Source organism: Vigna angularis, chromosome 1, assembly GCF_016808095.1.
Source record: "Vigna angularis cultivar LongXiaoDou No.4 chromosome 1, ASM1680809v1, whole genome shotgun sequence".
NCBI classification, from domain to species: Eukaryota; Viridiplantae; Streptophyta; class Magnoliopsida; order Fabales; family Fabaceae; genus Vigna; species Vigna angularis.
The window spans coordinates 8,043,515-8,115,603 of record NC_068970.1 but is presented as its reverse complement, the minus strand read 5'-3'; the positions used below and the strand labels follow the sequence as shown (position 1 = coordinate 8,115,603).

At 29.8% G+C, this 72,089-nt stretch overlaps 4 protein-coding genes and 1 long non-coding RNA gene across 6 annotated transcripts; all 5 read right to left on the bottom strand.

Moving 5' to 3' along the window:
• Positions 1 to 1,276: 1,276 nt before the first annotated feature.
• On the bottom strand, positions 1,277 to 3,880 carry LOC108341941 (uncharacterized). Of its 2 annotated transcripts, none has more exons than XR_008245752.1 (3): positions 3,710 to 3,880; positions 3,486 to 3,562; positions 1,277 to 2,111 (listed from the first exon to the last, which is right to left on the bottom strand). It is a non-coding gene; the product is annotated as an uncharacterized LOC108341941 (long non-coding RNA). The 2 variants fall into 2 exon arrangements; XR_008245754.1 differs by having other exon boundaries at positions 1,277 to 2,075.
• Positions 3,881 to 20,924: 17,044 nt separating this feature from the next.
• On the bottom strand, positions 20,925 to 22,071 carry LOC108339800 (mini zinc finger protein 3). Its single transcript, XM_017577016.2, has one exon. The coding sequence runs from the start codon at positions 21,445 to 21,447 to the stop codon at positions 21,211 to 21,213; it is 237 nt and encodes a 78-aa protein (XP_017432505.1). The 5' UTR covers positions 21,448 to 22,071; the 3' UTR covers positions 20,925 to 21,210.
• Positions 22,072 to 41,666: 19,595 nt separating this feature from the next.
• LOC108340992 (myb-related protein 306) lies at positions 41,667 to 43,230 on the bottom strand. Its single transcript, XM_017578588.2, has 3 exons — positions 43,074 to 43,230; positions 42,824 to 42,953; positions 41,667 to 42,584 (listed from the first exon to the last, which is right to left on the bottom strand). The coding sequence occupies exons 1-3, from the start codon at positions 43,210 to 43,212 to the stop codon at positions 41,945 to 41,947; spliced, it is 909 nt and encodes a 302-aa protein (XP_017434077.2). The 5' UTR covers positions 43,213 to 43,230; the 3' UTR covers positions 41,667 to 41,944.
• A 12,212-nt stretch (positions 43,231 to 55,442) lies between these two features.
• Positions 55,443 to 59,564, bottom strand: LOC108324351 (uncharacterized). The gene is given in 5 exon segments (XM_017557296.2): positions 55,443 to 56,176; positions 56,179 to 56,210; positions 57,521 to 57,680; positions 58,466 to 58,781; positions 59,239 to 59,564. Coding segments are annotated over 5 exon segments (1,116 nt in total). The 5' UTR covers positions 59,416 to 59,564; the 3' UTR covers positions 55,443 to 55,745.
• A 5,829-nt stretch (positions 59,565 to 65,393) lies between these two features.
• On the bottom strand, positions 65,394 to 68,400 carry LOC108324485 (pentatricopeptide repeat-containing protein At1g74630). The gene is made up of 2 exons (XM_017557435.2): positions 66,331 to 68,400; positions 65,394 to 66,243 (listed from the first exon to the last, which is right to left on the bottom strand). Exon 1 carries the CDS (start codon positions 68,272 to 68,274, stop codon positions 66,334 to 66,336), a length of 1,941 nt encoding a protein of 646 aa, XP_017412924.1. The 5' UTR covers positions 68,275 to 68,400; the 3' UTR covers positions 65,394 to 66,243; positions 66,331 to 66,333.
• Positions 68,401 to 72,089: the final 3,689 nt, after the last annotated feature.

Below are 72,089 nucleotides of genomic sequence, written 5' to 3'. Positions count from 1 at the left end.
GTAGGGGTTCGGTTGGGCAACAAAGAGTACCTGAAGGTTTTTGGTGGAAGCAAGTTTCTTGTGAAAATTCACCAATCACATTTATGGTTACCTTTCATTCAAATTCTGAAGCATCAATCTAAAAACTGCTCTAACAGTTATTTATTTATTTATAAAGAAATATTTTGGGACACAGGATCCTTCTTAAAGCATTTTTTTTAATTACAATTATATTCAATAAATATACCTCCTTAATTTAGAAATAATTTTCTTAAATAACCTTCCAATTTATCATTAACTTTGTATTACTTCTATTGCTTTCTAAACTTAATTTTTTTCTTTTTATTATCTTTTCTAGATTGTTCACTTCTTCCTCTCTAACTCATCCCCTTTTGAGATTTATATTGATTGAAATATATCAAAACAATTTTATATTATTATTATTATTATTATTATTATTTAATGGTATATTATTATATATTAAAATAGTCTTCATAAGAGCCATATGTATGATTAACATGAGTATTGGCATCCATTCTGAAGTCCCAGGGAAAAGTTTTAGGTTAGAAGAATCAGTGTGCACAAATTTGAGCTTTCTTTCAGTTGAAATGTTCTCAGTTTCCTATTTATAGAATTTAAAATAACGCAATGAAAAAGCATGTGACTTTTTTACTATGTAAATTATGTTCAAATTTACATTATTAATTAAACTATAACTATTTTTTTAAGAAAAAAAAACTGAAAATAAATTATTAATAAAAGTAAAAGACGAGATTATAAGAGATAGACATGTAAGATGGTCAATTATAACTAAAAATATATTAAAAAAAACGCATTTTGACATTGTTAAGAAAATTATTTTTATTAATTAAGTGGGTAGTGTGTGAAAATGTAACTAGTGAACTGAATAAAACAAGAAAAGAAATATTAAAAGTTATTACTCGAAAAAGTAATAATATTAATATTTTAATTTATAATAAAAATGTAAACAATAATATTTCATTATCGTTGGAAAAAGCAGAACAAAGATTGGACACCAAGAAACAATGGTGGGCCTTCATTCTTTCCTTCTACTGGGCTTTGTTTTGGTTAATCTATTGATTCTGATTACTTCGTCTTTTAGGTCACGTCTTTGTTTAAATAGTTTGAGACTAGCATGAAATTTTTTTCAACTGTATTAAAAAATAATATAATTATTATTATATTTAAATAAATAATTTATTTACATAATTATATTTAAATGTTATAATTACTGTGAAATCCCAATTTTATAGAAAATCATATATAATAAAGACGTTATCATGCATAATATAGGAAAGCAGTCAAGAGTAATTAAGGATTACAGTCATCCTCAAAATGACTTCAGAAATTGAACTTCAACTCCAAAAAGATCTAAATTGTAAACTTAAAGGGAAACAGTATTTCAAAATACAGACAATAATCGATAACATCCTAAGGAGACTAGGCAGCAGCATTGTCCTCAACTTCCAAGGCCGTCTCCAAAAGAACCTCCTCGCCATCTGTTCCCACCCAAGTGGATGATCATCACAAAAGAAACATACACAAGCAACACAAACAAGCAAGGGTGAGCTAGATATAAAAAGCATGTTATTCAACCTCACACGACATGCAAAAGTCACTCGAAACATGATAAAATGACATCACAAGACTTGTTACTTTATAAACCGACTCGTCCGGACTAGAATGATTACCGAGCTATGGCGGGTTATGCACTCGTGGTGGCCTCTACTGCTTTGCAAAGCCGTTGTCAATGGGTTCCACCCTACCACACTCACGAGGTTAGTCCGTTCCGCGCCCTGGAACATACTGGAAGCCTCCAAGACTAGGACCTCCTGCTACTCCTCACCACATGGATAAATCCTCTCTACTTGAGAATGAAAGGCCATTGGAGCGTCAGGAAAACCCCCAAGAATGAGCTACCATGCAATCATTCTACACACCACCAGAGCACCACCATGTATCCTCTCCTTGAGGATCATGGAATTACGTTCAATGACATAGGGCACCACCATGTAACATCCCTTTGAGGTCCATGGAATTACGTCCATAACATAGGGCACCACCATGTAACCCCCCTGTGAGGTCCATGGAATTACGTCCATCAAACATACCTTGAAAATCACATACTTTCACTTTTACATTGCATACAAACATAGATATAATACTAATTATACTTCAAAAGACCACAAACAACTTAATAAGTCATCAAAAATCACATAAAACCATTCCATGTACATTAACAGACAATAACAGTCCAAGAAGACCCACTAAACAACACAAAACCCCTTAAACTCATACTTAGACCAGGAAAATAACTTTGAAACTATCACCAACAGTTCCGGAAAGGCCCAAAACCCCTAAAACGACTTAAAGAATGTCCAAAAATGATATCCAGAACCCCGAAAACCACCCAAAACGGTCCTGGATGATTTTCCGACGACAATAATCGATTATCATATGTGATAATCGATTATTTGCGAGAGCTTTGAAGAGGATACAACTCTTTGACTAAAATAATCGATTATCAAGTGAGATAATCGATTATTCTTATCAGTTTTTGACAACAATGTGATTTTTCTGGTTTTGGTGCATCTTAGACATATCCAAATGAACAAATTAAAATCTGTAACACTAATATTGATATGAAACATGTTTATAGATGAAAGTAAAGTATTGCACTGGTCATTTGGATAGGAATTAGATGTACTAAACCAACTCAATTTCTACTCCAAAACATCTAACTCAATAAGTAGAGGATCCCAAACCCAATTCTAACACTTTGTACCTATTCTGACCATTTTGGTGACTCAAACAAGTCACAATCCACTTGTTAAGACTGCCCCAATAGCCCAATTATACCCAGAACCCCTAACTCTCAAATTCACTACCTCACTTCCTCCAAAAGGACCTTTATTTTCATCCTAGTAGAGATCTTTCTTTACCCCAATTGGTCACCGGAGAGGACCCAAATGTCTGAACGCATCAAACTCACCTTCGACGTCAGCACATATGACTAGTCCCAACTGACTGGACCAGGCCAGGGCTGCTCTATGATCAGGGATGTGTCAACTCAGGTTTTTAAGGTTCCTCTATCCTACCAACAAAGAAAGGCTCTCAACAATTAACAATTAATTTATTTAAATTTCCCTGTTCTCTTATGCTCTAAATCTGAAATGCCTAATTTTAATATTTGCACTTCCTCTCACAGCAACCTCAAACAGTACCTGTACATCTATTTAATACCCATATACATGCTATTACAGAACTCTTACTCCAGACCTTCCAATAAGATGAATTTCAGCCAACAAACTCATTCAAACTAGATTAAATTCATCACATCACAACATGCACAATTTCACAGTTTCAGTTATAACACCCAATACAATAAAAGTCATAAAACAGTTTCACAAGAGCACACCAGTTCAACATTCATAGGCATATATCTTTATAAAATAAATTCATACAAAATAATTAGCTCCCCTTACCTTGGTGGTTATAAGCACAACACTTTAGAAGAAGCCCCAAAACAGTAACTCTCGCACAGAAACAAGTTCAACAGGACCTACAAACCACAAAATTGGGGTAGAGTACAACTCTTAAAGCTAGAATGAACAAGGAAACTAAAGGGAAAAGCTACCAGCTGCATGCAACCAGTAAAGTGACATGCCCTAGATTCAAAGACAGTGGAGGAGAAGGGAAAACGACTTACCAATCGGAATGAAGAAAACAATCGGTGGAAATGGAGCTCTCTACGTTGCGGATGCTTGGGCAACACAAAAATCAAATTCCTACGGTTCTTTGAGCTGGACATCTAGAGAGAAGGCAGAGAGAGTTTAGGGCATGAGAGTTTTAGAGAGAAGGAGAAATGAAGTTCAGGAGAAGAAAATGGGTTCTGAAGAGCCCCTCCTAAGGTCAAGTTGACCTTAGTCTGATGGGCCTAGCTGCCCCACATAAAGCCCAAAGGCCCTTTTATAAATTTGCAGACCCTTATAATTACCTATAAATAATATTTAATAAATAATTTGATAATATAAAAAAGTTAAATAATTAATTATGAATTTATAATTCTATTTTATATTTATTTATTTTTATTCTTTTTAAATAATTTTCTTAAATAATTTCTTCCACTCCCGTGTGCTGTCAACTTTTTATATAAATATTTGAAATGATATAATATCTTAATTATTTTTAAAGGAAAATATGATCATGAAGTAAAAAAAATAAAATTGGATAACATCACTCAAATCCCCGACATGCACAAGCAAACTGTGAAATAAAAAATATCGAAAGTTGTCCTTTCGATAGATTTGATAGAATTTTGGATGAGTTGAATCCATCTGATCAATTTGGCCAGTGATTGAGCAGGAGGCTGAGCTTGCATGTACTGTAAACAGCTTTTGGTCTAACAGCTTTTTGAGTCTTTAGTTCATACAAAACTGTTCTTTTAGACTTATTCAGCTTAGCAAAAGGTTACGTCTGATGTATAGTGGCTACTTGGCTCCAAGCTCCACGCCTACTCTTGTTAGACACTGCCGTCGTGCTATTTGTCACCCCTACCACCTACCAGGCTGTGCACACTTTTTAGGTCATAAAAAATGACAGTATTTTTGTCATCAAAAACATGTCTCTACTGTGATCACCATTGCACCACAACTTCAGCCCCATGCTTTCTTATACCAGACACACTAATTCTGTAACTATGTTTGTTTGTACTAATTATTCAAACACACGCTTCTGCAGTTCGTTTATGTTTGATCATAGTAACAAACAAAAAGTGACGGAAGCTTTATTTTGTACTTGGTTTAACAACCTTATGATGTAAATACAGACTATGTCTGTAATTATAATTTGTTGAATTTTTGTAGAGATAAAAAACAATGGACACTCATTATGTTTGTTATTAATTTTGTTACCTTATTATAAATCTGAAGGTATACCTAAAAACAAAAGGAACTGTTCGATTGGATGTGCTATTTTTTTTTTTTTATCAAATTTAAGTTGAAAGACATAATTCAATAATTTAAAATTAATTTTGTTCAACTCATAGGCCACAGACAGTAAAGCTGAGCTAAATTCAATTGCACCATATAATACAATTATTTGGCATCATTAATGTGGCAGCTAAATAATAATCATAAATGCCTTCTTAAATGCAGCATGTGCAGATGTGTAAGCAATATTGCTGGTTGATGCTTTCCTTATAATATTTGCTATTTATGTTTTCCTTATAATCCTTTCATCTAATCATCCTTATGATTCCTTCCGAATCCGTTTATGTGAATACTAATAAAATTTCAAATCCATCTTTAAATAATCTTTTCTCTTACACGCCTATAAAAGCCTATTATTATTTAGATGTTATAAAAGCCTAAAGTAAGTTTTTAAGCAAGGAAAGATAAAATCAATTCAGCAAGTCTTCCAAATTTTACGAAATAAGTCTCCAGCATATAGTTATAATAAGCACAGATAATGTTGATAATAGTAATAGTAATTATAACATAATAAATTTTACGAAATAAGTCTCTTCAACATGTGATAAATGTATGTATGTATTTTTTTAGTAATAGTAATTATAACATAATAAATTAATGTCGACTAAACATGGTTGATACAAGTCTTTAAAAAATTAAGAGTGTAACAATTTTATTGTCATATTGTAGTTATTTGATTGAGAAAAATTTCATTATAATTTATTGATAAATTAATTAGTTGATATGTGGTATTATATATGTTATGTTGCATGATATTTTTTTTAATTAGTTCACCACCATTATATATATATATATATATATATATATATATATATATATATATATATATGTGTGTGTGTGTGTGTGTGAATTTTCTACAATAATCATACTAATAATATATTAAATTAAATATCACGTTAGAAATAAATATATGCGGATAATTTAGTTCCCTAAAATACCGCATGAAAATAAAGGTTGAAGACACATATGGCAATGATAAGATGCGGAAGTTTAAAAATGAAAAATAAAATAGAAGTATTAAATTTGTAAGTTACTTTTTTTAGTTATTGTGTGGTGTTATAAAAAAAAGTGATGAAAAATACGGGACAAAGAGACATACTAGATTATATAAAGTTGACCAAGTAACCTCTATGTTGTAGCTATTACAAGTCTTCCTTCCTATTGAAAAAAAAAATGAATTTTTTATACATGTGTATATTTTTATAACATGTTATAAATATAAGATATTTAATAATTATTTTTACAATATTTGTTCAAGATGTAAGAAATATAATAGATGTGATTAAAGAAAAAAAAAAGAAAAATCTGAAATATAATGATATAATGAAACAATGTTAATTTATTTATATATGGTAAGTAAATTTCCGGAAATGAATATGATAGGATCCCGTGTGATGTGAGGTGTGAAGTAGAGGCATGGATATAGCGATATTGAGAGGTTGCATCCACAGTAGAGACCCACGTGCTTCAAAAGGAAAGGTCAAACACCAATGGCCATGGGTTGTTTTCTTGCTCTATTCAATTTAAAATGACAGTGATATATACATGGTTGTCCAAGTATAAATTGTTTTAATAATTTCTTTTTATGTATATTCCATAAATCATCTAGTTGTCATTCAATAAAATGTTTAAATATTTTAAATTAATTATTTTTATTTATTAGATATGGCGAGTACTAATAACTATAGAGTGATTTGGTTCTCAATATACTTTGACGATTTCAAAATCTTTTATTATTTGGTTCATCTTGTGATAATACTGGAGGAATAAGTTGTCTTTGACATGATATATTTCTTTGATTTGACCTACCACCAATGAGGAGTTGGTTTTGTAGTTCACCAGGACGACTCCCATGTCTTTGGCTAAGATAAACTTATTGGCTATCAAAACTTTATATTCTACTTGTTTATTTGATGCTTTGAACTGGAATATTAGAGATTGTTTGATACCAATGTTGTTAGGTTCTTCTAGTACTATACTTGTTTCACCGCCCTTTTTATTGAACGATTTGTAAACGAAGAGAATCCATTATTGAATTACTTGTTCCGTTTGTTCAACTTGTAACTCTACTAGAAAACCAGCTAGGTGCTAACCCTTAGGCTCATAGAAAATACCGAATTTTAGGAGTTTCACTGACCAATTAATCATTCGTTTGCCCATATCGGGCTTTCTTAGAATGTTTGAGATAAGATTGTTGGTTTTAACAACCACTTGAGGGTTATGGAAATAAGGTCTTAGATGTCTAGTTGTTGTTAACAAAGCCAAAGTCGCTTTCTCTATTTGTTGGTATTTGGTCTCTACGTCCTGCAGAACTCAAGTTATGAAATATATGGGCCGTTGTTTAAGATTTCCTTGGACCAAGGCTACACTATTCGTTGCTTCGGACACCACCAAGTATAAGTTGCTCCCTCCACCACCACCCTATACTTTCTCCACCTCTCTACATTATTTTAAATATAATTATATCCTTAAGTTAAAAAGATTTTTACTTTTATCTTATTTTAAATAATTTGAAATCCTAATTTTACTTTCCCAGCACCCACCCACGGAACTCTCTTTCCCTTTCCCCATTTTCGTTTTACCTCCCCACCTCCCGCACTTCCATTCCTTTTTCTTTTCAGTTTTTTTTTTTGGTTTGAAAGCTTCCATTGCCGCCATGGTGTGAAGGAGCGTCGCCGCCGTGGTGTGGAGGAACATCGAGGAGCGTCCAGAGCATCAACCAGCGTGAGGAAGTATACATCAACGGAGGTGACATCCTTCAACGGATGTCCCCTAATAAAACAAACCCTAAAATAAAAAATGTAACCTTTAAACGGAGGTGACATCTTCAACGGATGTCAACATCTGTTTAAGGTAAAATGTATGTCGACATCCATTTTTCCTTAAACGGATGTTGACATCCGTTTTTCCTTAAACGGATGTTGACATCCGTTTTTCCTTAAACGGATGTTGACATTCGTTTTTCCTTAAACGGATGTTGACATTCGTTGAAGGATGTCACCTCCGTTTAAAGGTTACGTTTTTTATTTTAGAGTTTTATTTCAAGGTTTATTCGAATACGCACCTGGAGGAAGCACGACACACGATGCACCACGAGAGCGACACTGCACCACGAGAGGGAGACTGCTTGATAATTCTTTCCATCACCACCAACCTTTGCAACTTGTAGTATCTCACAACGACGAAAGAAAGAGAGGAAGAAATATAATGTTAAAATGAAAGAAAAGTATTTTACTCATGTACGGGACTAGAATAGGTTATTAGTGAAATAGGTTGTGAATGGATAAAATTAAAAAATAATAACCCTAAAAATAAAATTTTACTGAGAGACAAAATAGTAAAGGGGAGGTGGAGGGAGAAAGGTGTGGTAGTGGAGGGAGCAACACCCGACTTTTATCTCAAGGAGAGTTCACACTACTTATCCCATTTGTCTGTTGTGTGCCACGCGAGGCAAGAACCTGGATCATGAAGTTAGTCGACCGACTAAACTTTGCATCTCTTTTAGGTTTTGTGGATTTCACATACTCGTGATGGTCGCACATTTATCAGGGTTGACCTCTATTCCTCTCATAACATGAATCTAATAAACTTGTCCGGCCCCACATCAAGCATGCACCTGGTGGGATTAAGACGCATGTTGTTCCTTCATATTTGGTCGAATATCTTGGGGTCTCGTACATGCTCGCTGATCGATTGTGATTTCATGACCATGTCATCACACTAATAAAAAAAAGAAGATATTGACGTTCCTATTATGCTTCCACACAATGGCTCGTTTGGTGTTGGAGGATTTTATCCATGTATAAGTCTCTAATATGTTTCCCTAACGTTCTTAAGAAAGAAACAACATTACTTTAGAATAGTAATTGGAATGTTTGGTAATGAAGGAGGTATTTTCCTTGTTGGGATGATACATGGACATTTGATTGTACCCAGAATATGTGTCTAAGAAACTGAGAACTTGATGGCCTGACGCTTCATCCACTAGTTGGTCGATACTTTGAAGTGGATATGCGTCCTTGGGGCATGTTTTGTTAAGGTCAGCAAAGTCTATTCTTCTACTTAATAAATTATGAGTACTCTAGTTTCCCCTAGCGATTTTATGCAATTTTCAGTACTAGTACGTGGGTCAAGGTCTGCCATTGCCACTTTAATGCAACAATTAATAATTATAACTATTTCTATTTATACAAATTATAATGAGCTTTTACTTACCATTAGTTTAATTACACTCCAATCTCTTAAGCACGATTACTAGGTTAATTTATGTTAATTTCTACAATCTTAATTACGCTTGGTGTATGATTAGGATGACAACGGGTTGGGTTAGGCATGAATAAAGTCTATTCACAACTTGACCCGCAGATGAAAACTCAACCCACAAACCCCCGCTACCGATGTGAGTACTCGTTTGAAAAAAAAATCCGCGAATACCTGCAGATACCCGCAAATATTAAAATAAAAATATAATTTAAATAAAATTATAAAATATAATACAAATTAATTTAAATATAAATTGAAATTTATTTTTAGTTACATTTAACCTAATAAAATATAAATTAATTTTATTTTATATTAAATTTAATATAATAAAATATAAATTAAATTTTTATTTTTAATCTTTGCAGATGACAAGTATCCATGAATCGGATAATATAATATCTGCACTAAACCCAATTATAAACAAATATTAAAATACCCACTACCCATGAGTAATAAATATCTGCATATACTAAGTATCCCCTAAATTTTATCTACAGAATGCATTGATTAAGAACTTCGATAACTAATCTGATTCTTTATAAAATAATTTGACTTTATTTTGTCCAACCGATTGTCTTAAAACTGATTGTGTTAAAACCGATTGAACTCATATTATAGGCTTTTTTTTCCTCGGAGAAAAAAAAGCTATATTTGAAATCCACACTTTTAAATTTTACTTACATGAAAGTAATTCACTATAAATTATAGTGTTTTTTTAACTAATGGACTATCTACTAAATTATTATTAACTTGAAATTTATTTAGTTTTCTTTTATTAATTCTTTTATATGTTAATTTAGTTTATAATAATTTTAACTTTTAGTCTTTTATCTTCAATTTTATGAATATAATTACTTGTTATATATATATATATATATATATATATATATATATATATATATATTATATTTTAACTTGTATACAATTTAAATTAAAAAAATTTAACAAGTTGAACTAAATGATAATACTAATAAAAATTGACATACAAATTAAAAACTAATAATGCAACAATAATTTAACTTGTGAAATAAAAAATATATATTTCTAATTTTTTTTCTAAATATTTATTAGAGAAATTCTTTAAAAACATGGTTTGTCTAAATAGAAAACATATACAACTTTTAAAGAAATAATTAATAAAAGTACTACACAATTAACTAAGAATTCACTTTTATTTTTATTTTAAAATCATAAATACATAATGACGTATTTTTCTTAAATACAAAAAAGATCACTTTTTTATTATTATTTTTCACTTATAAACTAATTTATTATTTTTTTTAAGAAATACGTTATCTGCAATTATTACACATATATTAATATTTGAACAGTTAATCTTGAATTGATTTTTAATTTTGTAATTTTTTTAATCATAATGACTTATATTTTACAATTCTATATAGTTTAAAGATTAGGTTGCTAAGTGAATGTTTTTAGTGAAGTCACTTAGGCATCTTAAATACATACTTTCAATTCCTTCCTTATAATTGTAATATTAATATAAAAAAATTGATATTTTTTTATTTTAAAAATTTATTGTAATAATACTTTTAAATTAAAATATTAAATGAATTTATATTAATGTAAAGCTGTTAATTTTTAAATAACATAGTATTAATGTAATACACAATTAATAAAATAAAAAATATCGTACTTTATTACACTATCATATATTATTAATAAGTTTTATCGTATAATATATTTTTCTAATTTAACTTTTATAGTGTATTATATAAATTTTATCATATAAAAGTTCAAATTTCCTTTATTTACTTTTTATCAAATATTATTTTATAAATAATGATTTTCTATACATCAAAGAAATAAAGCTATCACAGTGGTGATTAAAAATGACCTCCATTTAGAAATTTTAATTTTAGTTTTTTTATAACTTTTAATGTTTTGTTCAATTAACCAAATATATGCATGATTATTTTATATAGTCATTTTCATGAGGAGTGTAATGTCACATTATGAGAAAAAGACTTCATCATATTATTTTGTATTTTGGATCTTTCAAGAGAATCCCATGTGCAGGTATCAATCACTTATTTATATACTTCTATTTTAAATATTTATCTATATTATATATGTGTATCTCTTTAATCATGATCTTTTGACCAATTGTCCTAATCCAACAATTATTTATTTTGGAATGTCAGACCTTCAATTTGAGGAACTAAAAAAGTTCATGGATTTGGGTTTTGTTTGCCTAAACGAGGATAAAATCACATGCTTGACTTGAATTAATTATATATATTTAAAAAATAGTATAAGAAAAACGATATATTTGATAAATTAATTGTCTTTTTTTTATTCACGTCAACATCAAAGTTTTTATAAGTCATAATTATAAAAAATATTATTATAATCATACTAAAAACTTTTCTCCATTGTCGCCTTCGAAAGAAACCGCTCCCACTACGCAAGTGTATTCATAAACTGGTTTGTACAACACCTAGTATAGCTAGATCTCTAAAAATTACAAATATAAAGAACACAAAACAAATTACAAATAATATAAAAAAAAATAAAAATATGTTAATGATAGAAATACGTTAGGATATTAAAATATAATTGTGAAGAGAAAAAAAAAAGGTGATCGAATTGCTGAAAATGAGGAATTATGTGGGCTAAGAAAGTAGGAACTAGTGGTACTGATGTGTTTGGTATTAAATAGGCAGGTTGTGTATGAGTAAGTTTTTGTTTCTTCTTGAGTTGTTTGACATGAATGATGAGGAATGTTTTTTGTTTTAAAATGGGTTCTCGTATTGCAAAGAAGATATGTATTTGAATAGGGTTAATATAAGAAGTAGTTGATATGATTTTTTGACTGCGATATATAGTGACAGGTGCATGATAGGAGTGATGTTGTAGCTTTGCTATTTTTAGGTACACTAATTGGATGTTGCAGGCCTTCGTGTGAGTTGGATTTGGCCATTTGTTCCTACCATTTTTGGGCAGTGGATGATGAGAGAATGATTCAACGAGTTTGCTTTCTACATTGTATTAATTGAAAGAGACACCTTCGCAATGAGAATGTAGGTCCTCTGTATAATTCATAAACTTTCTACTTCCTACCACATTACCCCTTTTCAACACTTTAACATTTACTCTTTATTATACAAACATGTATAACAATTTTGACAAAAGAGGATCAAAATAGTATCTTAAAATTAAGTGTCATTTTAATGTTTAATATGTTATAATCAATTTCAAACTACCTTTAATAAAATACTCTTATAGATCAATATTGATCTATCATGTTAATTATAAAACATAAAAGCAAAAACATGTTTGGATTTATGATAAGAATACATAACAATAGTGGAATTTGTCTTCCATATCAATCACTATAAATATTTTTTTAATGTTAGTTTCGTGATTAGATGTCTCATAACATGTTATGAACTCAATTATCATTGTAAAAAGGTTATAAAGGTCAATACATAGTCTGAGGTAGATTTTATAAATACATAGTCTGAGGTAGATTTTATAAATACATAGTCTGAGGTAGATTTTATATTATGTTGGCATTTAGAAAAATCAGAGTCAATACATTTAATGATCTCAAAACTTATCTATCCTATGATATGTGAGCATATGATTTTTTTTTCTATATCAAATATCTACCTAACATTTTTGTAACATATGCAATTCCTATTAACTTGAGCATACATTAACTACCTTTTACTAATGTACGAGGAATCTTCTACATTTTCTTTTCTTTCCTGGAATTCTTAGGGTATTAGTAAAGTTTGAACTTGTCTCATGTAACCACATAGGTATGATAACGTTATTTTTTATCTTTTATTAATGTTAATTTTTGTGAATAAAATCAATTTCTCTATTATCTTGTTTAATCCTCAAGTTTATCTTGTTTTAAAATTGTTTTGTATTTTAGTTGTTTTATGCTTGTTTACTTCCAATATCTATTTTCAGTGTGTAAATAAATCAATAGAAAACAATTATGGTAGAGAAAAATAAGCTGCAACTCAACAAATCATGCTTGGACAAGAAATAATGATTTTTAGATAAATACCTACATCGTGGGCACTGGAATTACACCCAACACGGTAAACATGAAGAAATGACTCATTTGTAGGGTTATTCTGCAATGGACAACATCCATACGACCATGAGTTCCAGGCTGAGTCATTGGGCGAGTTGGTTGCTCGCTATACAAAAATGACATTCCAAACCTACAATATTTGAGTTGTTGAATGAATATATGGCTCACCTAACGAGTTACAAGTTAAAGAGTATCGATTTTCAGTCCTTGCTGAAGAAGAATGAAGCTATTGGGTGAGTCTGCTAATGCATGGAAGTGAGTATTTAATCACATTTTCACGAGGGTTTTGGGCATTCCTCATTTTTACATAATTACAATCACCTACCGTGCATGGGAGAGGCTCTTGGAGGTTGTTTGGGATGCTGAGAAGTTCTCCTTCACCTCCTTGGGTTTTCTCCTTTATCCATGGTGGTTTTTCCCCATTTGGGGTAGAAGATGAAGATGAGTTGCGAATTGGAGGTGCTGACACAAATGAGAGGCCTGACACAAATGAGAGGCATTTGAAGCATGAAGCAACTACTATGTATATCTACAAATGGCCTTCTTCTTCTCCTTGATTTCCATTTCTTTCTTATCTCTTCATTTTGTAAACCCTAAGTTCTCCACCATGGAGAGTTAAATCTTTCGTGGAGATTAGATGTAATAAATTGAATATTGTGTATTTTATGATGTTAATGACTATGTTTTTCCATTTATGTTAGTATTTGATTTCTATGCTTAATGTTTGTTGTGGTTTGATTACCCATGGCTTGATTTTATGGTTCTTGAGTTGTTAGAAAATCTCTTTTAAACCTAGAACTGAAATTTAATACCTAATGGAGCTTGTAGAACATATGTTTCATTAGTAATCTTATAATCTTGAAGTTATGACATGATTTCACTTGTTTAGGATTCAAGGGATTGAAATCTTGAATGAGTTATCCTAGGATTCAAATGCATACTAATGAAGTAGATGAAATTTAATCTTGACAAATTGTAAATAATGTATATTCATTTTCCTTGCACACCAATTGTATTATGAAAATACCAAAAAGAATTTTTTGTGTTTTTATGACTTTATGGTCTAATTGAATTATTGAGTGAAAAAATTGTTGAGTGTTGTATAAATCCTTAGGAGAGAACAGTAACTACATTTGTATTATAAAAGTGGCCAATTACGACTCGTAGTATGTAAAGATAGATGAAGTTGAAGAAAATGTTTTTGATATGTAGTTGGAAACATGTATGAAGTGTTTCTCCAAAGTTGGAAGTCATTTATGAAAACAAATGCTCAACAAGTGTTAACTTGTCTAAAACTAATTTATTATCGTTTTATTTGTAATGTTTTTTAATCCAAACAAGTCACAAACTGGTTTCGTTCGTAATATTTTCTAATACGGTAATTGATGTAATAAAAAAGACGAATTTTTTTGTTATATATGAATTGCTTTCATATATAACTATAAAAGATCACCTACTTATTACAAATAACTTACGTTGTTAGAAATACATATTTTTAAATGTTATTAGTTGATCATTATTTAAATTCATGTAAGTAGAACTTGATATATAATAGAATCCTCATATTTTGAACGATTTTTTCAACTATCATAATAAAAATATGTTTTGATCCCTTATATCTTTGTTAATAAATACTTTTTTTTGTCCTTGTTAATAACTCTTCTTTTAGGTCTTTTCTATTTATAGTCCCTTTCTTTTTTTTATCGACAAAGATATTATAAATATGGATAATTGACAAATATCAAAAAGCAACTCTCATATTGATATTTATGCCTAGTTTATCACATTAAGACATTATTATGAGCTATGTGTAAGAGAGCATGAAAATAAAACTGAATAATAAAACATAAAATTATCTAAATAGACACAAATGCAAGAAAATGGCTAACAAACTCAAATAGTCCAATCTAGAGGTTTATGTGTTTTTGCAAGAAGATGAGAAGGAACATGACATATCAATACAATCATAACAACATACTGTAATACATAACAATGATAAAGTCTTATTATAGGGAAAGACAAGATTGTGCAAAATAATCCTTCAGCCACACAAAAATGTTCTAGTGGATGGTGAAGTGTGCAAGACAGCTTACTGTAAAACAAATCCAAACTCTACAAAGGAATCACAAGAAGCGGGATGAGGGAGATATCAACAGTGAATAAACCAATAAAAAGCTAATGAAGTAATAGACAACTAACTAACACCACTTGTCATTAAGTATATCTTATATATGCTAATACTTTGTTTTGAATGGCTATTACATTTGTTAAAGTATAATATATAGTAAAATATACGAAGAGAATGTTTTGATTATATGTATACACACCTCATACAACTCAGAAATCTAACTCTTAAAAAACATTGCACATAATTTTTGTATACGTATTGAAATATCCCAAAGTGTCCTAATATTTATATATACAGTCCTTTTTTTTATTCCATTTTATTCCTACAAATTAAATTTAAGAACATCCAAATTATTGCAAAATGTGATCAAAATAATTCATGAAAGTGCAAACGTGAATTTTTTTAGGACAAAATAACTTATTTTTGAATACAAATTCAATATTCAAAAGGAAGTGTTTTTTTATAAATTTAATCATATTTGAACTCAAAGAGCTTTTTTTTTTCAAATTAAATAACGTACTGAGCTGCTAGTTCCGGATGAAGTACTCCTTAAGCTATTTTTAAAAAAAAATTTAAATAAAAGTCTCATCAATTAAAAGAAATCATTCTTATCTGGAGAAGGACATCGGTAACACATCAAAGGGTGGATTGAAGTAGCATATTGACTAGTTGAAGTGGTAACACATTCAGATGAATAAGACCTTTGAGTTTGACAAATACATAATAATATACTGATGCAACTTGAATTAGTTATAATTATTAACATAATTTGAATATTGTAATGAATAATTGAATAAGTTTAGGATGGTTGATGTGATACAACTCTTTATGAAGCCTAACCATTCACTAGTGCAGAATTGTGGCCTTTAACATCATGTCAAACTACAAAATAACTAAATTATTGATTGGTGACATTTTTGTAAATAAGTTGGGCATATAGACGTCTGTTAGGAAGGGTCCTCCTAACAGACGTTTATAAATCTGACAGGTAGATGAAAAGTTCTTTTTTTCCGTCTTATAGACGTCTGATCCCGCCATCCCGACGTCTATATACACTTATAGACGTCGGTGCCCCTCCTGACAGACGTGTATATGTCTGACAGGTAGATGAAAAGTTCTTTTTTTCCGCCATATAGACGTCGGATACCGTCATCCGACGTCTAAATAGCTTGACAGGGTAGGTGAAAAGTTGTTTTGGACGTCATATTAGTGAGGGCCCCGACGTCTAGGCGAGAATAGACGTTGGTTCCCTAGGTGTCCAACGTCTTGTTTGTTGTTAAATCAGAAATCGAACCCGCGGTTACGCGCACTTCATCGTCTTCCTTCTCGCCTTTTCTCTCCGCGGCATTGTATTTTCAGGTGCGTTTTTGTCTCTTTTGAACCGTTTAAACATACTTTTACTCTGATTAAATTAGTCTTTGATTGATTATCCCCATTTGAACCGATTAAAATGAGTTTTTGTTGTATTTTGGTGTAGTTTTTCTCGTGTCTCTGGGTAGCGTAGTAGCACATTCTCCCTTTGCTAGTTTCCTTGTAAGAAAAACTTGCGTCTTTTGGATGTCTTATAGCGTTTCAACCCAAAATCGAACCTGGGTCCTTGCCTAGTTCTCAAGTCACCGTATTCGTTTTCATTGCCGATTAAAATGCCCTTTCTACACTAGTGATTCATTGATGGAATAAATTTATTCTCTTTTATTTATGTAGAAATATATGTATCAGGGTTAATAATTTTAAAAGACATTTATTATCTCTGAAGAAAATAAGATAAGAGAAAGATCTTACTAAAAAAGATCAAATAAATTAAGGGTTATCTTATATATATATATATATATATATATATATATATATATATATATATATATCCACCACATTTTTTTTTCTGGAAACTTTATTTTTTCTTAAAAAGAAAATTGAGAGCATAAGGAAGCGGGAAGTTATCCCTAGATGTCAATGATAACAAAAAAACAAGTTGGAAAAACTAAAGTTGTGTCGTCTTATCTATAAGTCAAAGGATGTATTATTAACTGTACGCCATATAAAAGGTTGTACTATAGTTTAAAAAATAACCGATTATGTAAGAAAATTAAATAAAAACTAGTGTTAAAATATGTTAAGATAAGATAATTTTATAATATATAAAAGAGTACATATTTAATTTTAAAAATTTGTTTTATAGAGTTGTATTAAATTTAATATTTATTTTTTAATCTAGTATTAGAATTATGTTTAAAAATCAATCTTAATAAAATTTATTATTTGTTGAATATATTGATTCACTTGTTATTAAATTGCTATCGAATAATCTATTAATATATCTCGACATAAAAAAAAAACATATTAAAAATCTTATATTGATTTTAGTAGTAATAAGACAATTTTATATTATATAGGGATAGATATAAAAAGCTATCAAAACTTTTAAAATAAAATCTCAATTAATATATCAGTGCAATTCTATTTATAAAAGTAGAAATTTCATTACTTTTTTTAATTTATTTGATTTTTGTGACGTAAATATATTATTATGAAAATATATAGTGGAGATGGTAGGACATGATCAAAGGAATGCTTTATAAGTTTTTGAATATGTTGAAGAATATTGAGAAAATAAAAAAGAAAAGTTGAAAATAATGGAGAGAGACAAAGCATGGACACAGCATTCACACATAAACATAAATATAAATAATATATATATATATATATATATATATATATATATATATTCAAAATATATATTCAGAAGACAACTATGGCAGACACGAGCAAACATTTGTATGGGTATTGTAGGGACCGTCTAATGTGGAGAAGAGGAAAAAGAGTGGTGAGCCCATAATATATATAACCTAATTTAAAGTGCTTGCTCTCAACAAATCACTTATATATATTCATGCTGTTGAATAATTGTACTCTGTTCCTATAAGATTAAGTGTAATCAAACTAGAGTTGTGTGTGACTCAAAAATATGGCAGCAAACTAAGAGACGAGAAAGAACTATGTATTCTAAATTTTAAATATCCATTGGAACTTATTTTTTAACAACAGAATTATAATATTTCGTTTCACTGACTTGTCGATTGAAAAATATGAAGAAGGAGAAAAATTATTCACAATAACAATTTTATTTTGAAAATTATCATCTTTTTTTATTATATTATTTGTTAGATAGTTAGAAAAAAGTTATACCTTATTATTATTTACTGATCAATGTGATTGTATATATTTGTTATGTACTACTTGTAATTTTAATTCTTACATTAATGCATTTTTCACATTATAAATATTTATGTTTTATTTAATTATTATTTTTTTATTTTCTTACTATGTCTATTTTCATTAGAGCTTCTCAATTTAAAAAAAATTTATTTTATTACTTATTATATTATTATTTTTGAAATACTTTTTCTATAATGTGCTATTAAAGTGAACAAAAAATTAAAAGTAAATGGTTTGAGATTTGAACCTAATTGTATAATTATAATTAGGTGGTCGCAAGTCAAATATTTAAGTTAAAGAATTTATTTAAGTAAATAACTGAGGATGTGTCTTTTTTTTAATACAATATAAACACCAAATATTCTTCCATTTTTATTATTGATGATTTGTCTCTTTTAATACTAATTTATTTCATGAACACTTATTTTTATTGGGATTTCTTATAAATATTTTAATAACATTTTTATTTATAACACTTAAATTTGGAAGATTACTTAAATTTGAACAAACATAAAATCTGAAGGATTACTTAAATAGTTTATAAAATTTGAACATTTATGTAAGAGTCTAAGTATTACTTAAAATTGTGAAAATATTTTTTAATAAAATTTATTTTCATTTAATTACAATTATAATTTTTTTAATTTTATTTTGAAAGACAATCAGAGCATCTCCTGGTCAAACCCAGATTATATGTTCAAAACCTTGGTCTTATGAAAATTTTAATAAATATATATAACTCTTTTTGTATTAAAAAAAATCTTTTGTAAAAAACATTAAATATAATAATCAATACTTTTATATTAACATGTAATAATTACAATTAAATAGTATAACTTTTGAAAATGATATGAGATAGTTGAAGACATAAAATAAATTATAAATTAATTGGTGTTAAGGCGTGCATTGAAGATTGCCTTGTAATGTTAACTTCATTTATAAGCTGTTCATAGTTTTACAAACAAATCATTGGTACAGTTAGAGCTCGGCCGAATCTTATAAATAAGTAGTTGAAAGTAAATACCTCATTAATACACCTATAACACACACAAAAGTAGCTTTTTAATAATTAATTGTCTCTTTTTTTCAAATTTTAATAAGAAACTTAAATAAAAGGTTAATATTGAATTTAGTTTTAAAAGAACATAGTTTTTTTGGTAAAATAAGATATAATGAATAGGTTTTTATCTAAATCACTTCTTAATAAATAAAACGTTTCCAAGAATTTATACATGAAAGTTTCAACACAAAAGTATTGAAATAAGTTTAAAACAAGTTATAGTAGTTACATTTTCACAAATTTAAGTAGACTTTCAAGAACAATTGCTGTAGAAATTCCACATCAAATTAAAAACAACCCAATATTTAAAAAAGAGCAAAACAAATATTTTTATATCAATAAATTTTCATCTGTAAGTAAATGTCAATATTTATTCTGCACACACACACACACATATATATATATATATATATATATATATATATATATATATATATATATATATTAAAAGTAGATAATAAATAGTCAGCATGTTGTCAACTTAATATTTCTTTTCTTACATTTCATTATATATGTCCGTAGCCATACATAAACGTTAAACTTTATTTTAAAAGGTAGGGACAATGATGATTATAAATTAAAGAATATTTTAGAGGTTGCACATATAATAGTTAGATTTTGTTCTTTTTAGTACAAAAAGACAACAACAAAAAACTAAAAGCAATAGTTAATGCCCATAAAGTATTAAATAAATAAAAAAGAATTCCAATGTATTAAGAATTTTAATTCTATGGATTCAGTATTTTATGCTAATTTGGACAAAATTCAAGTAAATTATAAAGATGTTTTGTGTTAATTTTCAATAGAAAAAACTAACATTTAATTTTAGTTATTTATATTAAACACCAACTAATTATACTTTATTAATAAGAAAATATAAGCATAGAAATATATATGATAAAATATTGAAGTGATTAAACAGATGTAGTCCTTAACAGGTAATCTCCACTAAATTCATTCTCCAAGATTCCATCTATTTTTTTGGTGATTGAGAAAAGGTTAATAAGAAGATGACAAAGGAGCCTAATTAGCTTAATAAATGATTGTGCTAACATGGTTAAAAGTAAAATTCAAAGCAGGTTGGATCGCTTTATCTTCTCTCCATTTTAGCGTCTCTTCCTTCCAAGATTAACCCTTGTAAACAAAGGAGGAGGAAGACTAGAGGAAGAGCAAAAGATGGAGAAGAGAACAATAGAGTAATATTCCAATAACAGAAGTTCATAAGTTCAATATTTTCTTTCACAGGAATCAATGTCTATTGTATCAGCAATCAAGACTTAATTGCAAGCACCAATGTAAGCAAGAAGCAAGAAGAAAAGGTAATTTGATACACAAACTCTTCAATATATATATCTATATATATTGTGTTTCTCTATTTTTTTTTTTATTTCTGATTGTGGGTGGTAGGAATGGAGGAGAAGAACGAGAAAGAAGATATTGAACTCACTCATGAATCACAGAGCGAGACACAGGTTGGTCTGGTTCAGTTGACTCCGTGCAGTACTTCCTTCTTGTGAAAGTTCCTGTGGCAGCCACAAGCCGCACATGTAAGCGCCGCAGTCGTTCCCTCACCGGCGCTAGCCATGAATTCCCTGCAACCATCCACTGCGTAACCTCCAGTGTTGGCTGCATGATTCTTCTGGCACTCCCCGTACCGAATATTCCCCACCGCAGAAGAAGCGGCGTATTCTCTCTTCACCACCACCTGCCTCTTTTTCATCCTGGCAAAACCCTAACCGCCCCTTGATTCCGCACACCACAGAGCAGAAAAGTAAGTAGGGGATCGACACAAGAATCTTTTCAGTTCATGATTTCATCGAAAAGGAAGCAGAAAACGGGATTGATATAGAGATAGATGTGTATATATATAATATAATAATATAGCGCCCTAGGTAGCTGTGTCTATATACAATTAATATATAGTTGGTGGGTAACCCTAACCCTAGCGTGTAGATTTATAAATGGCAGAGAAGTAGGGGCGAGGGGGCTATAGGTAGGATGAAGGGATGGAAAATGTGATCATAAGTGATGAGAAATAGAGCAGGAAGTTTTTGATGGTCTAAATAAAATAAATTTTGAAGAGGACAGGCAAAAAAGGAGTAGTGAAAGCATTAATGATTATTGTTGTATGAGCCAATGAAGGAAGAACACATCATGAAGAGGGAGCGGTGGTTGTTTTAATTGGCTACAACGCAAGAGAAAGGTTCAAGTGTTTATGTTTATTGCACGAAGATCAGCTGTTTGTTTTGGAGGTGGCGCCCTCTGATTCAGAAGAGGACAAAACTTAAAATGGGAGCTCAAGGAGGGAATGCTTGTCCTCACACTACCCATACAACCCTGGACTTGTCTTCCACAATTGATGGCTCACCTATCACTCTTCCAAAACAACAAAAACCAAAACACAACACATTTAGCTGCATGCCTACCTTTATATACATGGCAGAATTTGTCACCAATTTATGAATATCATCATACCATGAGATGAGAGTAAACTGGTTTTTCCCAAACCTCAGAGATTAAACCACTTAACTAGACTCGGCCGCTAATTTTATATCTGCAGTGGGTCCGATTTGATACTAAAAAGGTAGATTGCTGGCCCTTGCTACTGTGACAACAACTCTTGTAAGATTCTAATAATTATAAGACCATTCCCCCACACTCTCATATACCCAGTGTGGACCCTTATCTTCTACCCTTTGGATCAAATCAAGGACAACGTCATGATTTTTCTAAATTTCACTTTTATATGCTTCCTACAATACCTATCTGCCATCATCAAACCTATTTTTGGTTAAACCAATTTATTTCATGTTTGTGTTGTTGTTGTTATTGCTTATTAATTTAACCAGAAAACATGAGATGATTGAAGTGTCCTGTATTTTTAGTTTTCACTGCATGGGTTTGCAAATATAGGAGGAAGTAGAATACGTAGAAAGTTGAAGAAGGGAAAGAAAACAGAAGTGACCAACCGGCCGCTTCCACAAGATCTGCGTATTGAGGATTTTGAAATATTCTTATTGTGCTAGGATTGGATATGGAAGAATACGAAACCATAGACATGTTTGACGTTGAAAGGTATGGATTCTTCAATTAATCCATTAGTAATACATGTTCAAGCAGGCATGAGGAGCCTCCACCAACACCATTTCAAAGTAAAGAACTAGAAAGGACAAGCCCACAATGGGTCAGTAACATGTGCACATTTGAGAACATGACAAAGGACAAGGACTCGTGCTTGTCAATCAGACATCGACATAACTCGTTTACATTAATTAGACTACAATTCAAAAACACACCCAAATAAAACATCACGAATTCAAAATTCATCTCAATTTCCTTCTTCTCTTTAAACAATAACCCCCTAATTAATCATATATTTGGACTATGAAGTCCATGCCATCGTTCGTTAAAAGTAAAACCAGTATGAAATGTAAGATATAAGCTTGAACCATTGTGTTTATGGTTATGAGAAAAACAGCATTACATATAAGGGGAAAGGAAAGGAAAAGGGTTTTGAAGACAATGGCATAAGTTTGCCAGCGTTGAGATGTGAATCGTGTCAAATATTTATGAAGGCGTTGAAACAATGTGCTGTGATGCCTGGCTGTATAGTAATCTGTCCTTTTGGCTAACGTCAAGTACTGATGGAAGTGTGTGTGGCTGTTTAGTTCCATTGAAGACTATGCGTGTAGGGGGCACTTCTACCGTTTTCTTCTCACTCACACATTAACCATTACCCATATCTTCATGTTCCTGCAGAAGCCAAAATTTCGTTATCCTACCAATAAACCATTCCAGTACCTACCAATGTCAACCGGATCAATACATATAATTATATAACTAACTGCTCAAAATATTCAAATTTCCCTCTAATTTACCGATAAAGGAGTCTTATTTTTATGCAAAATTCAATTTTTTTAGTGTATATATGTTTGGTGCTGCTTTTGCCACACACAAACTTCCGTTTCAAACATTCGATGGCATTTTACTATTTCAGATCACGTTTAGAAGTAAAAATTTTTGACCTGTATTTTTTCATGATTTTAAATACATTACTAAAGAGATTAAGTATTATTAGTATGTGGAAAACGACCTATTAATTACAATGAGTCAAAATCATTACTCGATATAGATTACCTATATTACTTTATATAGTGGTTTTTAACCGTTATCATATTGTAGACTGTTTTGAACTACAAAGGAAAGACTGTTTTTTTTTCCTTTTCTCCATAATAATGTCATGAATTACTTTAAAAGAAAATTGTTGTGATGATATCGCCTTGCATCTGGGCAGACTTGTATACGGGGCATTGTGATTAATTTGTGTAATAGTATAATTGTTACATATATCTATAGATTAACTATAGTGTCGGTTTAGTAACGGTATATAAACTGAAGGAAAGAGTCGAAAAGCTTTTTAGGAGTGGGGGATAAATGAATGTACTAAAAGTGTGTCAACATAGATCCTTTTCAGTTGAGCATATTATTTAGCTGGAGAGATAAAGATATGTGATAAAGAAAAAGATTGGTGGTCACTTTAATGTTAATTGACATTTAGATAGAGAAAGAAAGAAAATTATATTTTCTTTATATAAATCACAAATGTTTTCTATGAAAAGCAATAGTCTTCAAACTAGATAAGATCACTAGAAAGAAAAGTATATAAACATAATAATTAATTGATATGAAATTATAAAAGTATGAGATAAAAAAAAGTATCACGTAATGCCGTATGAAAACAGGAATGAGTTAATTCACGTAATCGAAAAATTCAAAATCAGAAAACATCTTTAATCAAATTATTTTTGTTTTTATTAAAAATAGATTTTAGTCAAAAGGTCTAGAATTATATATATATATATATATATATATATATATATATATATATATATATATATATATATATATATATATATATATATAAGTTGTTCTAAACTTTCAAAATATCATGTAAAAATATATAGCATATAAATGTGGTAAAGTTATTCTTAAATGAGTTAGCTTTTTAAGTTTAATAAATAAGTTTAAAACGTATTCCTAATATTATATATTATTGATCAATTTATGGCTACTCACCTTGATTAGTCCATCCATGTAGACTAGATAAGATTTATTGCAAAAAAAGGGTTTAAATCTTATAAAATTGAAATAAAACTTGAAAAAATAAGATAAAATTTTCACTTTATAATTTAGTTTTGTATAATGAAATTATATCTAAATATATTTAAAAATAATAATATTAAAACTTATTCTAATTATTATTGTAAATCTTATTTTATCACTCACTAAACCATTCACATACAAATATTTAATTTCACATTCAAAATACTTGATATTCAATACTTATATTAATTGAAAATAATGCTAAAATTATATATATATATATATATATATATATATATATATATATTATAAATAAAAGTGGGGACATCTCTCATAGTATTTACGAGCTAAGCTTTTAAGTTAATTTTAAAACTCAATTTCTAAAATTAACAAAATAAAAATCTCCTTTGATTTTTCTTAGGGAATTTTATTGCACAAGTCATCGAATAATAATAAATAGGAAAAAATATCTTAATAAATATTTGAAATCAAATCACCATGCTATGATTAATTAACAATTTATTAATATAAGAGTTTAAATTTTGTATAATATGAGTGAAAAACTTTTTTTTAACTGAGAATCTGTTATATAATTTAAAAAAAAAAAACAAAGATTTATAAACTAATTTATATGAAATAATCTATAATCACATAATAATATAAATTAAGTTTTACAATTTGAACACTTTAATTAGAGTGAATATTGAATCGGGTGAATAGTCAGTTGAGCTTGATGTTTCAAATTTTGAGTTGTATGTCATTTCTTCTGTCGTGCTTAGGTAATTAAAAGTTGTTCGTCAAAACAATATTTTCTTAGCTCAGAATAATTTCACTTATCTCACGTAAAACACTTCTTTTTATACATGCTACTAGTGCAGAATTGATCTTTAACGTCATCTCATAGACGTCCGTCCACCAAAACTCCAACGTAAATAATTGATCGGTGGCATAAATGTAAATAATTGAGTATGGAGACATCCGTTCTGGAGGGGGCCGGACGTTTATAATATAGTAGACGTCCGGCCCCTCTAACGGACGTTCAAAAGCCTGACGGGAGAGTTGAAGATTCAGCCTTTTGAACGTCCGTCCTGGAGGGGGTTGGACGTCTATATATAGTAAACGTCCGGCCCCCTCAAGGACGAACGTTCAAAAGACTGACCGGTTCAACTACCTTGTCAGCCTCTTGAACGTCCGTCCTGGAGTGGGACGGACGTCTATATATAGTAGACGTCTGTCCCTCTCCAGGACGGACGTTCAAGAGGCTGACAAGGTAGTTGAACCCGTCAGTCTCTTGAACGTCCGTCCTGGAAGGGGACGGACGTCTATATATAGTAGACGTCTGTCCCCCTCCAGGACGGACGTTCAAGGGCTGACAAGGTAGTTGAACCCATCAGTCTCTTGAACATCCGTCCTGGAGCGGGACGGACGTCTATGTAGTACACGTCTGTCCCCCTCCAGCACGGACGTGTACTATATTATAGACGTCCGGCCCCCGCCACAACGGACGTTTAAAATAAGGACATACACACCAAAACGCGAACCCGCAAGGAGTTATGCGAACCCGTGAGAGTTCCCTTTGCGCCTTGCATTTTCAGGTTGGTTTTTATCTGTTTTGGACCATTTAATCTTACTTTTATTCCGATTAAATTGTTCAGTGATGAAATATCTTTCATTTGGACCGATTAAAAATCGTTTTCGGTGCATTTTGGTGCAGTTTGTTGCGTGTTCTTTGGCGGCGTTTTTTGGCCTACGTTTTAGGTCGTTTACTCCTCCATCTCCCTCCATTTTCATTTCGAATCTGCTCTTCAGACGTGTTGCAGTGCACAAACAAACGTCCAAATCCCGTAATCCTAAATAACCCGTCTAATAAAGCCCTTTCTGCAGTAGTGTATAGACGTTCGAGAGGTTCACAGCGGACGTCTATATAGACGTCCGACCTGACACAACGGACGTCTACATAGACGTCACCCACAAAGATGTCAGTCGAACGTCAGACGTCAAAAAGTCCAAAGAACGGATGTCTAAAGTCCTTTCTTCATGCACTAGTGATACACACAACACATCCTTACCCTGAAGTTTGAATTTCATTCAAAAGTAAGTTTACAAATTTTAATCACACATACTCTTAATGAATATTCTTATATGATACTAAAACTCAGATTTTGAGATAAAAGAAGAAGAAGATATATACTAATAATTGAACAGAACTAATGATTGTCACAAGAGATAAACAGTACTACCTGGTGATGTCCTTTGCTTCTTAACAACCGTACCCATATTCTGGAGGAAAGCTATGTCATATATTCTTCTGATATACCTTTATGTCAGAATTATCCTCAAAAATCCACACCTTCATACCATACGAAATCAATAAATTATTTCAACGTTTATAAATTGTAAACATGTTTTATGACAGATCAAGATATTATTAAAAGCACAACGTTGTTTTAAACCAAAAATTGCTGGGCACTATAATCCCTAATCAAACTCCATGTCTGCAAATTTTTCATACAGCGCATATAACCAAACCCCATGATTGCGAAGAACAAAGACTATGAATCCTTTGAAATATCTTATTCAATCATAGATGTAGAAGATTATTGATGAAGGATGGAAGTGTACCAATCAATAAGAATGGTGAACCACCCGGCATATTAAAGCAACTTTCGTTCCATCAGCATCCATATTTAAGTCAAAGTCCCTTTCTCTGAGTTAGGGCGTCTCTTTCTCCATGTTAACTTCTTAATCAAGACATGCATATATATATATATGCAAAACATACCCATGATCAAATATTCAAATTTTTTAATAATATATATAATCTTCTATCGATTAACTATGTATTACAAATTCAAATATGAAGTTGAGTCTCTTGTTAAATCAAAATGACAAAATTCAATAAAATATAGAAAAGAAAAAAAAACTCGCAGAATGTATTGTATCAGTGTTTATGAATATATAATATCATTCTACCCTTTTATTAGACTTCTATATTTTATATATGCTATTTTATTACAACAGTAGCATAATCACCTCAGTATATGATTGTTAAGAATTAATTGATACTAAAATTAGTTGATAATTGTTTTAAATAAAGCTTAATCATTCGATTATCTTTTGTAAGTACAGGAATATGTGTACTTATGAGAAAACATTTTCACTAGGGGCATGCATTAAAAGCATTATGACTATGAATTTTTCTCATTAAAATCTACAACTTAACTCATAGAACGTAGAGGTCTATCCTCATTAATCAATTGGCCCAGAATATTCAAATTTCAATAAGGAAATAGTATTTTTGTAAGCTAATTTTGAAAAGAGTAACTCAACGTTATTAAAAATCATGAAAATTAATTTTGTGTAATATAATTTTTTCATTACGCAAATTAACTTCTGTAATGTATAAAATAAACACAATATGAGAACTAATTTTTGTAATATAAAATATACTTTACGAGAAATACATTTTTGTGAAAAAAAATGAATAAGAGGGGGATGAAGGTGATCGAAAGAAAGAGAAGATTGTAAGTACCTGCCTTTAAGATAGGTATTATGATGAAAAATGATAACATAAATTTTTTATATTCATTTAATATTATCTTTTTTTATTTTTTTCTTTCTTAAAAAATATAAAAATTTATTTTTTTATAACCATTTTATTCTGATACTGTATGTGAAATGAATGTCACTGTCAATTATGATAGAGCGTTCAAAATTATTTGTCATCCCTGAGAGAAAATAGGGGATTTAAAAAATGTAAAAGAGTAGCTAGAAGAAAGGAAGTGAAGAACATAAAAGGAGGGTGTGAATGTCATATCTATGTGCCTTTGTGCGTAGATGCAGACCAACATTATACTTTTGACCATGGGCTCTCTTTTTGAGGTATAAACACCAAGGCCCATAATTAATTTACGGGAATTCTTTCGCACGTCCCTTTGAATCTTTTATTATTTTCAGTTTATTAGTCAATATTCTCTTCTTCTTATTTCTAAGTTTATTTTAGAAATCAATTTAAAAATGTAGATGACACGGATGGGATTATATTTTTTGTTGGAAGGGGAAAGGATTATATCCTTTTTAAAAGGTCACAAAATTCGTAAATGACCACTATATTTGCAGTAAACCTTACAAAATATTTTGCATATTTTAACATCTTTTAAACGTAGTTTTTCTGGGTTAAACACCGGGTATAAAAACTTTTCTCAATAAAAAAAATGGACTCTTAATTCATTGCATTGAGAAATATTAGTGTATATCCTCTTAATATAAATTTTGAACAAAACAATATTTAAGCCGCATACACAGAGACGTAGGTAGAATGAAAGCTTGAAAGTGCGTGATTTGTGGACCGCAAGTGACTTAATAGATTTTTATTTATATATATATATATATATATATATATATATATATATATATATATATATATATATATATATATCTTTTTTACAGCGGCGTTCATGTGAAAGAATTTATGTTGAGCCATGTAAAATGAGGTAAACGGTTGTTTGGTAGAGACTTTTTTGCCTTTTAAGGTCAGTAGCGTTGAAGTCGGTAAAATGTTAAAATGAGTTATTTATTTATGTTTTTTTAAGATATTCTTTCTTTTTATATTTCATTTTTCGCCTAAAATGACTGGGAGATGTCCTTGGAGGTTGATTGGATGTTGGAAAGTTTTTCCTTCTTCTTTGGTTTCAATTTTTAGTGTTTTTACCCTTTTAGGTAGAAGAGAAATATGAGTCATAAATTAAAAATAAAAATGCAAAGAGGAAGCACGATTGAAAGCATGGGATAAGGACAAAGAATCTTGGGAAAAGAAGTGTATTTTTTTTTTGTTTCAATTTTTTCTTTATTTTTTGAATTTGTAGGTCGTAAGTTCTGTACCATACAAAGGTCATCTTGTTTGTTGATATTAGAGGTAATAAACTTAATCTTATATATTTTGTGAGATATATTTTGTGAGATTAATACATATGTTTTTCCATTTCAAAGTTAGTATTTGATTTATATGTTTAATACTTATAATTCGATCATCCATTTGTTGGTTGTTGAGGTGATTGAAAATATCTTTTGAACCTAGAATTGAAATTGGAGTTTCTATCTATGAATTGAACATGATTCATTAGTAATAGTAAGACTCTTGAACTTAATGCATAATTTTACTTGTTGAGAATTTAAGAGATTGAAACTTGATGAGTGATCATAAGTTCAAATGCTCCAAGAATAGGATTTGAGTATGTTGGTAAGGTGATTTTGACTATGAAATTAAAATGTTTGTGAATGAGAATAAAGTAAATGAAATTTAATATTGACAATTATGAATAATCTATATTAAATTTCTTGTTGTACACTTGATAAAAGTATATAAAAAAAAGTGTTTTCTGTTTGGACTATGATATGGTAACTTTTTTTTTAACAATTTTTTTATAATAGATTACGTGTTACAATTTTATTGGTTCATATATTTGAAACGGACCAATCACAAATTACCATATAGAAGGTTTTAAAAAAATTGTAAAAAAAATGGTTAAAAAAACATTTTCTTTTCTGTTTTTGTGAAATTTATCATCTAATTGAGTTATTGAAGACAAAAGTTGTCAAATCATACAAAATTCTGAGAGTAAACTAATACTTGTTACATGCAAGCAGTACACTTTTAATGCAGTTGGTTTTCTACTAACAATCTTTAGTAATAGAAGCTTTTGAAATCTTGTTTTGAAAATCTTGGTGTTCACGCATGGGTAAATAAGAAATTTGGCTTTCTTATCCAACTTTTGTTGTAATTCCAACTCTTTCTCCTTATCTTTAGAAGGCTTGCGTCCAGTATCTGTAATGCCATTACATCTTGGAAGCCAAAGATAGCAAGCATCTTTTGTCTTCCAGTCATCAAAGAATTTGGCATGGAACACAGGTGGTGCTCTGTATCATGCTGCCATTTCTTACCATTTTTCTTACACCAGTGTATCTTCAACGCAACCTGGGTCCGCCTCTAAAATCCTGACACCTCTACACACTTTTTTGGGTTATCAAGATCCTCTCACACACACGAACTAAGTCACCCCAATCACAGACACGTTTCAGCAAACAGAAAGGAAGTAAGAATATCACGTAAGACAGAAAACAATTATCACAGGATCGTACTTACTCTAGATACCATGTTAAAACTGTAACAAACTCTGTACTGATAATACCTCGTCAACTTGTATATTATTGCTCACACAGAAAAGTGTTTTATATATAAAAAGTCATGTAACAAAGGAAATAACGAAAAATCAAACAAAATTGTAGGTGTTTCAATACAAGTGACCCAACAATCATAATAAATTATGAATGACTTTTGACAACAATCATAATAAATTATGAATGACTTTTGATACCATATTAAACATGTTAAATGTGAGTTTAACTTAACCTTACAAATATCATGTTCTTGTTAAAGGTCATGTTCTTGTTAGACTATTCACAAATATTGAATCCTAAATGTTTATACATGTGAGAAGGTATAAAAGTATTCTACACTAATTATATAATATATAAATATTTTCTTTATAAATAAAAGCAAATTAATTTAATTAAATGGGACAATTGGATTGTCTCAACCTATATACGAAAGTTGTAATAAAATAAAACAAAATAAAAAACTCTACTTATACAGAACCTCTAAAATTCAAACAAAGGAACATAGAATTGGACAAAAACACATTTTCTAGAATAAAATCATTAATTGAGCAAAGAAACCCCCAAGACATCTCAAGGACTCTTTAAACTCTAAAAAGTTAAACTCTAAAAAGTTAACGTTAGTGTCATTGCATCCATAATCTAACTGACTGAAGATATTATATTAATTCATTTGTATCTTATCATACTAGACATAAAAAAACTAAGAACATAAAATTATAATGTCATATTTTCCCATAAACTTCGTTATATTATCTATTTTATTCTCTCAACTTTCAAATACTATCTTCTACCATATCTTAACTCAATAACCTATATATCTATATGCACAATAATTGTGCACACTCAGCTAGGTATATAAACTGGTCAAAAAACAAAAGAGTTGTTCTTAAATACTTATTTATGGTTCAGACCCTTACTTGAACTTGTGTTAAAGCAAAAGCTTCTTCAACGTCTACACTCACATCTCCCTAGTGACCATCTTTAGAAAAGATAATTAAATGTATCCAAATTTAATTGAAAGTTTGTTTGGTAACTAATTTAAACGAGTCATGTGTTGAAAGTTTTACTAATAAAGAATCATACAAGCATTTTCTGTTAGGAGGAGAAGTGTTAATATAAGGAATTCAAATTTGAGAGAAAAATTGTTAAAAATTTAAGTATAAATTTAAATCTCATATTAAGTAAAAATGATAAAATTAAATATTATATAAAAATAAAATACTGTAAAACTCCGTCTTATGATTTTGAACAGAGGTGATGTCAAATCTGTATGTATGTGTTAAACTCATATCTAATTAGTATTATATTTTTCAAATGATTCTTGTTCAAAATACTCATCACTAACCCGTGATTCAATAAAATTGTAATTTTATATAATTCAATTTTTCTCACTTTTTGTGCATAATATCACTGGTTAAACTTTTTTATTTATTTAGTGCTAGAATAAAAAAATAATAAAATATTTCATATTTTTATTATATACTTTTTTTTTGTTGTATCTCAATAAATATATAAAATTTATTAAAATAAAAATTTACACAAAACCTTATAGAAAAAAACCTAACCAAGTCCTTAAACTTAAAAATTTAAACCAATTTGTTTTTAAATAAAAACATAAATTTAATTTAAACTTATATTAAATTTGGATTGGAATTTTAAAAAACTAATCCGTGACCATTTTATAGTTATTGTCCATCTCTTCTCTTAGACTTGGGTGATAGATAATGAACCACGAATGAGAAATGCAATGCAGACCATTTATTTAAATTTATTGCTAAAAATATAAATTAAAGGTTGCGAAAATTGGGGGTAAGGGAACGAGAACTTAAAAAGTTTAGGGTCCTTAGGGTCCCCCTCCCCTCTGGACAAGGCCATCCTTTATTTTGCACCACATGATTTACTTAATACAGTGCCATTTTTCTCACACAGCTTTACTTCTTTAATACCTCAATCATATATCACATACATTTGTACCTTCACTTCCTTTCCTTATAATAATTTTCCATTAAAGCTTGGTCTCACTTCCATTGGTAGCTGAGATATTGCCTTTTCAGGACAATTCTATATCAATGCATGAAAAGATGTATTTAATATTAATTTTATTCTTTACACCTTCTTATTTCTTTTTATAATTTTATTATTCCCTACTTTAAAACTCTTACAAAATAATACTTATTCAAGGCTATTATTAAAACCTTTCAAATTATTACGCATCCAAATAACACTTACAAAATACTAACCCTTAATTTACGTGAAAAGTTATAATTATCGAGAGCTAATCAGATATTGGTTAAGAAAATAATATTAAATGTTTAATTAAAACGTTTATTTTAAATGAGCTCCTCAAAGGCTGGTTGACATTTATTAAGAGTAGTTAATGCATCTTCTAGTCCCATGTGAATCCAGCTGAACACTATATATATATATATATATATATATATATATATATATATATATATATATATATATATATATATATATATAAACGCCATGTGGTCCAAAAGAATTTCGCTCTTTTTCTTCTCAAACTTGTCCTATATGGAACAGTGAATCAATCCAACAAGTGAAATTACTAAATGTGAATTTAATTATAAGATGTCACATATAATTAATTTACTGATTTTACAATAACCATACATTATAGCTGTCAAAACTAGTAACCCAGTCCAACCCAATCCGATCCACCACGGGTTGGTCACTAAGTAAGTCAACCCAACCCGACTCATTTATTAGCGAGCCGATAAAATTTGAACCCGACCCGACCCACCACAGGTTGGTGGGTTAAACGGATTGACTCATTGGCTCACTTAACTTTTTTTTCACGCTCTTCTTCTGAGATTCTTATAACATGTTACTTTGATCGATCAAATTGAAACAGTAATAATTAGACCAATTGATATAAAAGAAAATGAAACAAAAGAATTCTATTGTTATATATTCTAAGCTATCAAGCATAAATTTTTTTTGCCAATTTAGTTTAATGAGACATACACAACCGTTTGACCAAGAAACTACATATAGTCGTTAACAAAAAATATACAGCAGAGGGAAGCTTTTGGATATACAACAGCACAACTCAACACGAAAAACTCTACTGCGAAGTAAAGGTTGTGCATTTTGAATAATTAATTTAATTAATTTGATTTCAATAAAAAAATAGAATTCGAATAATTAATTTAATTAATTTGATTTCAATAAAAAAATAGGTGGGTTGGTGAGCCAACCCGACTCACCACGGGTTCAACCCGGGTGAGCCGGGTTCTTAGCGAGCCGGATCAAAATGACTCGCATCAAAATTTTCATATTTTTTTCCAACCCAACCCGACTCAAACTCGTGGTGAACCGGGTTGACTAACGGGTTTCAACCCATTTTGACAGCACTACCATACATACATATATATATATATATATATATATATATATATATATATATATATATATATATTAAAATAATTTAAGCTCAATAAGCATTTTATAAAATAATAATCGCGGTGTCCAATTAAAGAATTGTAAATTATAATAAATATAATTAATTATTTTATATTTTTATACCACTGATTATATGTTACTGATATAATGATACTACTTAGATAATTAAGTTTTCGCGTGAGATTTAATAGGACATTGATAAGAAAAAGGAATACTTAATGGTAATAGTTTATAAACTATAATAGACCAATAGATTAATAAATTACAACTTCAAAATATTTCTCTACTTAAAATAAACATATACAATAAGCCATATGTATGAAAAATAATCAAATCAATTCAAGTACAGTATTTAACTTGCTTAACTGTATAGAAAATGTAATTATTTTAAAGATGTTTATATAATAATCTATATATCTGACTTGAATGTCAATAAATAAATGTGTGCACCGCTTTCTCCCTTCCTCCGTACATACTTTATATATATATATATATATATATATATATATGAATTGTTAAGTTGTAGTAAGTTTTAATAAATAAAAATATTCTCATATATATGTTTAAGTTTTAAAATCAACTGTATTTGAATTTTTATTTTTAAAACTAAAAAAAATAAGAAAATCCAAAAATTTTATTCACTTCTCTCTCATCTCTCATTCCTCTCACTCATTTTTTTCATTTCTCGAAATTTAGTATTCTCTCTGTCATCCTTACAGTAGTTCTAACTGAAAAATAAAAAATATTCTCCTAACTTTAATCCACCTTCTTCATTTATCTAATTTGTTTTTCTCTCATCTTCATCCTCTCTTTCACTCATACACATCAACCCGCAACCGCAATTTGTTGTTTTTGCTTACTTTGTTCATTTGTTTTCTACTTTAATAACAAAATAATTGATGATATTGATGTTGATTTTTTATTTGAAGGTTATATTGTATTTTTTTCCCTTCTGATTGTTATTAAATTTCGTTTTTAAATTTTAGTTTATCTTCATAGAGATTTGATATTTTGAATAGTTGTCCGTAAATATTTTTCAAAAGAAAAAAATCCTTATGTGAAAAGGGGATTCCGAAAGGGCTAAATCATTGTCCAGAAAATTAATTTCTGAAGTCAGCTCTTAAAAATAATTCTAAAAACATATTTTCCGCTAAAAAATATTTCAGAATATACTTTTCACCTTCCTGTATATAACCAACATCAAAACACAATAAAAAAAATGAAGCTCCTGCACATCTTACTAAATGATTTAAAAGGAACAAATTATTGCGGTGTCACAGGTTGCTGTGTGTGGATGTGAGAGAAGATGAAGATGAGAGAGAAACAAATTTGATAAGTGAGGAATGTGGATTACGGTTAGGTGAGTGTTTCTGATTTTTTTCAATTGGGACTATTGTAGGAATGTGGGAGAAAATGTTGGAGTGAGAGAGATGAAAGAGAAAGGATTGAGAGGAATGAGGGATGAGAGAGATGTGAGTAAGGGTTTAAGGTTTCTTATTTTTTCTTAGTTTTGAGAATGAAAATTATTCAAATACCTTTGACCTTAAAACTTAGAATCCATAATATATGAAGATATTTTTGTTTACTAAAATTCAATATACTTTGCTAAAATGTATGAAAAAAGAGCTTACGTAGGTTAGCAAACCCCATATATATATATATATATATATATATATATATATATATATATATATATATATATATATATATATATATCGCAAATAAATTTATTTTTTTATGTATTTTTCAAATTTATTTTCATTTCAGAAAATTTTTGTATTGATTTAATACAAATATGAATAATATCTGATTTTTTTAATTGGATATGGAGACAAAATGTGCATGTATATATCTGAGTTGTTTTCATACTCATCACTTTTATATTTTTAAACATGAACAGAAATAATAAATATAAAAGAAATTTTTTCATAAAATGTTATATATAAAAACTTGTATATGTATATAAAGATGAAGTCATCAAAAGAATGTGTTACACTTACTAGTGATAAAAAATAATGTTATATTTATTAGCAAATTTTCCTTCTCTTACTTTAGGTGTTAAACTAAAATATGATTTGAGTTTCTTTTTTCACTTTTCTAAGGATGAAGTTGGGCTGTCATTTTCAACTTTTATCTTATTATTTCTCTTTCACCGTTGCTTTCTTATTTAACATAATAATTATTATTATTGATTGTGGAGTAATTTTGGACCAATCACATAATGACATATAAATGATGTTAAAATATTGTCAAAAAAATGTTGTTAAAGTATTATTATTCCAGAAAATTATGTGATTGGACCAAATGGTCGTATGTGTTTAGCATTGACAGTCAGGTTCTCAATTTGCGAGCTTGCAAAGGGATCGAGTGAGTGTGTCATGGTAAAGAAGGTCCACCTTATACTTATTTTATATGTATGTTTAGTGATTTGTTTGTGAGGATACAATTTGACGAGTTTAAGATGAGGGTGCAATATGAACTGAACCTGATCCAAACAATTGAACGTGCATTCAAGAGTTTCAATTTTTGTGTTCAATTTTGGTTTTAACTTTGGTGCCTACATTATTCCTTCATCATTTTCATATATGCCCGAACATGAAGAAGAGATTTGTGTCTTTGATAGCCGAATCAAAGAAGTGGCTTTTCTCTTCATTATTTTTTTTATGTATAATTTGGTTAATGAGTCAATTAGTGTTTCAAAAATGTTTGTAGCACTTTTCATTAATCTTATACCATTCTCTAACAATTAAGCATAAAGTCGGGACTGTTAAACAATTAAGGGTAGGACAACGAACTATAGGATCATACATAGAATATAAGTTTAAGATATGACTTTTATAAGACCTCTTCATGAAGATATGCTGACATATTAATATAAAATTTAATACACGGAATCTTAAATAAGACCTTAAATTATAATATAGAAAAATAGTTATTTGCCTTGAAATCATCAACCACTAAATAAAACATTAATAAGTGAGTGCTATAGAATATTTTCATTCTAAAAGAAGTTACAAGGTGATCTTAAAAATAATATAATATGAGAAAAAAACCAATAAAGTAAATTAAGATAGCATATTATAATTCTTGAAATAAAAATGATCTTAGTAAATTTGCACCTACACGTCATGATATGCAAATCAAGATTGAATGTATTGTAAGTTCATAAATAGGAGGGTAGACTTTGATAGATTGTACAAAACCATTACCAAGAAACATTTAACCTTAAAAAGTGAGACTGAATTTTGATAAGTTGTATGAATCATTTATAACTTTTTTGATATAGAGTGAAATATCTTAACATCAAGAGTATTGAACTAATGCGTCATTTGAAAAACACGCGAAGACGGAAAATATGGATGGAAGGGCGTCCGAGAGAGTAGGCATGGCGCTTTCTCGCCATGATTTTGGTTCACGGGCTGTATCAGATTCTAAATTGTGGAAGAATAGTGAGTTAACTCGGAAACTCAGTGGGAAGCAGCGTGAAGTGAAGAAGATAGTGAGTTGTCGGTAGTGGTGGTAGGGCTGAGGTGGGAAGGGTAGAAGAATGAAGTTGAAAGGTATTGTTGCTGCTTCTTTAACTATTCTCAAGAGTGGTGGGAGAGAGAACAGCGTGGCCTCCAAAGTACAAAGAGAAGGGTTAAATGTTTTTTGTGATAAACACGCCTCGTTTCATCTCATCATTTAATACCCCATCTTATAACCACACTCTCTTTTATTTTCTTGCCTACCTTTTCCAATTATTTTTTTTATCACATTTATTAATATAATAAATAAATAAATAAAATTAACTAAGTGATTGTCCCTCCTTATACGTGTATGAATGATATGAAAAATTATAAGTCATAAATATTGGGCTAAAATCTTTTTTTTTTCTAATTCGTTTGGAAAATTCAATTACATTTCTAATTTTTATTTAATTCAATTAAGTTCTTTAATCTTTAAAAACGATTCAATTTAATGCTAATTGATGACTACATTAAAATCGTGATGGTTAAAGTGAAAATGATTGCATAAGTGGCAGAGTGTTTGTTTTTTGACGTGCATTTTTGTTTTATAATTATTAGGATAAAAATTGAAAATTAAAAGGGGTTTCTTTATTAGGGCAAATCCTTCACTACTGCACATTCCAAACCCTCCGCTCTTCACCTCCACAAACATGCAAGTCACAAGACAATCTCAGCATCCAAAAACCTCAAAATGGGATCCGACAGTTGCCGCCAACACCATATATTTTCTCCTTTACTTCTATTTCTCTATGAGGGTAAAGGGATGGAAGACTCCTCTTTGAGAGTGATAAAAAATGGAGGAAAAAGATTATTGTAGAAAGAAAAGTAACCGTATGTGTTCTCGTATGGAAAATTGAAGCAATGGAGCTTGATACAACAAAAAAAAAATAATAATATATCGACAATCAATGTTCGTCGGAAATTATAGCACAAGGCCTTTCCCCAACCTTCATCGCAAACTTTGCCAAGAGATGTCTATAACATTGCTATATTAACTACAAAGAAAAACTTACCAAAATAATTATAGCCGAGCTTAAAATTGATAGAGACGAGTTTAAATTAGATAGGACCAAGCTTAAAAATGGTATCTTAAAATAGATAGAGTCGGGCTTAAATGAATGATGTTTTAAGCTTGACAAGTCTAAAAAACACACATTCTAATGGACTTAAATGTACTTTGTCAGCGAGCATAGCACATCACCCAGTGCTATCACTTTTGGAATATCGTCGTTCGATTCGATCTCGTCCACCATAAAGGATCTAATGGACTTTATCAACGAGCACAACACCTCCACCGTGTGCACAGAGCCATAAATACTTAAGCGAGCACATCGATGCAACGATAAGATCAACCTACTCATGAACTCAGTCTACATACTTTTTATCTAAAAGAACCGTTTGCAGTGTAGAAAATAGCTTGAGTTAAATCCTTAGGAGATTTGGTCCCAAAACTAATTTAATGGCAGTGATTTTAGTGTCATGTCTAATATCTTATGTTATGAGCTTGGTCGATAATGGAGGGTAACGACGACAAAGCCTTAGGTTCCATTAGCGGTGGGTTGTCACTACTTAAATTCACCAAATTTCTTACAAATTTATCGATAAAAATACATCTTTAAGAAAATTTAAATTATCGTTAAATTTTATTGACGAATTTAAACTTTTAATTATCTATGAATTTTATTGACAATTTTATTATTGAGAGATATTTCTATTAATATTTACTAATAAAGATTTTATTGATGATAAAAAATTTGTTCAAAAATATCGATAATTTAGATTTATTGACAGATTTTAAATATTACAAATGAATCTTAGACGTTAATAATAATAATTTTTCTTGTATTGTGTGCATGGGAAAATACGAAGAAAGCTCTTTTATATTTAGATACGAAGAAAAAAAATATCTCCTTTCATATGAAATTATTTCTAAACTAATTAGACAAAAAAAATTCATTCTTTATATCAATGGATTTACTTACACGCAAATTTGTTTATAATTAATATTTTAAATTATTAACAAATTTTATCAGACAGATTTTAAAATTTATGATTACCAATAGATTTTGGTAATAAAAAAAAATCTTTCAATTGAATAACATATTAGTGAGATATTTACCGATAAATGCTATCTATAGAATAAATCTGTCAGCAAAATTCGTTAAAAATTTTTATTTACTGACGATTTTTTTTATCCGTTAAATTTTGTCATTAATTGTAATTTTTTTTAATGTAGTCCTTTTCACTCTAACGTTAATGATTTTAATGTTATCATTTATTAGGATCAAATTTAATATTTTTAAAATCTAAATGACTTATTGTTGTAACCAAATAAAAGTTAGGAACGAAATAAAAGTTAGGACCAAATTGAATATTTTAAATAAATTAGAGGACAAAAAAATTTAGCCTAAATATTATTAGTTGTAAAAAAGTGTTTGTTTTATGGTCGCCTGCTATATATTTTTCTTTTTTCATATTTTAAAATATTTGATTTCTCCACATAAAAAAAATAATAGATAGCATAATTTGATAAATTTAAAAGTATATATAATACAAATGTTAAAATAAATTTAAACTTGTGAGCCAGTTTACTCATCAAGGGTTTGATCCATAACCTTTTATTAGTTTTGAATAATTTTTTATGTAAGTTTTTTATTATAATTATTTATTAGTTTTAATTATATAAATTGACAATTTAATTTTAAATGTTAGAAACAATTTTGATATTTAATTTGTTTGGTTACAAAATTATTAATTTTGACACTTTAATCTTTTGTTATTATTTTTTTAATAATAATTGATGAAATAGATGAATATACCAAATTAAACGGAATCATTTTTAATTGAATCTGTATAAGTCGAGTTAATTTACTTTCACATCAGTATACAAAAATGTAATATCAATCACCGGAAAACCGTTTGATCATAATAAAGGAACTAAATGAATTGAAATTTGAATATTTGTATTTTTTATCTAAAAAAACATTAAATTTTATAAAATATAAGGAGAGTAGTTAATCAACAGAAAAGTATCTCTCTCTGCCATGCTCTTTAACTCTTTAATACATACATCAGAAGAAAAATACATGGATAAAATTTATGCATGTGATGAATAAAAAACTTCAGTCGTCCTCATTAACACTCTGCTAGCCTCTCACCAACCACGTATCACAAACTCAACGTGCGAAAATTACATCATTGCAAACATTTTTTTTATGAGAAATAAAGAGGAACAGTTTACTTTCCAACGCGATCCTAAAATAATCTTGAACAATTAAAAGAAAGTTCATTTATTAATTTTTAACTACACCTTGTAGACTTGTTAGCAGAACTAAAATTATGAATACAGATAGACTGTCAAATTATATTTAAAAGATGAAGATTACAAAAGTACATCATTTTTTTAAAGTACTAATACTACTTAACTTTTATTTTTGAAAAATTAAATGAAAATTTATCAATAATCCAACATCATGTTTTAGTACATATATCTAAATCATGTATTACATCAGATATTCATTTATTTTGGTAAACTCACAACGCAGTGCTGATTTTTAGGGTGAAATAACTTGTTATTCTTCAGCGAAACTCAAGTAAAGATTTTATTTTTTTTACAAAAATAAGCTAGTCAAAGCACACCTAACCTTTTAAATCTGGACTGAGATTCGTACTGAAGCATTGAATTGGATAAATCGGTGGTTTTCATTGATAGATAATGATAGGTGATAATGCTGAAATTCATTGTAACCCTAGATGAATATTCGAGACCGTAAACGAAGGTCCAAAATACAGACATTATAAAACTCTTATAAATTGGTACGCACGTAGCAAATTGAGAAAGGATACAGACGTACTATACTAATGTACAATTCTTGTTTGTGGAGAGAGAGGGTATTGATTACCTTCTCGTACGAAAACAGCTTTAGAAAAAAAATTCCATTTTGAAGAACTCGAGACTTTGGAAAAGGACTTACCTAATAAAGAAAATGGTAACAAATTCTAACACAAACCTGAAGTACTTTCTTCCAGCGACATGCTCATCAGATCTTCATGAGACTGAAAAGCCCCATCCTCGAAAAGCCAATTCTCTATCATGGTAAGAGGCACTTGAGTCTGAGAGGCAGAACCATAGTTTGTGGAGGAGTTGAAGTTGAACAAGTCAAAAACATGATCTTGTGCACACGTGGTATTAGTGGTGCTATGTGCTCCCTCACTAGAACTGGATCTTGGTGTATTAATATTGACCATGTTATTGAAGGAATAATCCCCTAGTGAGTTTGGAGTTTTCATCCAGTTTTCCATCAACCGGGAAATGTTTTCATAGCTAGATGCATATGAAGATGAGGCGTGGCTGTAGGGTTGATGAGAAGTTGAAGAAGGCTTGGTCTCAGGCACAGCATGTGTTGCTGGTGTCGTGTGAAGGGACAAAGCATCGCACAGGGCTTGTTTGGCTGTTTGTATATCTGTTTGTAATCTTCTCTCCCACTGACCCTTTGGATGTGAAGAAGAAGAAGAAGAATGTCCCTCTTGCTCTTCGTTTTGATCACTTGGTTTCATCTTCTTCTTCATATGGGTATTCCAATAATTTTTTATGTCATTGTCTGTCCTTTCTGGAAGATACGAAGCTATGGCAGCCCATCTGAAACCATCATATATTCAACAAAATTAATTTATTTAAGGAAAGATCCAGATAAATATATTCACGACCATTTTTCTTTTCTTTTATCTTCGTTTCTTGATCATATTGATGGAATTTTCGAACCTCGTGATTCTCGCTTAATTAAAGAGGAAAAACATTAATTGATGAAAGCAAAACAAAGTTAATATAAGTAGGTAGGAAGATGAGGGTTACAACTGGGTATAGTACTACTACTATACCTGTTGCCCAAAAGAGCTTGAAGGTGGATTATGATCTTCTCCTCATGCTCGGTGAAATTGCCTCGTTTGATACCAGGTCGAAGATAATTAGTCCATCTAAGCCTGCAGCTCTTGCTGCATCTCATCAAACCTTAAAAAATGATGAATGATTTTAATAGAGTAAAAATTTGTAAGTGTGTAAACGGGGTTTGAAAAAGGATATAAAGTAGAGAAAATAAATGAACAGAAATTAGTTGATACTGAAAATTACCTGTGTTAGTGGGAACTGATCTCCAATTTCCTGGTCCATGTTCTTGAATGTAAGACACCAACATGATATCTTCCTCTGGAGTCCAAGGTCCTTTCTTAATTCCAATTTTGTCACAACAAGGTGGCCTCCCCATGTTCATATATATATATATATATATATATATATATATATATATATATATATATATATATATGAATCAAAGAAAGCAAATTAATCTATCTAGCTATCTAATAACCCTGATTTTTCTGGATTTTTCTTGTTCATGAAATCCAAAGATTGATCTAAGAGAAAGTGTATGCTTTATAGATTGTACAGTCTTGTTCAATTCCTCCTTAGAAGTGAATGCGAAACAAGAGTTAGTACGCAAACTGGGATTGCCTTGACAGGTATACGTATATATAGAGAGGGACGAGAAAGCCAGCTATATCAATGGCTGCCAAATTCCTTAAGAACTGGGTAACCATTCAAATTATAGTGCTTAAGATATACTAGTACGGTATAATCAATGCTTAAGATTAGTAGCAAGATATAACTAATGCTTAATATATATGTAGGTACAAAATATTTTTATACTACATATTTTTCTCCATAACCGACGTATATATATTTATGTATAACTTCTCTACGTACATGTAGAATATACCCATTTTTGTACGACGAAATTGTCTGCGGTTAAAATTTTAAAACTTTAATCTATGACAAATATATTGACTTGAGTAAGAATTTCTATACTTTTCCATCTCTCTCTTAATTAGTGCATGCTGCTGTATTAAATGGTAAGAGTGTGGAAGCACACCTTTGGCACAGAAAAAAATAGAAATATTTCATTATTGTATTTTCCGATTTGTTTCTCTTTTATACCAACAAGAAGTTGGATCTAGATTTCGATTAAATTTAACTTTTAGCATTTTAATTTTTTTACTTCATATTGTTTTTTATAAATTTAATAAACATATTCTAACCATCAATTATTAATACATAGCATCATTTTTTATGAGTATATATCAAATCAAATTATGGTCAATATTATTAATTATTGAACTTAATTATTGACAATTATTTTTCATATTATGGTCAATATTATTAATATAACACTAGTACAAAATGGACATATAACGTCTAACATTTAACGTCGGATAACCAAACATTTAACATCAAAAATTATCGGTAACAATATTGTAAATAAAATCACACGTTAATTGCCTTTTTGAAGTCTATTGGTGAAAGAATAAACGTCTTTTAGTTTTCAAATTCATAAAAAAATTGAGTATGGAAATATTTTAAGAGACCCATTAGACGTTGGTTGGTTAGAGGAACATACGTTAATTGTCTTTTTGAAGTTTGTTAGTGTTTTAGTTTTCAAATTCATAAAAAATTAAGCGCGAAGATATTTTAAGAGACCCATTAGATGTCGGTTGATTAGAGGAACAAACATTAATTATCTTCCACTTAACACAAATGTTCGTTGATTGATGACTTTATGTATAATTTCCTTTCATTTTAACCGCTTAGTTTCATGCATAGACACCATTTGGAGCACCGTTGAGTTCTCTTTTTCCTTCTTCGGCAGTGGTTGTCTTCTCTTCACTCTCACAGCGACACCTAGCTACTGCTCACCTTCACGGTTAGTTTCATTTTTTTATTTTTTGTGTAATGGTTGTTTCATTTTTATTGGTTATTGAACATTTTATTGGTTATTACTACTTCTAAAATGCTAGAAATTTTTGTGATGTATTCTTGTGTTGTATATCGATTTTTCATGGTTTCAATGGAAGAAAATATTTACGAAATTTTTTTAAAAAAACAAACATAAATTGATGTCGGACATAGAGCAATATCCGACGTCAATTTGCTTTATGTCTGACGTCAGATTGTTCTATGTCTGACGTCAATTAACGTCAAATTTTTCAAGTCTGACGTTAATTTAACATCTCCCGATATGATGTCAGCCTTGAATTCAACGTGATGAGCTGAAAAAGTATCAACGTTATACGGTACTTTTGTACTAGTCTTAAATGCCTTATTTTAAAAAAAGATAAATATATATGAGTTTGCTAATTTGTATACCTCTTTTTTTAGTTGATATCACTAGTAAAAATTACGCTTTTTAAATCGCCCAATAGGCTTCGGTTTATGAAAAATTGAAGCCTATCAAAACGCGGTGGCATTGTCGTAATTAAGCCGAACTTATAGGCATCGGTTCCTTCTCACCCGAAGCATAAAGGAGATATGACCTCGGTTAACAAGGCACCCGAGGCCGAAAGACCTGTCCATCCACTCTGCAAAACCTGCTATGCTGCCTGTTACACTTGACCAATCAGACCTAAGGATCGGTTGGCCTAGGAACCAAGGTCTTTCGGTCCGAAGGCATCGGTTAACCTAGGAACCGAGATCGTTGGTACTTGATATTTTCTCCCGCATGACCGTTCCTCTTCCATCTCCCATTTCCCTTTTCTTTTTCTTGTTTCTCTTTCTTCTCTATGCTCCAACCTAATGCACTTCCGCTGCAGCCAGAACACAGCAACCACCACCAGGAGATGGGTGTGGGTGGAACTGCCGATTTTTTCTACAAGGAGGCTTAACGGCTAAGCTACGTGGTTCGCTCCGCCTTCAAACTTCTTCAAATTCAGGTTTGCGCTCCCGATCTCGACCGTGACGCCACCGTTCTCAACCTCGGTTGCGCTCCCAAAGGGTGGCTCCAGGTGTCTTGTCAGAACTTGGGACCCTTCAACGGCGGAGGCTCCATCCTCGGTGTCGACACCAAAAAAGTCAAGGTTCTCTTGCAGGTTTCGATTCTAGGGTTCAGACCATCCCTTGCAGGTTGAAAATTGCTGATGAGGACGAATGGAGGTTGCGCGAAGTGAGGTTGGGGGAAACAGTTTGATTTAGGGTTTGATGACGGCGGCATTGACAATGAAGATTGGGGGAAATTGTTTGCTCTTGCCACGAAGGAAAGATGGTGCTCTGTCGCGAGTTCTTTGCGCACAATGAAAGGAGGTTGTCACGATTTGCGTGGAGCTCGCGAGGTGTTGTGGCACAATTGTATATGGCGGCGGCACGATGCGACACAATGTGGTTGCTGATGGTGCATGAGAAGCGTAGTTATGGGTGGCGACAGTCGCGGCGGCGTCCTGGTTCTCTTGCTTGGTTTCTATTCTCTACAGGTTGCCATGGATAGCAGTGTGATTCTGGAGAATGTCGTTGGAGAAGAAGACTTTGTGTAGTGGCTTGTGGTGGTCCGGTAAAGGTGGCACGGTTGTTGGGTGGTGGTCCGATGTGAGAATGGAGTCTTGAAGATTGGTGGGCACGTTATCAAGCTTCTCGGAGAGTGAAGATGCTAAAGTGCTACCTTGCTTACTGATCCACTGGGAGAACTCGAACAACATGAGAAACAACTTTTTACAGACAAAACCAAAAAAAAAGCCATTCTACTGCCTCAGTTCAGAAGGAACCGAGGCGAAAAGTCCTTCAAAAAAAAGAAAAAAAAAACCCTACTGTTTTGGTTCTGAACCGAGGCATAAAGCCTACCCGTTTTTACCTCGTCTGTATATGCCTCGGTTCAAGAACAACTGTCTATGACCGAAAACAACCGCTGTCGTTTTCCTTGACTGCACTAGTGTATATTTTAATAATGTGTACCGAGTTTTAGTAGACAAAAATACCCTCATATATTATGAATTCTAAGTTTTAAAGTAAATGGTATTTGAATAATTTTCATTTCCAAAACTAAAAACAAGCAATGCTTACTCACATCCCTCATTCTTCTCAACCATTTCTCTTTCATTCTGAAAAAAATCAGAAACACTTGCCTAACCCTAATTCACCTTCCTCACATATCCAATGTGTTTCTCTCTTATCTCCATACTCTCTCTCACCCACACACAGTAACCCACTACACCATAATTTGTTGCTCTTGCTCTATTCGTTCATTTGTTTTCCACTCTAATAACAAAATAATTGATGATGTTGATGTTAATTTTTGATTGGAGGATTGTGTTATATCTTTTCCCTTCTGATTGTTATTAAATTTTATTTTTAAATTTTAGAATTAGTAGTTTATCTTTAAGGAGATTTGATATTTTGACTATTAAGTTGTCCCAAAATATTTTCCAAAAGAAAAAAACTGTTATGTGGAAAGGAAATTATGGAAGAGATAAGTCATTTCTTAAAAATAATTCTAAAAACATATTTTTCACTGAAAACAATATTTCGGAATATAATTTTCACCTTCCTGCATATAACCAACTTTAAAACACAGAAGAAGAAAAAATAAAGCTCCTGCACATTGTATTAAATGATTTAACAAGAAAAAATTATTGAAGAGAGTTATGAACAGAGAAAATTATTATTGTTGAGTCTCTCCACATATTTAGAAAAGAGATCACTCCTCATTCCCTTTTGAATGTAGGAATGACAAAAAAAAGATTGAAATGAGAGAGATAAAAAAAATGATTGAGAAGAATGAGTAAGTAAGGATTCAAAAGTTTCTTATTTTTTTCTTTTATTTTGATAATGAAAATGATTCAAATATCATTAAAACTTAGAATCTGGTTATTTTTTGTCTACTAAATATATATATATATATATATATATATATATATATATATATATATATATTATATGTATATATGTATAAAACAACAACAACAATAAATTTCCTCGTAGGGAGAACCAATGTCAATTAATACATAACCTTTTTTTTTCTTTTTTTTCCTTTTATAATTTTCCCTTAAAATTGACCAGTCGATTCATGGTATCTAATGTTCTGGTATAATATGGAAAGAGTAGCTTTCAATGTAAATTAACGATTGACCTCGCGATGCATGATTGATAATGATGCGGCTCGAAAGTCATCTCGGGGCAAATAGTCAATTACGTGAAAATGAATTACCTATAACTGATTTTGAAAATCACTGTTCACTTGAGCTTTTATATTCTATAAAATAAGTATTTATTTGATATAAATAATTAGTCATAATAATAAACACTTTAATTATATTATTTTTGTCACTAGTTTTGTTTCAATCCGCTAAAGTTAAATTTACCTTTCAAAAGAACTTTAACTGGTTAAAAGAGGGGAAGAGTAATATGTGTAAACTATTATTAACCTTTTAAGTAATTTAATATTTTAAAATATATTAAGAATAATCCCTCAGAGATAGGATTCGTGTGTAACACTCTTTTTTTAATTTCCGCATATAATAATCCACTAAAATACCCATTCAAAAATATAACCTGCTTTGAAACTTAATGTTTTTTTTTAAAATTATCTTTGCAAGCAAAATCGTGTTAAAAGAAAATAAACAATAAAAGTTTAAGGATAAAAATGATAAAATTATTACTTTTTCTTTTTTTTTCTCTTATTAACTTTCTACAGTAAAATTTTTAAAATATTTAATGAGTACCTACTTTGTTACGAGCAATTTTTTTAATAAACGTGTTTAAGTGAAAAAAAATTGTCTCGTGAAAACATTATATAAGAAAAAGAAACACAAATTTTCGCGCTAAATAAATAAAGTTAATTAACAGTTTTTAATTATATTAATTTCATTTTAAAAATATATTTTATTAATTACTGCTAATTTCATGTTTAAAATATACTTTATTAATTATCTTTTCTTTTAACATTTGATATCAAGAATAAAATGATGTTATGGAAAAGGATAACGATATTTTGATATCTAAATTTTTTTTACATCTATTTCATTTTTTTTCTTTTTTTCTTTACAAAGATAAAAGTTTACTCTCTTTTTTTTAAACTATTTTACTTTTATATGAGTTGTCAAAGTGTCAAAGAACTTTTTTATGAAAAATAAAATATTAAATGAATGAAAAGTTAACGATTTAGAAAATATCACTCTAAATAAAGAAAAATTAAGTAAAATATGCAATACAACTCATTTGTTTCCAATTCTGTTAATTATTTGATCCAAATAAGATATTAGATGAAAAAAATAGTTAGAAATGTACATTTGTTTCCAATTCTGTTAATTATTTGATCCAAATAAGATATTAGATAAAAAAAATAGTTAGAAATGTACATGTGGAAAGTTATAATTGTGATGGTTGAAAAAACTGACCACCTTCCATTAATTGCTATGATAGCTGACTAAGAAAACTAAATTTGTGATGGAAACTGAATAAGGATAATGCCGAAAAACATTAGTTAGCTTTGTTGGATTAACTTTAAACTAACATATAAAAGTTAATTAAGATATTGGGAGGGCCAACGGGTTAGTTTGATTCAAAGCTTCCTTTCCTTTTCGATAAGCGACCATTAACGAAACAGCTCTTTCAATGGTAGGAATGAATTGAGGTAGAAACTTCAACTTTTAGATATTCCATATAAATCTTTCATGGAACATTTATAATATGATAGTTAGTGTTGGGGACCGATTTTAAGAGAATGATACTACCATACCACAGCTCATGCACTCTTGTCTCTCTTGCATGGTATCTCTCATATTATACCTTTGTTGAAAGTCTCACATCGACTAGAGATAAAGTCAATTTATAATATATATAAATAAGTGCAAATTTTACTTTATAAACTGGTTTTGTGGGACTGAGTTAGACTTAAAATCTATTTCTTAACAACTTTAACCTAATCCCTACGTTGGTGTTAATTAATGGTGTATTCATTGTCTTTTCTCTATCACATCATTCTTTTTATCAACCAAAAACCATTGGTTCATGCAAATCCAACAATTCATCTACTTTATAGTATCCTACAAGATATAATTACGTGAAAATGTGAATTCAAAAGTGGTCCAAAAATGCATCAATGGGTGACATTTCAATGGATTATGCATAAAATGAAATGATTCCTGATGAGTTATGAGCAGTAAGCAATTGCATATTTTGTGAAGAGATGACAACAAAAGCAACTGTCAACACTGCTTTCGTTGGTAGTGTCAATAGCAATACTGAGAAGTTGCTCTCCATAATAAGAATATCTTATAATTGTGAAAGTGAGATCACGTGATAACTATAAATATTAAATTTTTTAAAATAATTAATCAAAATCAATTTTCATATATCTTTCATAAGCTACCTAAGTCGACAGGGAATTTGGATTCGTGAATTTCAACAATTTCAGATTAAGGTTGCTGTTAGAAAAATACTTCATTACCTGCATATATTTTTAAGAAAATTTTTAGGCACAAAAATATTCGTATAAAATACTTTTAGTAGAAAATATTTCATATCCATGTTAATTTTTACTAGTAAATTTTTCATACTTTTAGTTATAAGTTTTGTGAATGTTTTCCTACGGGAAATATGTAAATTTTCTGGCGTGAAAATATTCGCAAAAAATTATTGTAATTACTTTCGAAATTAGTTATACGAATGTTAATTATATTTTTTTTCTTGCCAATAAATTTGTAAAAAGTTAAGAATTATTTATTGAAATTTTTTTATAGATATAGATTTGTGAATAATAAGATTGTAATAATTGGTAAGAAAACTCGTCAAATAATTTTTCCTAGTGTAATTGACGTTGGAGTCAAAGTTTACGTATAAACTAATTTGTAGAAACCTAGTGATATAAATTTCTTTTTTTTTTACTTATACTTAAACTAGTTTTATTAGCTTATAAAGAAGTTTGTATATCTTTTCTTTCTTATTTTCAACTTCTAGAAGTACTAGTGCTTATTTTTAACTTCTAGAAGTGCTTATAAAAAAAATATAAATAGGCCTTTAGCACGTTTTTGTAATTTGTGAAGTATGTCAAAAGCTGCTGATTAACCATTGTCGCAAGTCAAAAGTACCTGGCTTAGTTTTTTTATGCTTTCAGTAGTTTGCTTGTATAACTTTATTAAGTACCTCACATTTTTTTACTATTCCCCTTTTCAATTACAGATTTCAAGTATCCATGGGGATCAGGTGATCCTGATTGGTCACTGGTGAGAAACAAGAAATATAAAAGAATTATCAAGAATATCAGGTAAAGAGAGAGTAATTTTTTTTTTTATTTCTAACGGCCATGCTGTAGATATCTTGATAATGAACTGTCACACATCTTGATAGATAAAAACGAATCTTAGTTTGATGAAGTTTTTCTTTACTTAAAAAAAGTTTCTTGCAATTCTCGTATAAGATGATTCTTGCGGGATTTATAGATTCTTGGCATTTCTTTTCTATTCAACTCCACAGTATATAAAGATGAACATATGGAAGACTGGAAATTTATAATTTTGAGATGAATTTATATTGTGTTCCTGAACAAGTGTATAAACGATTAAAACTTACACTGGAGTTGGTAAAGAAAGAGATGGAAATCAGCAAGATTAAGGTAATCATGTCTTTAGCTTCCTTGTATGTCTTCCGTTGAACTTTTCATGATATATTAAGGCTTCTTTTTTATCCATGACAGACATCAATTTCTCTACTTATTTATTTATTTATTGAAGATAATGTTGGGTATATTGTATGAGTTATCATGTAAATGTTACATATCTATGGTCATTATTTAATGGGATTAGGATCTACAATGATTATTAAATCAATAATATTTTTATGAGATTAGGATTGTATTATATTTTTATTATAAATATTAGAATTTTGAATAAACATATATATTAATTTGCTTTTTTAGACATTTATACATTATTTAGCTATTTTGAATCGTATTATGCATGTTTGTATATGATAGGAGCACAAACAAACCTGCCATTAAAAAAACAAACTTCTTATACTAATTTATGCGTCAATCAATTTAAAAAATAATGTTTTTTATATTGGTTTAAGACTCCAACATGTGCAGAATGTGTAATTTTTTTTATACCAGAACGAATTAATATAAAAATTCAGAATTTTCCTTCCCAAGTAAACTTTTATACCAATTATAAAAGGTTCGATATTTTTTATATATACGAATTCTTGAACCAATATAAAAAAATATTTTTTAATTCATAAATAAAAGTTTTTTATATTAGTGAAAAAATATAAATGAGAAAACAAATTGATAAATAATATAAAACAAGTAATAAGTGTAATGCAACATTTAAGATAAGTTGTATTCTGTCCACTTAGATCATCTCTACATTGTAATGAAAATGTAAAAGAATATAGCGACCATACAAAAGATTGTGATATTTGATATTTTATTTTGTAACTATTATATTACTTTGATTCAAAAAAATTTCTTGGAGAGTAAAAATTTCTGTTTGAATTTACAGGATCAAAATTATGGTATAATTTTGAGAATGGTAGTGATTTGCTTGATACATTTTGAACAAGGTAATAATGATTTGAAATGGTATAAAGGTTGATTTACTTTTTTTAAGTAAATGATTTTATTCATTACTACTTCATCCTCTCTTGTAATAGTAGACTTGAATTTAGATCTTAAAATTTTTAAATCCGACAATGAATTATTTTGTAAAACATTAAAAATCTCAATATGATAACTTTATTATATACACCTAATGTTATTTTTAAGTATGTTTTTAAATCTTAGAACGCCTTTTTAATTTTGAAGTTTCTTGAAATGAAAACTAATTAAGATTTACTTTATTGGTATAATTTTATAATTTATTTATTAGTCCAGTAAGCTTATTATAAAAAAAATGTATTTTGTATTTTTTTTATGCTTTTTTTAACTGATAAATAATAATACAAATTTCCTCTTGTTATTATAACTTAATTTGATAAAAAGTATTGAATTATTTAAAATAAAAATTTATATAATAACAAAATTTTGTAATCATATCATGGATTGGGACGTCATGTAGATCTAGGAAATTTGGAGAATAATTAACGTGTTTTGGAAGGTGGATAAGAAAAATCGATTTTGGCTTGTGAATTTATGTCATATGCTTATTATAATAGTTAAAAGCTTCAATCTTCATCATCATAGAGATCATGTAAGTTAACTGAGGTATAAACTTTTAAGAAAAGATGAGGAAATTTTATTGATGAGATGCAATAGTTTGTAATATATATATATATATATATATATATATATATATATATATATATATATATATATATATATATTAATATTGTATATATAAAAGTTTTTTATTTGCTGATTAAATGTTGTACGGTTTTATAGAAGTTGTTCTAATTCAAAGCAATGAGAGAAACGAAGGAAGGACAAATAGGTAAATGAAAGAAAAATACTTAAATACAATTTTAGTTTTTGGTAACATTATTTTTTGTCATTTATTTAGTGTTTTGTTTTCTAGTGTTAGAAAATTTTATTTTTATTTCTCGGTTAAATGGTGCTAGTAATATTAATTATGTGAAAGCAGTAGTTTATTTAATATTGATCACATGTATTTATTTCAATGACATGATTTTTTTTTTAAATTCATACTTTTAGTTCTTTAAATTGGTTAGGGATATTTTTTTTATTCTCGTATTAATTTTTTTTATTTTTTATTTAATGTTAATCAAAAGCAGCCTGAGTGAAATGTTCTTTTAAGATTATATTCCTATTAATTAATCATGTGATGTGATGTTAATGGAAAATTTTAAATCTTACAAAATCATTCTTTATATGGTGGATTAACCAAGAATATATGATCTGAACGTGCAATTTGGTCACGTCACTATGTTTTCATGGAGACATATCACAGGATATAATTGTTCAACCATTTTGGTTTTGTCATGTCCAGTGATTATGGTGTATTATTATAATTATAATTACTATTATTATTATGGGATTAAAAAGATTTTGTTCTAGCTTAAGGTATTTTATTTTATGTCGGTGTCGTGTTTTGGTTGGTAGCTGATAGTTAGGTGGCAACAAGTGAGACCTATTTTTCTGTTAGCCTTCTCTTCATGCTCCTTATCTTTCCTACATGCAGTGGTTATTCAAAAATTAATTATTTTATTTTTGACTTTGAACTCAATTTCTTTAGGAACACACTCATGCTATGATTATAAAGAAAAAAAAAATAGTATCAGACTGTTCATTGAAATAATAAAAACGAATAGAAATGTGTTTCATGTTGTTGAAAATTCCAGGAGACAAAGTCAAATTATAATATATAAATAAAATAAAAATATTATTTTATAAGTTGATTTTGTGAGGTTAAATTATACTTTCTAGTACATTTGATTATGATAAGCATAGCTTAAATTTATTTTAGAACTATATTGAACATGATTGTTGTTTTTTCTTTCATTTTTTTAATTAAGTTTCTAGCTTTCCATAACAAATTGACAATATTATTGCTTCTATTATATGGATCTCTCTCTTGCAAATTTACATATTTGTCACTGTCTATAATTGTAACTTTAAGGTCATGTTTGACTACGTAATCTTGATTTTTGTAGAACATATGTAAATATTATGTCATCATGTATTTTGGTTTACATGCAAAATAGTGAAACAATAATAACACCAATTTATGTTTGCACATTTGGTTTCGCCATTTCTGTTTCTATGTTTCATGTTTTCTTCAATACTTTAGCTGACACATAGGGGAAATAGCTTAAAAAAAACTAAAAGAAGGTTTCAATTAAATTAATGAGATTTAAAAATGAAACTATAAACTTACTATGAGATAAATTTTCCGAAATTTAGTTGAAAAATATTGAAATAAGTTTGTAAAACAGAACATTTTAGTCAAAGGAAACTAATGAAACCAACTTATAGGATAATAATATGATTTGTCAAAGACACTTTTAAACTATATGTGTTTTAATGTAAATGAAGTATACCCAGTTTACAGCACATTTCTTAAGGTAATTAGTAAACAATATTCAATAGTTTTTATTTTTTGAAATAATTGTAACAATGAAGTTTAGGTACATGACAATTGATACAAACTTTTAATCATGTCCCTTGTTATTAATCCAATTATAATCACTGGTTTTATACTGTTATTACATCTTCTAGTGTAGAATTTTAATTAAACTAATTTAGATACCTGTTTGATTTATTATTAAAGACTTAAATATATTGACTATTGAACATGTGAATCAATTAACAAATAATTGTTTCACTTTAGCATATTTGAATATTGTGTTACGTTAAATGAAAATCTTTGTTGTTTTGATAGTTATATCTAATTAATCATATTTTTCAGGTGAAAATTGTGGTGTCGAAAGTAAATTCATATTAATTACCCATCATCATGCCTAAAACATATTTTAATCATAGCCACTTTACATGACACAGTAGTTCTTATATAAAATACAACAGTGTTCATGAGATTTTATGAAACGAGAATAGTTTGTTTTTATACGGTCCAAATATTTTATAAGACCAATTAATATCGCATTTGGTATAATGAGTTTCAGAAGTTAAGATTCTTGTTATAATGAGTTTCATTATTGAAAATTTTAAGAATTTAAAATTCCTGAAAGGAGTTAAACGTAGTGTCCCTAATCAAGAAACTAGATAAAGCAGTATCAACTTTAACCAGATAAAACAATATTAACTTTAATCCCATAATATGTGAAATGTCCAAAAAAAAAGCATTGCTAAAAACAAATGATAAGTGTAAGCTTCTTATACAGGAGGATTTCTTTACAAATCAAACAAAAACACACTACATAAACCATGTATAGTTGTATACACCCTCAACAATTAATATTTGTGCCTCCAAAAGATGCACCAACATTAATGAAGGGCAAGAGTTGCAGAACATCAATGATGTTAATATTCTCCTGTTGATACATAAATCATTAAAAGAAATTAAATATCTATCAAGTCTAAGCAACAGAGCCAAAATATTCTTGCAAGAACTGATAAAGCTCTTCTGCGACCAAAGCAGGATACTCCTCTTGTGGAAGAAGAGCACCTGCTACTTCCACAAACTTGCTCACCCCTTTAGCTCCCTTAAGAGCTTCCATCTCAGCCTTTGATCTCTTAGGAGATCCTTTGGTTGATACAACTAGAACCGGTGTCTTTCCCTCCAGAGCTGCAAAGAGTTCCAGGAACTCCTCCCGGGATGTAACCGGATCTAACTCACCGGTCAGAAATGCCGCCGGCAAGTATCTCGCTCCTTTTCGTTTTGTCAGTGCATATCTGCTTTCCACAATGCCTGGAGTCACATTTTCAGGATTGGCATATACATGGGATTTGTACTGTGATTGGATTGCATTCTCGTTGCTCACCAGCATGTTATACATCATCCACCCGCAGGAGCCTTTAAGGTGCCCCTTAGAAAACCATACCTGTCAGGTTCACGAGGAAGAGACAAAAGATATACATCAGTTATGCTATAAGACAAGGTAAGGTGGCCATGGCATGAATAGCTCTTTGAATATATATCAACGAGAATTATACAGAAATCAAACGAAATTGGTGGAAGATCTTTTAAGAGCCACAGTATATTACATTGTTACCAAGAGCGTGGAGTTATTTTCACCACAGTTGTTAGAGTCGCAGGATTTACAATTTTAATAACCGAAATCCAAAAGATTCTAAAGCCTAACAGTTCATATCGTGAGGTTAAGGTTTGAATCTTAAAATATATGTACGAACCTGTGTGATTTCATATTATCACCCATATGAATCATACGATTCTACAGGTATTTATTACTGCTGCTTATGTTTTCTCCGATTCTCAACAAAAAATAAATGTGAGAAGTTGTATAAGCATAAGTTATCGTATGAAAAAGAACTAAAGGAATACACCTTATTTGATTATTCCATTGCTTTTTCTGTGAAAAGGGGCTTCGCAGCACTCACTCCTTCCCTCCATTGCTCAATTTCTGTTCTTTAAAACAGAGGCCTCAGAGTCACTTATTCTATATAAACCTTATTAGGTTATATCGTTGTTTTGTTTTCATTGTTCCGAAATATTGGCTGTGGTTACTAAGACAAAGACGGGGAAGAACATTGTATGTTTTTTTCAAAAGACACACCACACTAATAAGTTGAATGTCTCTTGTAAACAACGTGGGCTACTGTTCTTGGGAAGAGCTACCGTTTAGTAAGAACATACAAAGAATGACAAGAAACTTTTGAGTGTAATTGCGTACATTACTATAGCAATGTGTTGTGGATATTATTATGTATTAGTTTCTATATCAGTTGATAGTGGGACTTGGTTATGACTTGTGAGATCCATGGTTATAATACAAATTATACCATACAAATTGTTTATTCAAATCCCATTTTAAGATTATTACACTGAGCACCAATGCACCATACATCATTTACACAGTACATTTCAAACTATTCTTAATATGTTGATGAATCATACATTTCAATACAATTTAGAACTCAATGTTTAAAAATTAGCTTGACAATTCACAAACTAAATTTGATACAAACAGATATGATCAAAACCAGCACTGTATCCTTCTACTGCCTCAACAATTGCAAGAAAATTTGCCTGAAGTTAATTATATTACATTCCAGTAAAAAATGTTTAAGTTTGGTGACTTAAATTTGTTTTCCTCTCTAGAAACCAGAAAGAAATGTTAAAATCAGCAGCAAGGAAAAAGTACGTACACTCAAAAAGAGAGCATCAAAGTACCTTGTTTCCATGCTGGAATCTCGACCAAACACAATAGGAAGGGGACCAGCCCAAGTTGGTGCAACAGCAGCTATTGCTTTGGGCTTCACCAGGCCCTTTTTTGCAGCACGGGCCACTATAGATGCAGCATGCCCTCCGCCAAAAATTATCAGATCATTTTCTAGTTTAACATGAATTGTGTTAGTGAAGAACATTAATCAATAATACAAAGGCAGGTCATATTCAACTGCTCATACAAACAGATACACAATCTAGAAAAAATCATTTCAACAGAAGACAATTAATAGGTAAACAGAGATATATTTGACCCCACAATTCACAAATGCATCATAGGAGATACAGATAATAAAAGAAGAAGCATGGTACCACGAGAACATCTACTCAATGAAAAAAATATTTCCTAGCTCCAGAGTAAAAAGCTTGTTCTCATAAAGCATAAAAGAGTGAAACAAATACTCTCCCAACAGCCTTAATCATCCAAATTTGCCAATAAAAAAATAATAACGCCAAAAGCCTTGGTTAGGAATTATATCTTCAAAAATCAACATAAAGAATAACTTAACAAAACTTGTCAAATATAAAATCCAATGCACTGACAGTAGATTTCTCATATCCAACAATTACAGGGGGGAACCAAAGCCTAGTAAGTAGGTCAGAAATTACATCTTAAAAACTAAAAAATAGAAGAATAGCTTAGCAAAGTTTCTCATAAACGTAATCCAATGCAGTAAATTTGATAATTAAATTTATTCTCTACACTAAAGTAAAAAATTATGCGTAAATAACAAACTGAAACTGCCCAAAACAAAGTAAATCAAAAAATTAATAATAAGTAAATATTATCAAAAAGAGATAAATGAAAACTGCAAGCCCAGATTTCATAAATAGAAAGATTAATCTAACGTTAACTGTTAAATGAAAATTATTAAAAAATAGAATGCCTACCTGGTTGTTTTATGGGACTATTTGGTGAATTGATAAAATCAACAAGAAATTTTTCTAAGACATCAGCATTGTAATCCATCTTTGGCCGATCAGAATAACCCAGGCCAGGCCAATCAACAATAGTTGCCCGCCAATTGGCATTGCCATTACGCTGAACAATGTCTCCAGCCACTAATCTCCATTCCTCAACAGTGCTAACATCAGAAATGGTTGGCATCATCAAGATATTTTGCGAAGGCTCCGGGCTCTCCTTTACATGTTCCTCATAATAAATGTTTATAAGATTGTCCTTGAATTTCCATTGCCAATTACTAGTCTGATGGAAAAAAGAAAAAACCAATATGAGTGAGGCAACAGAAATGATTGCAAATTCTGACATGGCTTTGATGTTTTCTCTCAATTAAAAAAGCATCCAAATTCCGAGTTTCAATTGTTAAATATCCAATGAAAAGATAATTGCTTCTATAAGCCAACGAAGAAAAATCAATAGAATGTTTATTACATTAACGACATAACGGACTTCTGAATTTCAGATAAACGTAAGTCTTGAAATCTTAGTAAAACACTAGACTAAACAACATTTAAAGTAATATCTATCACTATAGTTTCTTACTTACCTTCTAAATAGTGAAAGTGTGTGTTGTTAAATGGGTGAAAATTATCTTCCACGAATTCAGTACAATAATTTAACAAAACCGAGAAAGTAATTTGGAAAGCACAAGTAGTAAAATGAAATAACGCCATTAACAGTTAGAGGGGGAAGTTATTCTGACCTTCAAAGGGGAGGATTTGTCGTTGGCAGAGACATTAGAATAATCGAGAGTAGTAGAAGCCCGAATTTTTAAGGGGCTAAGGAATCTGACAGAGTGAGGGTAAAAGGGTACACGAATTTTGGCGTAAAGGTTAAATTTTGGAGATGAGGGAGGCATAAATGTTGCGTAGAGAGCCATTGGAGAATGCAGCAGAGCTTCGATGGATAGTGGTGAAAGCTTAACCTGGAAAATTGAAGACCTAAAGTTTAAGGACCCAGCAGAAAATGCTGACCATGGAGTCGTTGAGATTTTTGGTTGGTGATGGTAAAATCAGAAATCAAAACTCTGCTTACAGGAGTTGTATCCAATAGTTGTCCATAATTGTAAGAAAAATATGTCAAAAAAAAAAATCACAATCTCCACGTATTTTGTAAAATAATAATATTGTTACAGTATTTTTTAAAAAATAAAAAATTTATTAAAATAGTCCACTATAACATTTAAACTATTAAAAAATGGCATGACTTTTATATTTTTTAATTTATCTCAATATTATTCTTTCAAGATCGATGTGTGTATATAATAATTGATTTCTAAATAAACTCATTTTTGACATAAAATTTTATTAAAATAGAAAAAATAAATAAAAGAATACGAAAAATCACATTAAATTTATTATAAAAATTATATTTCAAAAAACATAAATAAATTATATCTGTGAACAAAAATTAAATAAATATATTAAAATAAAATATCAAACTTTTAATAAAAGTCAAATTAATTAATTTATTGGTACAATAATTTTTTCATAAAAAAGTTTAACTTATTAGAGAGTTCGTGTCAATGAAACTGAATGTTTTCGGATAGATTATAATAAGCAAATACATTTTATGGAAAAACTTATTAAAATATATTTCAACTTATTTTAATAAATTTGCACGCAAACATGTAAGTAAACTTATTTGTTTTATTAAATTATATTGTATTTGGATAAATAATACATTTAAGTAGTTCAATAAGTCAATATCTTATATTACGGGGTAATTAAGATGAGCTAAAAATGCTTATGGACATCATAAGGTACTCTAATAAATAAATAAATAAAGTTTAGTGTATGTGGAAAAGGATAACATAACTGTTTCTATCTATACCATTCCAAGGTTTTGCTGTATTACACGTTTTCTAAAAATTCTAAAACTATCTTTGTTTTTTTAACGAATTTTAAATTCTTTTCAACGAATTTTAAAATTTGTTAAAAAAAAGTATTTTTGAAATCTTAGGCTTTGTTCTTTTTGGTGTATTTGGGAGAGATGATTTGGGGGAGATGATTTGAATGGATTTGAGTAGATTTGAGGGTAATTTTTTAGTTGTTTTTTTTAGTGGATTTGTGGATAATTGAGAGTGGATTTGGAAGTAAAGTTTGTGAGAATTAGTGTAGGATTTGATTGATGTGATAGATTTAAAAAACAAATTAATTGATAAAAATTAAAAATTACCAAAATGCCCCTAGTTATTAAAGTAATATAAAATGTTATTTATTAATGTTATATTTAATTGTAAAAATGTTTATAAGAGAAAAAATAAAAATTAATTTTTAAAATGTAAAAAAATGATAATTTAGTATATTGAAATAATAATAATAATAATAACTATTATTATTAATAACATTATTATTTTTATTATTATTAATATTAATATTATCATCATCGTTATTATTATTATTATAAAGAGAGAGAAAATTATGATTATAATATTATTATTAATATTATTAATTATTATCATTATTATTAATTATTATCATTATTATTAATTATTATCATTACTATTATTAATTATTATTATTATTAATTATTATTATTATTAGTTATTATTTTTGTTTCTTGGTTGAAGATGTAATACATTCACACAGTGGTAATAAAATACATTCACATAATGGTAAGTGCAAGGAACTAAAAAGACATTTGATTATAAATCATCTTAAATCTTTGCATAGTATCGATGATTGAAAAAATAGCTGATCCCGCAAATATTTCCTTTCAATCGCTCGCAATTCTTTTAAAGCGAACATGAAATATTTTCTAAATCTGCACTTTCCTTTACTCGTGAATAGTGAGTTCATCTCTAGCGAACAGACGGTTAAAGATTATCAAAATGCTCCTAGTTATTAAAGTAATATAAAATAATATTTGTTAATGTTATATTTAATTGTAAAAATGTTTATAATAAAAAAAATGATAATTTAGTAAATTGAATATAAAAAATACTTTAAAGTTTATAAATATAATTTTAAAGAAAATTAATAAAATACTTTTTGATAAAAATAATTTTAAATAATAGAATAAAATAAAATAATTAAAAGAATATTCTTTTAGAAAATTATTATTTTTTCTTTAAATATTATTTTTGTTTAAATAGTGAATTTTAAGAATATAATTTAACCGTGGTATAATTATTATTATTATTATTTATTACTAATTAAAACATATTAGTTACGTTTTTGGATTACAGGGGTTACGTTTTCACATGAAATAGAATATTTTTAATTTGAAATTGATTATAGTATAATTACATTTATTATCAAAGTTGGAATTATGAAATTATAGGAGGGTAGAAAGGATATTTCCTGTGAAATCCCTTCAAATCTGAGCACATAAGCGATGATAAGAAAAATTATGTATCCCGCAAATCAGCTCTTTACGTTGCTTCCAAATCCTCAGAAACGGATAGGATTTAACTTCTAATCCGTCTGTGCAATTCCTCGTGAACAGAAATTTAGGTTCAAGCTAACACAGCATTAAAGTATAGAGAGAAAATTAAAGAGGTGTGGGAAGAAAACTCAAACATAAGTTTTTAAAAGACTTATTTAGAGAGTTTTAAAAGACTTATTTAGAGAGTGTTGCTTCCTACATTACCAAATCTTTCCTGCATCATCTCATATTTAATTTGCTCTTCTAATGAAATAGATGTCGACATCCATTTCACCTTCAACGAATGTTAACATCCGTTTCATCTTTGATATCCAACGGATGTGACCACATTTATAAACTAAAAACTTAAAAAAATAAATAAAGAATTAACTCTGTTTAACTAATTATATAAAAATATTATAATAATCAATTAAATAATAATATATAAATTAAATTAATACTAATTATTATCATTTAAAAAAATCGTTAATTTATATATAATTATGTAATAAATTGAAAATAAAATTAAATAATATTTATATATTAATTTAAAATATAATAAATTAATAAACTAAAAAACAACTTATGGATATCGCCACATCCGATGTGTCACATTCGTTTAATTAATAATATGAAAAATATTATAATAATTAATTAAATAATAATATATAAATTAAATTAATAATACTTATTTTATTAAATAAAATAAAAATAATTTATATATAATTATATAATAAATTTAAAATAAAATAAAATAATATTTATATATTAATTTAAAATATAATAAATAAATAAACTTAAAAAAAAATCTACAGATGTGACGGATGTGACACATCCGTTTAATTAATAATGTGAAAATATTATAATAATTAATTAAATAATAATATATAAATTAAATTAATAATAATTATTTTATTAAATAAAATAAAATTAATTTATATATGATTATGTAATAAATTTAAAAGAAAATTAAATAATATTTATATATTAATTTTAAATATAATAAATTAATAAACAAAAAAAAACCTTAACATGTGGCACGTCCGTTTAACCAATTATATAAAAAATATTAAATTAATAAACGAAAAATTAAAACAAAAAACTTGAACAGATATAGCGAAATTCGTTGAAGAAAAAATGTGATGGTGTAGGATATTTTAAAATATAAATGATAGTTTTGAAATTTTTAGAAAATGTGATGGTGCAGGAAACAATGTGGGGTGGTGTAGAAAGTAACCTCTTATCTAAATTATTCACCCAAACTAGACCATTAGTATTGGGTGCTTATTTATGCACTCATTATTTTCTTCCTGCACCCCATTTTTTTAAATTGCAAAATTAACCTTTGATGTTTGTGTGTTTCGGATTATGAAATCCAGTGTTAGTTTACTGGAGATTTGAACCGGACTTCGTGTTCCATTCGTGATTAAAATCAAATTATGAAATTCGATGTTAGTTTTTTTTGTTTAATGTTTACCGAATTAAGTGTTACATGTAATATGAGAAATGAGCAATTCAGTTTGGATAAATTGCGTATGAGTGCAGCACAATGGTCCTTACCCGAATCCTGTAATTCGAGTAAGCATAAATGTCTTCTTCCAGGATCCTCATTAACATAGAACTCAACAATATCATGCTCACAAACCCCACCATTATGGGAATACCATGACAGCAAACCCCCTATCACCCAAAGAAAAATTGAAGACTTGAAAAGAATTTGAAAAGAATTAGCTCACAATATCATGCTCACAATCCATGCATGTGAAATCTAATTTATTTTAATAATAAGTATGATTCAATGAGTGAACTATTTGGGAACAATTTGAAAAGAATTAGCGTACATTTATGCGGTGAAGTGATTTCTTGGTGAGTATTACTTGAAATATTGAATTTTCTATTTTAAGTAAAAAAAAATTCCTAGATAATCTTATACAAACGAAAGTTAGTAAACATCATTTGACTGAAGTATTTGTGTGTATGTGAAATGGAACTTGTTGGTTCACAAATGGGACCCCAGTTGGAGATTTTGTCGCCCAAATCCACAAGAGTGTTTCTGAGCCATTGTGGATGGAACTCTATGTTGGTTGGCCACTAGATGCTGAGCAAGCATATAATGTGAAGATGTTGGTGGAGGAAATGGGTGTGGCTGTAGAGCTCACTCGAACTGTGGAAAACCACCATTACTAGAGAGTACGTTCGAAGGTTATAGAATTAGTGATGAACCAAGATTAGTGAACCGAATTATGAAATCCGTTGTGTGAACCAAAATTGTGAAAACTAATGTGTGTCTGCTAAATCCAGTTGGTTCAAATCATGTGTACTGGATTTTAAAATTCAATTGGATCATGGATTTTAAAATTCAATTGGATCATGGAACTAGCTTTAGCTTTTGATATTAGGTGTGTTATTAAAAGATCTTGTTAACAACGTGGAATTATGAAATCTAGTTAATATTAAGTTTATCGAGAAGGAATTCATTAAAAAGATACAACATTAATAATATATAAATTCAATCACATAAAAAAATTGATATCACTCTCAATCCAAAATCTTAGATATTTAATTAATAAGTCTTAATTAACTAATAATATTTTACTTTTTCATTTTTATTAAATGTGAAACTTAGACTCGTACTTAGTTTTTCTTACCATTAACACCATCAAATCCGAACACACAAAACGGGTTTTAAAATTAAAAAGAAAACATCGGATTACATAATTTGGTGCATGTTTTGATTCAACTCAACCACCCACCCCACACCAAGGGTTTGGCTTGCACGAAGAAGAGAATACAAATAATATATATTCAATTATTTAATATATAATTTGTAGGAGCAAAATGGAAAGGACAAGAAAAGTTGGGGATGCAGGAAGAAACTCCCTTATTATTTGCAGTTTTTCAGTTTATGCTAGTCTATGTCTCCTGCACCGTATTTGAAATCACGAAATAGTAAGAAGAAAATAAAATAGGTAGAAAAAGATGTGAGTTATGAAGAAAAAAGAAAGACTCTTATGAAGCATATTAGCATTATATTTGCTCCGTCTGGCTCATTGGTTTGTAAATGTAGAATGCAAGGCTGCTTCCATAACTCGTGGTGAAGTAATGATATATATTGTGTTGGGCCCTTTCTTATCCACAATTTCTTTTAAAGAACAAAAACAAAATATTAATTAGTCGATGGCTTTATTTTTGCTTCCATCAACGAACACTTACAGCTAATAACCATATAGTATAAAGATAGTCAAAACAGGTTTTTTCTTCTTGCAACAAAAGATTTTTCATACAGAGGACTAATTAAACCCAATCAGCATTCTTAAAAACCTAACTATTTACCAACTGTGTCAAACTTTGTCGGTAATGGATGATTCGATTATGTCAATACAACCATAAGCGCCAACCAAAAGGACAAAAAAAGATATTAAGCATAATCACCAGCCATTAAAAAGAATTTTACCAAATTCATATGGAGAGGAACACTCTTATTATCTCGTCTTCTTGCATTTGATGCATTAAGGGTGCCATGGGACTATATTCACAAAGCCGATGCAATGAACTGAGCCAACATCTTTCCATTTAAAATGTTACTACCAAAGCTACAACTAGTCTCTCCCAACAAGAGACCGTTCGATCCGCCATAGTCACCAAGAGACCAAGTTCTGCTACTACAACAACTGCCTAGCTACTTCAGCAAAGAATTGTCATTGATAATGGACCTGGCACTGTTCTCTGTTATATTCTATCCACAATCATTGCCACTGAACTCCAATTCCCATGACCTGTTGGAGAGACCATTTGATGTTCCCGTCAAATTTTGGTTTGAGGTAGGTGCACGGGAACAAGGAGCAAGGGTATGGCTATCATTATCATAATAAAGAATTGATGTTGCCGGAAAATCCAAGTGGCATGCTATTTGGGAGGCCCTAAGCAGCTTGTTCATCAACGGATTGAAACATTCCATGTTTATTTGTCTCCGTGAGGGTAAAGTGATGTTTTGACAATTATTTTTGTTGTTACCGTAATCGTTGTATTCTGAATAACTCAATTAAGCGCTGCTCCTCACTAGTTTGTATGGCTTTTGTTGATTCATCCTTTTCACTTGTCTCTTTTTGTCTTCCAACAGGTGTCTTGTACTCTAGAGGAATGATGGTAGAAAAAACAGTAGTTATTGGCTTTCTTCTCATTTAATGGGCATTAACCATTTCACCATACTTCTCCAGTAAGGGCGGAAAAACCACTAGACAGAATAGCTAGATGCTTCTCTAGTAGCCATTATATTAGACCAACATGCCTCACACATCATGTACGCCAAATTGCTGTCATGTCATCAGCATTGAGCTATCTAGATCAGCCAATTTGGAGAAAATCAAGAAATTGTGTATTTTCCTCATAAACAAAGCCAGTCAAGATAAGCTACTTGATCAATCACCTGTCACCAGTAATCTCTGCAAGAACAGAATCCATCTTTGAACGAGTGGAAGCGGCTTCTATCTCTCACTACGATTTCTACTCCATAAATTTTAGAAATCAGCTTCATCACGGTATGGCAGTCCCCACAAACCCTAAGATTCTTCACAATTCTTAAAATCCTTCCTTTGGGAAGTTTTGCTATTCCAAAAGCTGCAGCAAGCTTCTCACTGTGCTTAGAAACTGAATCTTCTTTTTCTTCCTCTTCAATGTCATGCAGAACAATCCTTAGCTGTGGCGCATAACCTGCTTCTACTCTGAGTCTCAACATTATTTCCCTCAGTTTTTCATGAGCCTCTTTTGTGACCTCATTAGGTTTTTCACCTGCCACAAAACAATAGATGACCTTGTCAATTTCTATCATGCTCCAACCAGGAGCTTTTTTCATGCTATGCTCAGTCATGATTCTTCTGATGCTGGCAACATCCTTCCATTTCCCTGCAACGGCATAAACATTTGAGAGTAGTACATGGTCACCAGAGTTGTCTGGGTCCATTTCAGCCAGCCTTGCTTTCACAAGCTCTGCCAATTCAATATTACCATGAATGCTACAAGCCCCAAGGAGTGTCCTCCAAATGATAGCATTAGGAGAAACTGGCATTTCACATATAAATTCATAGGCCTTATGCAACCTAGCAGCTCGACCGTACAGATCAACCATGCAACCATAATGCTCAATGGCAGGTTCAATACCGTACACATTCTTCATCTTAGAAAAAAAACCATACCCTTCCTCAACCAAGCCACTATGGCTACAAGCATATAGTAGTGATATAAAAGTAATACCATCTGGCCTAACTCCAGTCTCTTCCATCTCATGGAAAAGCTGTATTGCCTCTTCTCCATAACCATGCATAGCAAGCCCTGCTATTATCGATGTCCAAGAAACAATGCTCCTTGCCACTGGCATATTCTGAAAAACCAACCTAGCCATAGCTACATTCCCACACTTGGAGTAGGTATCTATGAGAGCATTATTCACAGAACCAACATAAAGAAACCCAGCTTTCTCCAGAAACCCATGTAAAATCTTCCCAAACTCAAACGCCCCAGCCTGTGCACAAGCAGACAGCACCCCAGTGAGGCTCACTTCATTTGTCCCAATTCCCTCGCCCAGCAACTCCCTGAAAAACCCAAAAGCCTCGTCAAAACAACCATTATGAGCAAACCCAATAATCATAGTGCTCCAAGAAACCTCATCTCTAAGAGGCATATCACAAAAAACTCTCCTCGCCAACCCAAGCTCACCTGCCTTGGCATAACCAGCAAGCATGGCATTCCACGAGGTCAAATTCCGAACAGGCATTCGCCCAAACACGTCCCCTGCGCCTTCCACGTCACCACACCTGAAAGCCGCAGTGACAGCAGCGTTCCATGCGACGACGTTTGGTTCATACATTTCATCGAACACTCGTCGCGCGGAGAGGGAGTCCCCGCATTCAGCGTACATGCTGATCAACGTTGTCCCAACGAAGATATGGGTGTCAAAGCCGTGGTGAAAAGCTTGAGAATGCAGCTGAATGCCGGGCCTAAGTTGGCGAGAGTCGGCGACCCCTTTGAGGACGAAGGCGAAAGAGAAGCTGTCGGGGGAGAGGGTGGGTTGGCGACGCAGTTGGATGAATGGGTGGAGGGAAAGGAGAGGGGTTTGGGAGAAAGAGAGTCCGCGAATGAGGGTATTGTGCATGAAGGTGTCAGGATTGGGGAAGTGGTGGAAGAGCCTGAGAGAGTAATGGAGAGCATCGGAGATGGAAACGGCACAGTGAAGGAGGAGTTTGCCAAACACAAAGGGGTCTGCGTGAAGACCGGTTTTCACGATGTGACAGTGGATTTGCTTCGTGGATTTCAGGTTTCTGCACTTGCTAAGCAGACGAACAACCCATCCTTCTTCCATTCCCTCCCCCAACATTCAAGCCGCTAAAACTTAACTCTGTATATTCTTGAACATCAGTGTGATCTTCAGCAACCCCAAAGTAAATTTAATATCATATCAGAACATCTTTCCTTCATTTTTTTAGCCACGTCTATTTTTCAATCTTGGATGTTTCACATTTTCATTATGACATTTGTGATGTTGTTTTCTTTATCTATCCAATTTGAATAAAAGTTTATTAATTAAATATAATATTTTATTATTGAAAAATATTGCAAAATAAAGGTAAAAGAAAAAAAAATGGATGCGAAATGATAATTTTTCTTAACATTGACTCATTCTGTTGTAGGAGCAGTAAAACTCTCAATTCGTTCTGAATATATTTTTAACAAAGTAAAATAGGTTATCTGAATCGTTTAATCATGCTTCATTTTAATAAAATTATATAGCATTATTAAATTATATTATTTAAGTAATAATTCATAAAATATATGAAAAATATAAAAGTAATAAGTGAAAATACTTTTTTCATCATGTCAATGCCTAATTTCGTCCGGATAAATAAAATTCATCGTAAAAAAAAAAAAGAAAAACAAAGAATAAAAAAAATATATTATGACCCAAAATAATCCCACACTTTTTTTACTTCCTCACCACCCCTTTTCTCTTATTACACCCCACTCTCAACATCACCATCCACCTCATCCTCTATATTACATTTCACATCATCTATCTTTTTTCTTTTACTTTTTCCACCTCATTTCCTTATTAATTTTTATATACCAACTTTTTTAATTATTCCACTTACATTTTTTAATTATATCTTCTCCACCAACATATTTTATAATTTTCTTCATCCATTTTCTCCATCCACTTTTCCACCCCACTTTTATATTAATTTCTCTTATTTATTCCATCAACTTTTCTAAATTATATTTTATCCACCAACTTTATTTTATTATTTCTTTCATCTATTTTCTTCCTCTACTCTCTCCACTCACATTTTATATTATTTTTCTTTACCAACTTTCTCCACATAATTTCCTCATTAACATTTTTTATTATTTCCTCCATCCACTTTCTTCACCACCTTCTCCACCAACATATTTTATAATTTTCTTCATCCATTTTCTTCATCTACTTTCCGATCCCCACTTTTATATTAATTTCTCTTACTAACTTTTATTTATTCCATCACTTTCATAAATTATATTTTATCCACCACCTTCTCCACCAACTTTATTTTATTATTTCTTTCATCTATTTTCTTCCTCTACTCTCTCCACTCATATTTTATATTATTTTTCTTTACCAACTTTCTCCACATAATTTCCTCATTAACATTTTTTATTATTTCCTCCATCCACTTTCTTCACCTAATTTCTCCACCCACTTTTTATATTATTTCTTTCACTTATTTTCCACACCAACTTTTACTATTTACTTTTTTTTATTATATTTCATTTCATCTAATTTTTCCACCCACTTATTATATTACTTTTCTTCATCAACTTTCTCCATCCATATCTCTATAAATACCCACATTCTCTTCACTCCATTTTTACACACACACACACACAAAATTACATAATATTCATCTCTTCTCTCAAAATCTCTTCATTCCATCCCAAAACTCTACTTCATTTTTCTCTCACATTTTACTATTTCCTAATCCCTCTATACATAGTAAATCTCATACCACATTTCTACTATAAATTCATCTTCTTCACCATCAATCTATCTCTTCTCATAACTTATTACAAGCAAAGTCTTGCTTCATCATTCAAATCTTCAACAAGGTACACATTTTCTTTTCATTCTATTTATATGCATTTTGATCATTTTTTTAGTTTATAAATTTATCCTGTTTTCTACCACAATTTTTTATCCTATGCTTTTTCATATTTTTATGTCATAGATATTTCAAAGAAAAATAAAAAAATATATAAAACTTTAAAAAACATGTAATTATATAAATATCGGTATGAGTATTCGTGCGATCGTATGCATCAGTCTAGTACTCATTACCCAAAATATAAAATAAACAAAAAAGTCGTATGAGTACTCGTGCGATCGTACGCATCAACCTAGTGTTCATTACGCAAAAGAATAAAAAATAAGAAAAAACCGTGTGAGTGCTCGTGCGATCGTACGCATCAGCCTAGTGCTCATTACGCAAAAATCTAAATATTACATCAAAATACCAGAAAATATTTTAAAGGTTAAGCATATGTGTGATCGCTCGCATCGTCCTTGTGCTAAAAACCTTTTCTCTTTCTTTTATAAAAAAATATATACTAAAAAATGTTTTAAAGGTTAAGCACATGTGTGATCGCTCGCATCGTCCTTGTGCTAAAAAACCTTTTCACCTTCTTTTTCTCAAAAAATACCAAAAAATATAAAATCTTCAAAAAACTAAAAACATCAACACTTTCAAGCAAACAAAGAATTTCTTAGCCAGAACTACGTGATCCTTGATTCTCCATCAAAAGTGGAGATACGTAGGAGTAAGGCTAGTCCTTGTCAGGTTCATTTCCCCAAAAATCCAAATTTATCCATAATCATTTTCCAAACAAATTTTCTAAACAATTTCTCAAACAAGCTTTCCAATTTCTAAAAGAACTACGTAACCCTGAAAAATATATTTTGTTTCTTTAGAATTTTATTTTAGGGGATAGTTAAACATTTTGAAAACCACATCATATTCGCGTATTTAGTTAAAGGTACTGCCTTAGGGCAGGCGTTGTAGGGTGCTAATACCTTCCCTACACGTAATCGACTCCCAAACTTAGAATCTCATTTTCGTAGACCATGTCTTATCATTTTAAGGTTTTTCCATAGTTTTCTAGAATAAACTATGGTGGCGACTCCAAATCTCTTTTCTAAAACCCGTTTCGTTCTTTTTTGGGTCGTCGTCCCGTCACGATTCCGGTTGCGACACATTATTAATTTAAGATAAAATTATAAATAAACATTGATTATAATCTCTATAAACTTGATAGATAACATGTATACTTAAAATAAGTAATTAAAAGAGAGTTCCTATAATACTATTAACTAAATTCTCTAACAAAGACAAATATAAAAAATTTGATAACATTTCACTCTTGTATGAGGATAAAACAATATACAGTGTATATAAATAAATTATTTTTTAAAAACAATAACCAAACATTTCTTAAATAGAATCGCTAAAAATATTTATGTGAGAAAAATCAGATTGCATATTTTTCTAGTGTAATTTTTTTCATTAGTTTAAATTTTTTATAGATTTATAAGAAAATGTCATAATAATTTGTAAGACTACCCCATTTCTTTTTGTAATTTTAATGTTTTTTTTATAGAAAAAATAAGCGTGTGCACCTAAAAAATAAAAATTACAAGAAAAAAATCCAACAAGCAATTCCTTATAATTCAAATAGAAAAACCCAAAACACTTCTAATAAATAATAAAATCTTCCATCCATTTAGGAGAATGTGTCTTAGAAAATTTAGCATGAAATTTAGAAAATACGTAATAGAGCTGACAGCAAAAGTGCACTTAGAAAAAGTTAGCATAAAATTGGTTACAACATTTTAACTTGATATACATATTTTATTATTAATTTATTATTTATTTATTATTATATTAATATAATCTAAATCCAATAAATAATAACATGCTAATATCAAGATATTGTAAAAAATATATATTAACATAGCATTGAAAATATCATAATAATTTGTAGGTTGAATATGTCTTTGGATCATCATATTTGTTCGCGAATCTCAACTAGGTCTTCGCTTTTTTTTTGTCCCAATTGAATCCAAATACTTGTTAATTTGAGGCAATAAAGCCCTATCCGTTAATT

Bases quoted from the DNA above. Each gene is read 5' to 3' on its own strand.
- LOC108340992 (XM_017578588.2), bottom strand. From the start codon at position 43,212: ATGAACATGGGGAGGCCACCTTGTTGTGACAAAATTGGAATTAAGAAA. The intron at 42,954-43,073 runs GTAATTTTCAGT...TCATTTTTTAAG, and splicing joins ATCAGTTCCCACTAACACAG to GTTTGATGAGATGCAGCAAG. The intron at 42,585-42,823 runs GTATAGTAGTAG...TGATGGTTTCAG, and splicing joins CAAGCTCTTTTGGGCAACAG to ATGGGCTGCCATAGCTTCGT.
- LOC108324485 (XM_017557435.2), bottom strand. From the start codon at position 68,274: ATGTTGGGGGAGGGAATGGAAGAAGGATGGGTTGTTCGTCTGCTTAGC.
- LOC108339800 (XM_017577016.2), bottom strand. From the start codon at position 21,447: ATGAAAAAGAGGCAGGTGGTGGTGAAGAGAGAATACGCCGCTTCTTCT.